The sequence below is a fragment of the Eleutherodactylus coqui genome, chromosome 2 (genome assembly GCF_035609145.1).
Source record: "Eleutherodactylus coqui strain aEleCoq1 chromosome 2, aEleCoq1.hap1, whole genome shotgun sequence".
In the NCBI taxonomy this organism is placed as follows: domain Eukaryota; kingdom Metazoa; phylum Chordata; class Amphibia; order Anura; family Eleutherodactylidae; genus Eleutherodactylus; species Eleutherodactylus coqui.
The window spans coordinates 44,678,754-44,750,842 of record NC_089838.1 but is presented as its reverse complement, the minus strand read 5'-3'; the positions used below and the strand labels follow the sequence as shown (position 1 = coordinate 44,750,842).

The 72,089-nt window shown below is 48.3% G+C and overlaps 1 protein-coding gene across 1 annotated transcript; it reads right to left on the bottom strand.

Moving 5' to 3' along the window:
- Nucleotides 1–33,304: 33,304 nt before the first annotated feature.
- PIK3C2G (phosphatidylinositol-4-phosphate 3-kinase catalytic subunit type 2 gamma) lies at nt 33,305–64,981 on the bottom strand. The gene is made up of 31 exons (XM_066590727.1): nt 64,682–64,981; nt 63,936–64,544; nt 63,389–63,471; nt 63,161–63,315; nt 61,990–62,221; nt 60,885–60,984; nt 60,652–60,722; nt 60,436–60,499; nt 60,231–60,338; nt 59,963–59,990; nt 56,922–57,111; nt 56,159–56,281; nt 55,037–55,168; nt 53,906–54,017; nt 47,585–47,709; nt 46,702–46,890; nt 46,484–46,577; nt 46,220–46,314; nt 45,281–45,464; nt 41,680–41,787; nt 40,979–41,071; nt 40,765–40,894; nt 39,815–39,930; nt 38,425–38,594; nt 36,326–36,482; nt 35,903–36,012; nt 35,621–35,792; nt 34,664–34,715; nt 34,514–34,593; nt 34,301–34,426; nt 33,305–34,163 (listed from the first exon to the last, which is right to left on the bottom strand). The coding sequence occupies exons 1-31, from the start codon at nt 64,874–64,876 to the stop codon at nt 34,023–34,025; spliced, it is 4,344 nt and encodes a 1,447-aa protein (XP_066446824.1). The 5' UTR covers nt 64,877–64,981; the 3' UTR covers nt 33,305–34,022.
- Nucleotides 64,982–72,089: the final 7,108 nt, after the last annotated feature.

Below are 72,089 nucleotides of genomic sequence, written 5' to 3'. Positions count from 1 at the left end.
AATGCCTTCCCTGTCTTTCTATTGGCCAGAAAAGCACGCTAATGTCTCAGAGATGAAAGTGAAAGTAACTCGAACATCGCGTGGTGCTCGTCTTGAGTAACGAGCATCTCGAACAGCCTAATACTCGAACGAGCATCAAGCTCGGACGAGTACGTTCGCTCATCTCTAGTATCTATCTATCGATCTATCTCATATCTATTTATCTATCTACCTCATATCAATCTATATCTATCTAACTATCTATCTAGATATTAGATAGATAGAAGATAGAAATGAGATAGGAGATAGATATCTATCTATCTATCTATCTAATAAATATCTATCTCCTATCTATCTTTGTATCTTTCTATCTATCTATCTATGTATCTCCTATCTATCTATCTATCTATCTATCTATCTATCTAATAAATATCTATCTCCTATCTATCTTTGTATTTTTCTATCTATCTATCTATCTATGTATCTCACATCTATCTAACATCATATCTATCTATCTTTCTATATCCTATCATAGCTCATATCTATCTATCTCCTATCTAGCTCATATCTATCTATCCTATCTATCCTATCTATCCTATCTATCCTATCTCCTATCTAGCTCTCTGTCTCATATCTATCTCTTATCTATCTATATATCTATATTCTATCCCATCTCTTATCTATCTATCCTTCTATATCCTATCCTAGCTCCTATCTATCTATGTCCTATTATCTATCTATCTATCTATCTATCTCCTATGTATATATCTATCTATATCCTATTTCATAAATATCTATCTTCTATCTATCTTTGTATCTATCTTCTATCTATCTATCGATCTCATATCTATCTTACTATCTATCTATCTAGATATGAGATAGATAGATATGAGATAGATATCTATCTATCTTTCTATCTATCTCCTATCTCATATCTATCTCTCAATCTATCTATATCCTATCTCATAAATATCTATTTCCTATCTATCTTTGTACGTATCTATCTATCTATCTCATATCTCTCTATCTATTTATCTCATATCAATTTATATCTATCTAACTATCTATCTAGATATTAGATAGATAGAAGATAGATATGAGATAGGAGATAGATAGATATCTATCTCCTATCTATCTAATAAATATCTATCTCCTATCTATCTTTGTATCCATCTTTGTATCTATCTATCTATCCATCCATCTATCTATGTATCTCGTATTTCATATCTATCTAACATCATATCTATCTATCTTTCTATATCCTATCCTAGCTCCTATCTATCTATCTATCTATCTCCTATTATCTATCTATATCCTATCTCATAAATATCTATCTCCTATCTATCGATATCCTATTTTATAAATATCTATCTTCTATCTATCTTTGTACCTATCTATCATCTATCTATCTTACTATCTATCTAGATATGAGATAGATAGATATGAGATAGATATCTATTTATCTTTCTATCTATCTCCTATCTCATATCTATCTCTCTATCTATATCCTATCTCATAAATATCTATCTCCTATCTATCTTTGTATGTATGTATCTATCTATTTATCTATCTCATACCTATTTATACTTATCTATGTATCTAGATATTAGATAGAAGATAGATAGGAGATAGATATCTATCTTCTATCTATCTATCTCATAAATATCTATCTCCTATCTTTGTATCTATCTATCTCGTATCTCATATCTATCTAACATCATATCTATCTACCTATTTCCTATCTATCTTTCTATATCCTATCCTAGCTCATATCTATCTTTCTATCTATCTATCTATCTATCTATCTATCTATCTATCTCCTATCTAGCTCTCTGTCTCATATCTATTTATCTATCTCATATCTATATATATAAAGACGAAAGCCCTCACTGACTCACTGACTAATTCGCCAATAATTCTCGAACTTCCTGATGTCGTAGAAACATGAAATTTGGCACAAGCATAGATTATGTCCAAATTAGGAAAAGTAAAGAGGTCCCAACTCGATTATTCAATTCTAAGCGCAAAGGAATTAGTGTCCAAATTTTACATACGTAATCTAATTCTCTCACTTCTTGATGTCATAGAAATTTGGCACGAGCATTGATTATGTCATAAATAGGAAAAGCTAATGGGTCCCAACTCCATTATTCAATTCTAAGCGCAAAGGAATTAGCGTCCAAATTTTGCGTACGGAATCTAATTCTCTCACTTCCAGATGTCATAGAAACATGAAATTTGGCACGAGCATTGATTATGTCATAAATAGGAAAAGCTAATGGGTCCTAACTCGATTATTTAATTTTAGCGCAAAAGAATTAGCGTCCAAATTTTACATATGTAATCTAATTCTTTCAGTTCCCGATGTCATAGAAACTTGAAATTTGGCACCTACATTGATTATGTCATAAATAGGAAAAGTTATTGGATCCCAACACGATTATTCAATTCTAGCACAAAAGAATTAGCGTCCAAATTTTACGTACGGAATCTAATTATTTCAGTTCCTGATGTCCTAGAAACATGAAATTTGGTACAAGCATTGATTATGTCATAAATAGGAACCGCTAATGGGTCGCAATTCGATTTTTCAAGTCTAGCGAAAAAGAATTAGCGTCCAAATTTTACGCACGTAATCTAATTCTCTCACTTCCTGATGTCATAGAAACATGAAATTTGGGATGAGCATTGATTATGTCATACATAGGAAAAACTAATGGATCCCAACTTGATTATTCAATTCTAAGCACTAAAGAATTAGCGTCCAAATTTTACGTACGGAATCTAATTATCTCACTTTCCGATGTCATAGAAATGTGAAATTTGGCACAAGCATTGATTATGTCATATACAGGAAAAGTTAATGGGTCCCAACTTGATTATTCAATTCTAAACGCAAAACAATTAGCCTCCAAATTTTACGTACGGAATCTAATTCTCTCATTTCCCAATGTCATAGAAACTTGAAATTTGGCATGAGCATTGATTGTGTCCTACATAGGAAAAGCTAATGGGTCCCAACTTGATTATTCAATTCCAGCGCAAAAGAATTAGCGTCCAAATTTTATGTACGTAATCTAATTCTCTCACTTGAAATTTGGCACGAGCATTGATTATTATGTCATAAATAGGAAAAGTTAATGGGTCCCAACTTGAATATTGAATTCAAAGCGCAAAGGAATTAGCGTCAAAATTTTACGTACGTAATCTAATTCTCTCACTTCCCTATGTCATAGAAATTTGCAATTTGGCACGGGCATTGATTATGTCATAAATAGGAAAAGTTAATGGGTCCCAACTCGATTATTCAATTCTAAGCGCAAAAGAATTAGCGTCCAAATTTTATGTACGTAATCCAATTCTCTCACTTCCTGATGTCATAGAAACTTGAAATTTGGCACCTACATTGATTATGTCATAAATAGGAAACGCTAATGGATGCCAAGTCAATTATTCAATTCTAAGCGCAAAAGAATTTGCGTCCAAATTTTATGTACGGAATCTAATTCTCTCACTTCCCGATGTCATAGAAATTTGAGATTTGGCATAAGCATTGATTATGTCATAAATAGGAAAAGCTAATGGGTCCCAACTCGATTATTCAATTCTAAGTGCAAAGGAATTAGCATCAAACTTTTACGTATGGAATCTAATTCTCTCACTTCCTGGTGTCATAGAAATTTGAAATTTGGCACAAGCATTGATTATGTCATAAATAGGAAAAGCTAATGGGTCCCAACTCGATTATTCAATTCTAAGTGCAAAAGAATTAATGTCCAAATTTTACATACGTAATCTAATTCTCTCGCTTCCTGATGTCATTTTATATAAAGTAAACTTCGCATGGTTACCTCCACATGGTGTTTCCTGGGTAACGCAAAGAACCATGCAAAATGGTGAACATATTTTTTTCCTCGGTATCTCTAAAGTAACGACGACATCATAAGATTTTCTGTGTGAACACCAGATAAACACCAGTACCAAATTAACTCGGGCAAAGCCGGGTGTATCAGCTAGTCTATCTATATATCTATATTCTATCCTATCTCTTATCTATTTATCTTTCTATATCCTATCCTAGCTCATCTATCTATCTATTGCTGGTATAAGTTATACATTTCCCTGGATTTACTGTATATAATCTCGCACTTTACACACAATTAAAAACGCATCTAAACCACATGCAGTTTTTGTGTCTGCAGCTCCTTAATAATGTACGTGGTCTTTAAATTCTGCATGCAGATTTTCTATGTGTTTTTCTCAATTGTGGTTTTAAAGTACAACAAAAACATGAACCACACTAAAGGCCGCTCTCACACGTGTTCAGAAAACGCAGCTTGAAATCGTGGCATTTTTACCGGAATTTCGAGCAGCGTTTTCGAACACAGGTTACAGTGTTTGACAGCGCTTTTTAATGCACCGCATCATTGTGATGAGGTGTGTTAAAAACCACGAAAACACAAAAATTGAAAAGACAGCTCTCGAAAATCGCGGCATTAGAAACACCGTGATCGAGTGCAGGTTTGATCAACCTCATTAAAATCAATGGGAGTGTTGTACCGTGGTTATTACGGCACTTGGGATGCTGCGCTAATAGCGGTAAAAAGCGGTGTGTGTGAGAGTGGCCTGCAGAGCCACAAACAAGTTTTCATGTGCAGGAAATGCGCCATGTTTGAAAAGATTAGGCCAAGGGGCTAGATCATGTATGCAGCACGATTTAGGTATAGGTACAGGGGAGTGTGGGGTGGTAACCCAGGGGAGGGGCCCCGAGCTGAACTTTTGCACCTGGGCCCTTGAGCCTTTAGGTACGCCCCTGCCTATAGCTACACCACTGACCGCTCCCTCTTCACCCCTGACTGCTCCCTCTACAGTCCCTCTCGCTACACCGCTAACTGCTAACTCCAGCAAGAAATGATGTGTTGCAAAGCAGGGTACCCAAATACGTCAATGCATAGAGTTAAAGGAATTCCAACTTTATTTAAGCCACACACATGGCATCAAGCCCGTGTTTGGCTTAAATAAAGATGGAATTCCTTTAATTCTATGCATCATTTCTTGGATTTAGACTCCTTTTGGGAGCTCGCAACACACACCGAAAGGAGCCTCCGTTATGTGATAAGGTACACACAAGTGCTGTTGTGTTTGCGTTATTTGGTTATACTAACTGCTAACTCTATACTAACCATAGCTACACCCCGATCTACTCCTTCTACACCATCTATAGCTTCAAAGCTGACTGCTGCTTCCACAGCCCCTATAGCTAAACCACTGACTGCTCCCTCTTTACCCCTCACTGCTCCATCTACCAACCCTATAGTTACACCCCTGACTGATCCCTCTACACCCCCTAGAGCTACACCCTTGACTGCTCACTCTACTCCCCCTATAGCCATACCGATGACTGTTCCCTCCACACCCCCTTTAGCTTAACAGCTTACTGCTCCCTCTACTCTCCTTATAATTACACCCCTGACTGCTCCCTCTACATTCACTATAGCTACACCCCTGACTGCTCCATCCCCCCCCAGATCTACACCCCTGTCGCTCCCTTTACACCCGTGACTGCTACCTCTACACCTTCTATAGCTACACCACTGACTGCTCCTTCTACACTCCTGACTGCTTCCTGTCCACCCCCTGTAGCTTCACTCTGACTACTCCCTCTACACTCCCTATGGTTACACCCCTGACAGCTCCCTCTATGCCTCCTATATTTACACACCTGACTGCTCCCTCTACACCCCCTATAGCTATACCCATGACTGTTCACTTCACACCCTCTAAAGCTACACCCCTAACTGCTCCCTCTACCCCCTTAAGCTACACCCTTGACTGCTCCCTTCACACCTCTCTACACCACTGACTGCTTCCTTTACACCCTCTATAGCTACACCGCTGAGTGCTCCTTCTACACCCCTGACTGCTCCCTCTACACCTTCAATAGCTACAGGCTACAGCCTTAAAGGGGTTGTCCCGAGGCAGCAAGTGGGTCTATACACTTCTGCATGGCCATAATAATGCACTTTGTAATGTACATTGTGCATTAATTATGAGCCATACAGAAGTTATAAAAAGTTTTATACTTACCTGCTCCGTTGCTGGCGTCCTCGTCTCCATGGTGCCGACTAATTTTCGCCCTCCGATGGCCAAATTAGCCGCGCTTGCGCAGTCCGGGTCTTCTCCTGTTCTCTATGGGGCTCCGTGTAGCTCCGTGTAGCTCCGCCCCGTCACGTGCCGATTCCAGCCAATCAGGAGGCTGGAATCGGCAATGGACCGCACAGAAGCCTTGCGGTCCATGAAGACAGAGGATCCCGGCGGCCATCTTCAGCAGGTGAGTATGAAGACGCCGGACCGCCGGGATTCAGGTAAGCGCTGTGCGGGTTGTTTTTTTAACCCCTGCAGCGGGGTTGTCTCGCGCCGAACGGGGGGGGGGTTTAAAAAAAAAAAAAAACCCGTTTCGGCGCGGGACAACCCCTTTAACTGCTCCCTCTACACCCCATATAGCTACTCCCCTGACTGCTCCCTCTACAGCCTCTATAGCTACACCACTGACTGCTCCTACTACACCCCCTTTAGCTACACCCCTGATCCCTCCCTCTACACCCCCTATAGCTACACCACTAAGTGCTCCCTCTGCAGCCCCTATAGCTACACCCGACTGCTCCCTCTACCCCCCCCCCTCCCTATAGCAACACTGCTGACTGGTGACTTATTTGTCCCTGCCATATTTCTTTTGATTTTCCTTCTACGTAGCAGATCTGTACTTATTGGAATCTTATTCGGAGATCCTGTGGCGATCGCTTCGTCCTTGTGTATGGAGTTTTTTGGATTACTACTGCTCACGTATAGATGGCGTCACATATGGCGCAGACTCTGGACCTCCTATATATGAGCTGCGTGTAACCTCAGTATAAATGAAGCAGATGGTAATCATCGCGGAATGCCCGGGAATCACCTGCGGCTTGTCATTCAGAGGGGCCATCGAAGACGTGCCTGCAGAGCTAAAACCTGAGAGGACGTTGGAGAATCCGCGGTTAGAGAGAATCGCTTGTTCCGCATGAGCAAGCAGCAGATTATCAGTGAGATGTGTCGTGCCGCCATTATGTGTGCTTACCTGCTTGCATTGTATGAAGGAGAACAAGTGCAGAGACCCTAAACGTGGCATCTCATGGCAAGGGAATGGCTCAGTGTTACCGCGGCGACGCTGATGAGCTGGATTTCCCTGTGGCGGTTTTACTGCACTTGTATCTGGAAGAAATGTGCATTTCACTTGCATTGTCCACTGCAATCAATGGCTCCACCCCATAATCAAGAGGCCAACTGTAGCGTTCCAGAACATCATCCTGGTCCCCTCCATAAATGTCATACATGTCTGTCTCATGTAGATGCACTGTGCAAAGCTTGTCCTGTCATATCCAGTGTGTGTGTTGCACAGCTGCGGCGCTTGAGAGGTTAACTTTAATAAAAATCATTGCCTGCCTGTAAATGTATCAGTCTGTCATGTCAAGTGATATGAGTGAGGGTATAAATAAGAGTGTTTGAGAGCGGGAAAGGAGCTTCCATTTTGTCTTCTAAGAGAGTCTAACACAGAGCCACATGGAAGCACCTTCAGCTTCCTTGTGGTGAAGATGGAGGAAGACGAAAGATATCCCGTAGCGACTGCACATTGAATGTGAGTGGAGTAAGCCCCAATGCCTAAGAGCGAGCCCTCGTAAGTAATTCTGTAAGATGGACCCAGTGCAGAAGTACTAAGCCAAGTCCCTAAGTTTTCCTACGCGGCTGTTCAAAGCTAGGATCACCGCATAGAAGTATGCTTCTAATTTACACCCACGCGTCTTCAGTGTGGGGTGCAAATACTAAAAGCTAATAATTACTACTGGAGTATCTGTGGAGTGACTCCCTACCCCCCTTCCTCCTTCGGAGTCCTCCCTGTCCAGGAGCCGTACCTCACAGATAACGTGGACTGTAGGACTACTTTCATCCTGTGTATCCTCCCTGATCTCTGACCTCCTTTCTTACCTGCACTCTTACGATTGTACCTGTGTTACTGTGTGAAATCTGTTTGCTCTACGTTATTCTCAAGCAAAGTTCATTCCGGGCCCTAACCGTTCCTGGCGACCCAAGGTACTAGAAATTTGTGTCTGTAATTATTCTCTGCCACGTAGCATACCGGTGTGTAGGAACGGTGGCGTCACCCGTGACAACTACTACCCCCATCATCCTGTTTATTGGTATTCCTTATCCTAGGGGTGTCAACGGTGGCCTGCAGTCCTGCTCTGGCCTCGGCTACTTGTCATCACTCTGGGACAGGAGTCTGGCAAGTGCCACCGTGACAAGCCAACACTTAACCCTCCCAGCTCCCCCCATTTGTCAAGTGTCCGGGTCAGCCCTCTGGGGTGCTGCACAACCCTTCTCCCCACTAATACACAACATGGAGATGAGGGATCAGGTCGGACGGGAGGAAGCTGCTGTGTGAGCGCCCGCATGAGCAGCAGCCTGCCACCACATACTCAGGGTGACAGTCACCTCCGAATGGCGTCCACTGACTGTAATCAGTTCTCTTTTGTCCACAAGCAGAGCTGCAGTGTGAAGCATGGGGAAGGGGTAGAGCAGCGGCTCCACTAGCGGACTCACAGAGCAGAGCTGCGTCCTAATGGTGCACAGGCGGAGTACGGTTTCCTGTGAGGGGGCATGGTTAACGATCAAATCAAAGCCAGAACATTTGGAGGAGATGTGCTGATGGCGTGGACGCTCTGGGGGCATGACTTACCATACATTTTCCAACATTCACTCCACGTACTTTTTTGGCGCCGAGAAAAACATTTCTCAAAAGAGAAGAGCCCAGAGGAACAGATGCAGGTTGTAGACTGGATGGTTGCTGGGTACGAATCCGCACCAGTACGTTACATACTGTGGATTGAACGCATCCGTAGACATCAATGAAACTCATGCATGCGGAATCCGTAGTAAAATTGAGCAGGCTGCGATTTTTCTTCCTCTTATGAAATTCCTTCCTGCAAGTGTGAGCGAAACTTCGAAAGTCAATGCCTTTCAGTGCCCACATATTACTGTGTATCCTACGCACAGATGGCGATCACAGAGTGCGCAATAAGTCCATTCGGCCTGAGACATGATGGAATAGCAGAACAGTGCCTGCAGCGCTGGAGGTTAGTGGAGTAGACAGAAGTGTGAGTGAAGTAGACAGAAGATGAGTGCTGATCTGGGTGTGAATGGAGTAGACAGAACAGTGCCTGCAGCTCTGGATGTGTGGGGAGTAGACAGAAGATGAGTGTAGATCTGAGTGTAAGTGCAGTTGACAGAAAATGAATGCAGCTCTGGATGTGTGTGGAGTAGTCAGCAGATGAGTGCTGCATCCTTCTTTGCTCTTGAGATGAATCTTGCTCATTAATATAATGAGGTTTCGGACTCGCGGTCACGGCGGATTCTCTTGGATTGCTTTGTGAACAAATCAATAATCGCCCTTGGAGCGGAGATTGCGACAATTAATAGTCAGGGAGATGAATAATTTATCTTGGGATCAGCGGCTTGAAGAGCGAATCGCAAAAAGACGAGATTAAAGGGGAATTAAGGAACATGTGGGGAAGTGCTTATTAAGGCGTGTGGTCCTGGAGCTTTCAAGTGTCAGAGGTCATCCTGATACTGAGGTTGCCACCTGAGAGCGACTAACTGTATGGAGGGGGGGGGGGGGGGCAATAAACCAGCATCGTCTGGAAGTGAAAATTATGACAGAAAGAACAGAAAAAAAAAATGACAAACTGCAACCAAAGGGGGCACAACTACATGTGATAGTGTGGTCACATGACCTTATGCTAAGGAGCAACCGCAGGGGCACGACTACATGTTCAGCACAGATGGTTTCGCCACAGCTCTCCATACAGAAGCTACTCCAGTGACCACACAGGATTATGTCTGACATAACCGTGAAAACAGCGTCCTTCCGGTGAAGTTCACGGACTCTGATCTCCCCTTCATGACAATGGAAGGATTCAGAAGACAATCGTATACCATATATACCAAAGCACCTATTTCTGGCCCCTCCATTATTGCCATACATGTCATGTCTTCAATGTGGATGCACTGTGCAAAGTGTCTTGTCTGCTGTTATGTGTATTGCACAGCTGCAGCATGTGAGAGGTTAATGTCTAAAAGTGGCAGGGATATGTCTTAAAAAGTATCAATGTCTGTCTTGTCACGTAATGTCTGTACCCTATAAATATGAGTGATTGGGAGTGAAAAAGGAGTTCTGTCATCTTCAATGGTTAGGAGAGGAGTGAAGTGCCGGACACATGGGGGTACCTTCAACCCTCATGTGGTGAAGTGATAGAAAAAGAGGAGAGGTTTCCAAGTCACCATTGTTCTAGGAACCATCCCTGAGGATTGCAAGAAGTGAAGATGTCCTCCATGCAGCGTTCTACAAATCGGTGAGTGTCAGTGGAATGTCGTGTTCCCCTCTGGAGTCATTCAGAGTCCCGGAGTGTGTGTGGGTTTGTCCAGGAGCGGATCACTGCAGATAACTTAGACTGTAGGCCCGGTTTCATCCTGTGTTCTCCTCCCTGACCATCTAGCGAATCAGTGTCCTTTTGGCATGTGCGAATAAGCTGTGTTTCTGGAAAGTACAGAGTAAAGTTTCCAGTCAATGCCCGTTCCCAGTGATTGAGGTATTGAAGTTTAACTGTGTGTGGACTCTCTTATTTAACTGCCGAGGATTTGCCGGTGGGAAAAGGAACAGGGGTGTCACGCATGACAACTTCCAAGTCCACTACACTTATACAGGTAACTGCCACCCAGCGTTGCCTAGAAGAGGCCTAGCAGTGCCTTGGCCAAGGTTTCTGTGAGTCCCTCCGTGGAGTCTGGTAGAGCCACCGTGGCAAGTAACACCTCTACCCCGCCAGCTCCTCAGTGTGGGCCTCGTGTCTTGGTCACCATAGGTCGCTGCAACTCTTTTGGCATTATGAACAGGATAAACCACCTCTGTGCTGTATCTATATACCTGCGTTACCACAGAAGTACTCAGAAAAATGTCTTCTGGCAAGTCCGGAGCAAAAAGTAAGAAAATCTCTGTGTCAAGTTTCTGCTATGTCTACAAACTGTGTTACAAGAAAGTTCCTCTCAAGATGCAGTTCTAAAGAAGTACTACACTGAGAGAGAATGTGCTGATATTGTTGGACCATGTGCAATTACTGGACTTTGCTGCAGAGCCCCACGTAAATCTCAACATGGCTACTCAAAATGGTGCCTAGCCGCCCTGTCTTCTCCCTTCTTCACTGGGTGCTCCCGCCAAGAAATTGCCGCCAAAAGTTTCCTGCCAAGATGTCACTGCCTTGGCTAGCTGCAAAGAAGGGAGGAGGAGTACCCCCACCCAAGAACCTTGGCGCGCAACTCAAGATCACCCCAGGAGGCAGGGACTACAAAAAGAGAGGAGCCACTTGACCTCTCTATCCAGAACACCTTCAGACAGCAAACTGCCTGGATGTTTCCCCCGCACAGAGAGCTGAGACTACGCCCAGTCCGAGATGCACCAACTGGAGCTCCCTCAAGGCGTCCCCAATACTACTGGGGAGAAAATCCACAACTTCTACCACTGCCGCCATGGACTCACCTACTTCCCCACCACCAGAGGGACTTGCAGGAGAAGCCAGAGCAGCTGCAGTGCCTGTCCTCCCTATGTACACCTTCAAGGTGCCGGAGGCAATCGTCCACGTGGAGTATCCACCATGGAACCTGATTCACCATGACAACACTGCAGTGAAGGACTTCCTACTAGAGCTCCTGAAACTATTTGTCCTTGAGTTCGAGGACCACAATTTCTCCTTCTTCTTCATGGGAGTACATCCCAGCATGCCGCACCTTCCCGCGTCGTGGACCTGCTGCATCTCCGATCTCCATCAAAGACATGTCTTCCTCGGAGTAGGATTCAATGCTGACATCACTCTCTACCGTCAGCTATACAATGTCTGACTCCCTAGTAAATGTGATGAGGAAGTCCGCAGCATCAACCATGCAATTTCTGCAGAGAGCTCTGTAATAGAGATTAGCGACAGAGAGAGTCATCGAATGCCTATCACAATCACTGATTCGGAGAGCGATGATTCCCAGCTTGTCCTGATCCGGCCAAGGAACTGTTTTGAATTTTAAAAGACTCTTTCCGTAAGAGACATTCTCTTTTTCCCCAGTTAGCCCCCTTAAGTAATTAAGGACTCAAAAGTTATAATTTTTCCCCTAATTTGCATAGTCAAATGTTTCTATTATTTCATATTCAAAATGTTTTATTGTTATGTAACGTTATTGTTCAGGCATTGTGCAGGAGGTAGACAAAATAATCTTATTAGTAAAGCAAAATTGTTCAGCTTAACCAGTAAAGCTCCTGATTGAATGAGACTGCGTGAATGGTGTGAGTGATTTATGTGTATGACTGGAGGTTCTTTGTTTCCCATGTCGCGTCTTTAGTGCCAGTGTCTGTCCACCACCCTACTCTGTCTTAGTATACGGGGCATCCTTTCACTTTATCCCTTTAGTCCATGACAGGGGGTATTGACTTAAGCTACCTCCCGTCACAGTCTTGTCCTTTTTTCAGAGAAACTGATGGTCATTCCACTTGTCTTTTGTTTTTCCTACCAGTTGCCCTTTTCTATTTTGAAGTACAGCATCAGTGTTGTATTCTCTTTTGTCAGAGGAAGTGATGTTCATTCCACTTGCCTCATATCTTTTGTCTTTGGGGGGAAGAATAATGTATGTGCCCCATACCTATAGTGTATCCTGAATTCAGTTCAGCCTAGTAGAATCTTCTCATGGTTTTGGCCAAAACCATTTCATACACGCTGTCATAACAATGCTTTACTCAGAAAGTGACATTCAATAGGTAGTCTCAGAATACTAGAATGGGTTAATGTTTTGTACAAGTAACCGGAGGGTAGGAGCTGTGTTTTCAGGTTTCGCCTTGCACGCTCCATGACTGTGTGGTGTTCCTAAAGGTGAACTGGAGTAGTACACTGAGATATCCCTTCTCCGGATATTACAATCTGCTTTAGAGGCGCCGGGGTCGGCTTATTTTAAGTAGGGGGGAACTGTAATTGCCTGAAACACCTATTTCTGGCCCCTTCATAAGTTTCATGCATGTCATGTCTTCAATGTGGATGCACTGTGCAAAATCTCTTGTCTGCTGTTATGTGCATTGCACAGCTTCAGCATGCAAGACGTTAATATCTGAAAGTGGCTAGGATATGTCTGGAAAAGTATCAAAGTCTGTCTAGTCACGTGATGTCTACCCTCTATAAATATGAGTAATTGAGAGTGAGAAAGGAGTTCTGTCATCTTTAATGGTTAGGAGTGGCATGGAGTGCTGGTACCTTCAACCCTCATGTGGTGAACTGATGAAAGAAGAGGAGAGGTTTCCAAATCACCATCATTCTAGAAACCACCTATGAGGAGTGCGATGAATGAGAAAGTCCACCGTGCAGTGTTCTACAAGTGAGTGTCAGTGGAGTGTCATGTTTCCCTCCGGAGTCATTCAGAGTCCCGGAGTGTGTGTGTGTCCTGGAGCGGAGCACTGCAGATAACTTAGACTGTAGGCCCGATTTCATGCTGAGTTCTCCTCCCTGACCAATCACTAATAAGCTGTCTTTCCTGCACGTGCGAGTAAGCTGTATTGTATTCCAATTGTACAGTAAAGTTCACCGTTCATTGCCCATTCCCAGTGACTGAGTTATGAAGTTCCAATCGTGCATGTGGACTCTCTTTATTCAACTGCTGGATACTCAATGGTGTAAAGGAATGATGGTGTCACGTGTGACAACTTCAAGACCACCATACTTATACAGGTAACCGCTGTCCCAGCGTTGCCTGGAAGAGGCCTAGCGGTACTTGGGCTGAAGTTACATGCGTCCCTCCGGGGAGGAGTTTGGTAGAGCCACCGTGACAAGTGTCAACTCTACCCCCGCCAGTTCCTCAGTGTGGGCCTCGTGTCTTGTTTGCCGTGGGGTGCTGCACCAGCATGAGCCAGCCAGCTCCTGGGCCACAGCCACCTGTTCATGTAGGGCAGGTAAGTACTGGGGTCTGAGATAATTGGAGGTCTCCTACGTTACCTCTGGAGGACCCCATGCTTCGATAAATTGCACCAACAGCCTGTAACACCCTGTTTGTCCTCTGAAGGTGCTGCAGGGAAATTACATCACAGCTGATTGCTGGGGCTCTCGGCAACGGCATCATGTGATTAGGTTGCTGGGGGTCTCAGCAGTGGTATCATGTGATCAGATTGCTGGAGGTCTCGGGGCATGTCGTCAGATTACTGGGGGTCTCAGCAGCCGCATCATGTGATCAGATTACTGGGGGTCTCGGCAGCGGCATCATGTAATCAGATTGTTGGGGGTCTCGGCAGCAGCATCATGTGATCAGATTACGTCCGGTCTGAGTAGAACTTTTCCCTGCTGTGCTATTATGGCAGGGGTAACACTCCGCTCACACTTGTGTTATATACTGGTCATCTCCCCCCTTTCCCGGCCATTATACAGTCCAGGTGTACAGGAGAGGCAGAGCAGCTGAGAGGGTGTCTCTAATGTGAGGGGATTTCTCCTTCCCTCCGTAGCGCTATCATTTGGGACTGTCGGTGCCTGCAGATGGACTACTGGGATGGAGACGAGACGAGCATCTTCCACGGACACATCCTCTGTGTTGGCAAGCCGTTCGTCTTCCAGGTAAGTGTCACCACACAAAACGTCACGTAATATCCAGGGGGTCACCTGAGCGAGAAATCATAGATCTTCAGTGCCCATCTGATACAACAACACAGTGCCCAAGTGATACCGACATACAATGCCCATGTGATACTGCCACACAGTGCCCATATGACACCGCCACACAGTGTCCATGTGATGCCACCACACAGTGCCCATTTTATGCTACCACACTGTGTGGTGGCAGCTCTCAAGCCCTCTACTTGCCATTTACGACACTACTGACAGCGCTATGCAATAGCTGACACTGGTGGTCTCCAATGCCACACTGTCTGTGGCGCCCCCTATAGTAAGGCATGTTTGCAGAACTCGCACATAAGTGCGGTTGGCTGGCGGCGGTCCAGTACTGCAGAATCCGTCTCTCATAGAGAATAACTAACATCAGATGGCGACGTTCCTGTGACCGCTGCCGCCTTACTGTTGGGGGTCATTTGCTGGCGTCACTGCACGGTGATATTACATCAATGAACATGTGCCCCTCTCCCGCTCAGCTGATAAGTAATCATTGTTATGCGTCTGCCATCTTTCTTTTGCCCTTTCAGGCTTCAACCGTATCCGCTCATCCTGTCGCTGGAGCAGGAGGTGATGGCGCAGCACTTACTGTCCATCTTGGGTGAAGGCCTGCTCAACATGACCATCGCTGATTCATTCTCACAATCCCTGCCATCCCGGAGGTAAATGACAAGAGGCGTGTGGGGAGATGGCGCCGCTTCTCCATGATATGTAACAGTGCGATATAATATAGAGTCCCCTCCCCCACCCTCAGTTACAGTAACACACCACACCTGCTGGTTCACGCCTACAGGATCCTAAACCCTCAGCCCATGTCTACTGTTCTATACTGGGGGTCATTATGTCTTATAACACCCCAGTTGCTGCAGAACCTCGTTATGAGAAGATGCACTGATTCAGAGGCACTTGTGGAGGAGTATGATGAGGGTTATATCAGTCCTACTACAAAGAGAGCTGCCAGTGATTGTGGGAGATGATGACAATATCGAAGGTCCGCCAGGGGGGCTGGCATTAACCCCTTCACTACACTAGACCACCAGGGAGGCTGGCATTAACCCCTACACTGCACTAGACCACCAGGGAGGCTGGCATTACCCCTTCACTGCACTAGACCACCAGCGAGGCTGGCATTAACTCCTTCACTGCATTAGACCACCAAAGAGGCTGGCATTAACCCCTTCAGTCCACTCAGTGCACCAGAGATAACCTTAAGCCGAAGGAGCCACTACAAAGCAGTATGAGACGCGTAATACGGCACTATGACATAGAGGCGCTCATCACAGTTCAAAGAAGTATGAGATGTGTAGTACCGCACTATACCACAGAGAGGCACTCATCATGGTACACAGCAGTACAAGATGTGTAGTGCCGCAAAATACCACAGAGAGGCAGCTGTACCTCAGTAATCCAGGGCTTTTACCAGTGATTGGTCGGAGCTTCCTGGCGGCCACACGTACCACAGATTGTCTGTGACGGCATAGAGCGATTCTGCTTCCAGGTTACAATGCCGACGGGAAGGAGCCACCGGAGTCACCATAATTTTAGGGGTTAATCGTAACATGATTTCCTGGATATGGCGCGGTGTGTCCATCCGCTGTACGGGTAATCGGGCGCTATGTGCCAGTATGTTTTCCAGAGCTTTCTGTATTATGCTTTAAAGTTCATATTATTACTTTTAAGGCTCTTAAAATGTAAAATCCTGACAAAGAAGAAGATGATCAGCCTCCTACAGGACACCATCTTAAGCACCGCTCCCAGCGCTCATGGACACCTCATGGGATTTGTTGAACAGGACTCTCAAAGCCACGAATCGAAGGGACATTTCACCTTAACGTTCCTGAGACAAAGTGCAAAGTCAAAACCCAAACAGGTAGCCTAAAGGCTCATGGACCTCCAGGAAGGGAACCTCAAACCTTAGAGATCTCCAGTATCCGTGGCTCAAACCTCAGGGACCTGCAGCACTGTGGGCTCAATCCTCATGGACCTCCAGCACTGGGGGCTCAAACCTCATGGACCTCCAGCACTGGGGGCTCAAACCTCATGGACCTCCAGCACTGGGGGCTCAAACCTCAGGGACCTTCAGCAAAAGGGCCACAAATCTTGGGGACCTCCAGCATCCATGGCTCAAACCTCATGGATCTCCAGTGAGGTGGGCATCAAATGTCAGGGAGTTCCAGCCAGGGGCATAACTATAAGGGATTCAGAGGATGCAGTTGTACCTGGCAGCCTTAAGGCCTTTCTTCTCCATATAGAGAACCTAGTACTATGATTAAAGCATTATGGTTGGGGGCCCTGTTACAGGTTTTGTATTGGGGCCCAGAAGCTTCAAGTTACGTCTCTGGTTTGGGCCCCCAGTGCTAAAGGTCCCTGAGGTTTGAGCCCCCTTTTCTGAAGGTCCCTGGGGTTTGAGCTGCAGAAACTAAAGATCTCTCAGGTTTTAGGCTCCTTTGCTAGAGGTCCATGAGGTTTGAGCCATGGATACTGGAGATCCCTCAGGTTAGAGCCGTGCATGCTAGAGGTCCCTGAGATTTGAGCCCCTAGTGCTGAAGGTACCTGAGGTTTGAGCACCCTTTGCTGAAGGTCCCTGAGGTTTGAGCACCCTTTGCTAGAGGTCTCTGGGGTTTGAGCTGCAGAAACTAGACATCTCTCAGGTTTTAGGCTCCTTTTGCTAGAGGCCCATGACGTTTGAGCCATGGATACTGGAGATCCCTCAGGTTAGAGCCGTGCATGCTAGAGGTCCCTGAGATTTAAGCACCCTTTGCTGGAGGTCCCTGAGGTTTGAGCCTTCAGTGCTGGAGGTCCCTGAGGTTTGAGCCCCCTTTGCTGGAGATCCCTGAGGTTTATGTCGTGGATGCTGGAGGTCCTTGAGATTTGAGCCCACTTTGCTGGAAGTCACTGAGGTTTGAGCCCCCTTTGATTGAGGTCCCAGAGGTTTGAACACCTTTTGCTGGAGGTACCTGAGGTTTGAACCCCTTTTTGCTGGAGGTCCCTCAGGTTTGAGCCCCCTTTGTTTAAGGTCCCTGAGTTTGAGCCCCCTTTGCTGGAAGTCGCTGAGGTTTGAGCCCCCTTTGCTGGAGGTCGCTGAGGTTTGAGCCCCATTTCCTAGAGGTGCCTGAGATTTGAGCCCCTAGTGCTGGAGGTCCCTTAGGTTTGAACCCCTTTTGCTGGAGGTCCCAGAGTTTAGAGCCCCCAGCGCTGGAGGTCGCTGAGATTTGAGCCCCCTTTGCTGGAGATCCCTGAGGTTTAAGTCGCGGATGCTAGAGGTCCCTGAGATTTGAGCCCCTGGTGGTGGAGGTCCCTCAGGTTTGAACCCCTTTTGCTGGAGGTCCCTCAGGTTGGAACCCCTTTTGCTGGTGGTCCCTCAGGTTTGAGCCCCCTTTGCTGGAGGTCCCTGAGTTTGAGCCCCCTTTGCTGGAGGTTTCTGTGGTTTGAGCCCCCTTTGCTTGAGGTGCCTGAGATTTAAGCCCCTGGTGCTGGAGGTCTCTGAGGTTTGAACCCCTTTTGCTGGAGGTCCCTGAAGTTAGAGCCCCCAGTGCTGGAGGTCCCTGAGTTTAGAGCCCCCAGTGCTGGAGGTCGCTGAGATTTGAGTCCCCTTTGCTGGAGATCCCTGAGGTTTAAGTCACAGATGCTGGAGGTCCCCTGAGATTTGAGCCCACTTTGCTGGAAGTCACTGAGGTTTGAGCCCCCTTTGCTGGAGGTCCCTGAGGTTTGAACCCCTTTTGCTGGAGGTCCCTGAGTTTGAGCCCCCTTTGCTGGACGTCGCTGAGGTTTGAGTCCCCTTTGCTGGAGGTCCCTGAGATTTGAGCCCCTGGTGCTGGAGATCCCTCAGGTTTGAACCCCTTTTGCTGGAGGTCCCTGAGGTTAGAGCACCCAGTGCTGGAGGTCGCTGAGATTTGAGACCCCTTTGCTGGAAGTCGCTGAGGTTTGAGCGCCCTTTGCTGGAGGTCCCTTAGATTTGAGCCCCTGGTGCTGGAGGTCCCTGAGGTTTGAACCTCTTTTGTTGGAGGTTCCTCAGGTTGGAACCCCTTTTGCTGGAGGTCCCTCAGATTTGAGCCCCCTTTGCTGGAGGTCCCTGAGTTTGAGCCCACTTTGCAGGAGGTTGCTGAGGTTTGAGCCTCCTTTGCTGGAGGTGCCTGAGATTTGAGCTCTTGGTGCTGGAGGTCCCTGAGGTTTGAACCCCTTTTGCTGAAGGTCCCTGAGGTTAGAGCCCCCAGTGCTGGAGGTCGCTGAGATTTGAGACCCCTTTGCTGGAGGTCCCTGAGGTTTGAGCTACCTTTGCTGGTGGTCCCCGAGGTTTGAGATCCCTTTGCTGGAGGTCCCTGAGGTTTGAGTCACTCTTGCTGGAGGTCCCTGAGGTTTGAGACCCCAGTCCTGGAAGTCCCTGAGGTTTGAGCCTCCCAGTGCTGGAGGTCCCTGAGGTTGGAAACACACATGTTGGACACTCCATTGTTATGTTATTGTGGGGGGTGATCGGTCAACGGGATCCGTATTTGCAGGCTTGACCTCCTACTACATCCGTTGGGACAGGCCTCATCTTCAGACCCCAGCGGATGGCATCATGTGGCTAGATGATAATCGTAGATGCTGATTGGTGGGTCCAGTGATGATGTGACCGACCGGCCTATTGGGACATCTCTAGTAGTCGCCACTCCCAGATTGCTGTCAAATTCACAGTTTTTCCGAAACGCCTCTGTTTTGAATTTACTTCTGGTTTTGGCTTCTGCCCATGTGACCGTGCCTGACATGGTGAGAAGTGAAGTACCATACAATTTTCTGACCCATTTGGCGCTGTTTAGCATTTCATTCACCGTGCTCCTCAGGATTATCTCGGAATTGACCTGTCATCAGCCAGAGTGCGAGATAGCGGCGACTTCCAGCTCATCACATAGAAGGTCTAGAAGCCTCTGTGAGGTTAATAAATCACATTATTATAGAGGCATTCAAGATGGCCGAGTGGAGTATCACGACTCAGGTTATAGGAGGCGGCCACAGAACGGTCAGTAAGCCACGAGTCACATGGCCTGCAGCTCTGAATATAATGCTGGAAGTGCAGTGAAGACTGAGAGAATGCCAATTGTTATTGAGCTTATCTGATGTTGATTATTCCTCACAGGTACAGAACATCGCCACAGCGCTCTTCGATCTCGTCATCTGCACAAAATCGACCAAGTTTATCAGATTCCAGAGTAAAAACAGGAGTTTTATAAAAACAATTCCCTGGCGGAGCTGGAGGTGCTGAAGCCGATGCGGCACTCAGATACGTCCTCTCCCCCCCATCTCCCAGCACAGCACTCGGGTACGTCCTCCTCCCCCTGATGCGGCGCACGGGTACCTCCTTGTTATGGTATACTACACGTGATACGCCAGCCTGGGTGGCCTAGATCTCACCCACCACCCCTGTCCCTGCCTGCTTGCCTCCACTCCTGACTAACCCCAGGCGGGCAACTAAGCGGCGGTCCCTACTCTAACTAGGGACCGAAAAAGGGACGCTGGCGTACCTGGATGAAAAGGGTACAATACTGACAGAAAAGGCAAATGTAAATAACCAACACGAACAATACTAAGCAGAACTGAGGCAGATGGAAAAACCTGGCGGATAATAGCAAGGTATAGCAGACAAGATGACAGAAGCAGGAGACCAACAGAGGCAGACTAGCAAGTCTCTGCCCGACCTTTAAACAAAAGCCTCCGCCCAGGGGCGGAGAGAGGGAGACAGCCAACTCCCAACAGAACAAAATAAAAGGGAGCTTGTGCACGGCAGCTGCACTCACGGGTGCGCGCGCGCCACCAGCAGCCGAACAACAAGCCGGGGGGATACACCCCGACCGCAGGACCCCGCACACCGCCGCCCCAGGAGAACCAGCAAGCGCCGCATGGTAACAGTCCTCCTCCCCATGGCGTGGTGATTCTGTATGTCCTTCTTTCCAGCGCGGCGCTTGTGTATGTCCTCCTTCTCCCTGGCACTCAGGTATGTCTGCTTTCCCCACAGTGCAGTGCTCTGGTATGTCCTCCTCCCTTCGGTGCGGCACTCAGGTACGTGCTCCTCCCCTCGGATTTCACATACGGCTGTGTTAGCCCTGCATTATTCAGATTGCTAACTGTAGGCCGCCTGCAGACGAGCGGGTCGGATCCGGCAGCGAGAATTCTCGCCGCGGGACCCGACCCGAGAGCCTGCAGGGACGAGCGCGTACTCACCCGCGCCTGGCGGCCCTGGCTCTTTCATGTGCCAGCTGCGGGTGTACGCGGTGACGGCTTCCATTGCAGTCAATGGAAGCCGTCCGTTCACGCTATCTCCCGCTGTAACACAGCGGAAGATAGCGTGAAAACGCTTTCCCGCCTACCGCCGCCGCGTCATATGACGCGGCCGGCCGCGTCATATGACGCGGTGGGCGTGTCACATGACGCGACGGCGGTGGGCGGGGAAGCGTCTTCACGCTATCTTCCGCTGGTAAGTATGGGGTCTCTGGGGGGCGCCGTGATGGGCTTCACTGCGGAATATTCTGCTGCGGAGCCCGTCACGCTCGTGTGAAGCCGGCCTTAGAACAGGTCGCAGATTTTTTCACGCGCGTGAAAAAACGCGATACAAATCCGTCCGTCTGGGGACAACTGCGGATCCTCATAGGAGTATATTGGCTGCGGTCTGGGGCAGATAATGTGCCTAAAATAACACGCTGGAAATTCCGTTCGTGTGCAGGCACCGTATGGGGTGTCTACTGGTTTTTCTGCGCGTTTTTTTCCGCAACATATCCGCGTATATCCGCGCGTGAATTTTCACGCATCCGCACCTATCCGCAAGCACATTTAGGTACCATACGCGCGTGAAAATCTGCTAGCAGAATCCGGAACGCTCGTGTGCAGGCGGCCTAATACATAATTTACAAGAAGCCCCGTGAACGCTCACCTTCCTGCAGTTCCAGGAGCAGCTATTTGAGCACCTGCTGGGTGAGACTGCTGTACCTCAGCAAGATTACAAAGCCTCACAGAGCGCCACTTTCTATACCCCATCCCTGCCGCTGAGGTCAAGAAATACCCCCCAAAAAGCATGGAAGGAGGAGGGATTTATTGCCCCATGAGCCCATCCCAGCCAGACCTCCGTAATTTGTACCTGTGCTCCTCATATAGCAGTTGGGCTGTCTGCAAGCTGCACCCTCTATGTTACACAATAGTAAGTATATGGCCGTTTTTTTGAGTGTTTTTAGATTTCAAAATGGGGTCACATGTGAGGGGTGTTCTATCGTCTTGGCAGCTTGATGGCTCTACAAGTGAGCAATGGGGCCTGGAATTTATTCTGAAAACCAAAAGGTGTTCCCTCCATTACAGGCCGAGCCATGTGTCCACTAACAGGGGTATCCATATTAGGGTTCAAATCCTCATTTTCATGTGCATTGTAGAAAAAAAAACTTGTGGGGTCAAAATACTCTTGACCCCCCTAAGTAGATATATAAAAGGGTGTATTTTTTAAATTGGGTCCTCTGTGGGGTTATCTATCATTCTGACACCTATGAGCCTTTGCAATCTTTACAATGTTAAATTTGTATGTCTCCTAAATGGTTAAAAAGCTGAATTTTTTCCATTGTGCTTCCTGAATAAAGTAAATAGATGGAAATATATTTCTCGTCACAAATGTGCACAGCATATTTGCACGTATTTGACATATTGCAGTTGAAAAAAATGCCAGTTTTCAATTTTTTCCAAAATGTTCTCAATTTTGGCGATTTTAATAATAATTTGAAAAATTCTATCGGTGTATTTTTATCATCTAAGTGAAGGCGGCGAAAAAACAATGTCAGAATTACTTGGATCTGCGAAATCTTTACGTAGTTATTCTATGTTAGGGTGAGTACACACTACAGTTTGTTTTTTTTCACTGCAAAATTCGCAGTGTTTTTTTTTTCTGCAGGGGTCTATGGGACTTGTAATGTTAAAATCGCGATCGCGCAAAATCGCAATTTACCGCGAAATCGCGATTTTAACATTACAAGTCCCATAGACCCCTGCAGAAAAAAAACGCTGCGAATTTCGCAGTGAAAAAAAACTGTAGTGGGTAGTCACCCTTAGGGCGCCTACACACTGGCGTTGCCGATTTTCGTGCGTGAAAAATGCAGCGGTTTTTGCGCATTTTCCGCACCTTTTTCGCGGCGTTTTTCGTTAATTTCCATTGACAATCATGGGTGCATTAAGAGAAAAATAAGGAGACATATGCAACTGACAGTTCCTATGTGAAAAATTGCAACGAAACGAAAAAAAAAAAACCAAATGGACAAGAACACATTCTATGCTAATTGCTCTTCAGAAAAAAACGCAAAACGCAATTTAGCATCGCAGGAAAAAAAATCGCCAGTGGGTAGGCACCCTTAAAGTGAAATGTCAGATTTCCAAAATGTGGCCTAGTCATTAAGGGTTTAGGGAATGAACTCCACTGGGAAAATCTACAGTAAAAATTTACATTTGATGTAAAATCCACAGCACCCGTCCGCGTCCCGCAGTGCGTGGACGAGGTTTCGGGATGCCTCATCCGCAGTGCTTGAGCTGAAAGAGTCCGTTCACACAATGAAGTTCACTGTGAACTTTCTGTAAGAAGTCTGCCTCTAGAAAGCACGAGACAATCTTCAGTTTTTTGCCACAGATCCAGCCTGTCAATGGGCAAAATCCACACCGGAATGCGTCTATGTTACTCGTCCGGGCGCTGTTTATGTTACTCGTCTGGGCGCTGTCGGCACTACTGATCTGGATGCTGCGTGATGTGGATTCCATCTCCAATGTTCGCATGAGGATTCATTCAGCCTGGAGGTTCATCACCAGGATATACCTGAAAGGAGTCCGAGCCAACTCCTCCAACTACTGTACCTTCCCAAAGAATCCTGGGCTGTCGGATGGGTGAGTAGTAGTGCCCAGAGCGGGGCTGTCCATCCCACATGAGTGCGGCCATTCACCCTGCCGCCATCACAAAGGGGTGGAGCAGCTTATCTGGATCACATGTTCTCTTTTTCCCAGTCGCCACCCTTCTGCAGTTGTGCTTGCTCTGGAGTTACCATGGTAACGGACGAATGTACCCCCGTTCTGCTGGTCCCAAGTGGGGAACAGATGGAGATCTACAGGGGCCCCTCTGTCCTCTGGGACCCCAACATTCAGGACTCATAGGGCCTTCTGTGTTTCCAAGGTGATCAGCGGTTTCCTCCTTCTACACGGAAGTCTGTCGAAGACCAACAGGACCAGCCTGAGAGTGAAGGTGGAGATTTATGGGAGTGTAAGCAAAGTGGTGAAGAAGTGCGTTCTGCATGTACATCCTATGTTCCTCGCACCGAAAGGCGTCAGTCCTTGGAGAGCCAGAGAACTCCTTGCAAGTGTAGGGGGTCAATCAAGTCTTGACCGTAGAGCGGATGCTGTCTGCCTCCAGATTAGTCTTGAGATATGGGTACCCATAGACGACACAAATGGACAACCACATGCTGGATGAGTTGTCAGAGTGAAGTGCGTTTATTCAGAGTATTACAGAAGTTATAGGGAAAAGTTTGCTGACGTATGATTTGATTACTGCGCATGCCCAAGGTTACATAGCATCTGCAGATTTTAATTAGCATTACACATCTTTTAGAGAAGTCTCCTACATAAACAATATATCAATGTCCGGTGACACCTGTAACAAAACAAAACATTCCTGGGTGCTTCTGAGAGAAAGGAGTGAACTTTCTCAAGGGAAAGAATGCATGTGAGAGAGGAAGCTGATAAGGATTCGAAATCATTATTATAATTGGGTCTAACATTCTTCTAGTTCAAAAGTGAAAGATGTACAAATACATGTGTTTAGCAAAAGCAAAGAATACAAAATGGAGTCGCTGTAGTCAATAAGGCATAAACGTGAATTTACCCCTCACATTCCCCCGTTTTGGACATGGGGTCAAGACAAGTATGACTCCTAGTCCATAAACACGTGATTCATATCGGCGAAAAGAAAGCTTTTTCAGTACATTTAGAAATACATGAAATTATAACCTTAATTGCTCTATAAATGCATAATAAAAATCATCACAACTTGTAATATACTTTGTAGGATCCCCATAAACCAACCTCCTAAACCAGAAAACCAATTGGCAGGGTTCAAAGCACTAAATGTGTTACCCCACCAGCTATCTCTGGTTTCTGAGTTTTCATTTGTCCATGCAAACAGTTCTTTTGACGGAACAGGAACAGCCAAGAAAGGAAAACCAGTGGCACTAGGTGTGTGTACAAGTCCAACAGTACTTGGTGGTGCCTAACAAGGTGGTTTTGGGCATTGTCCCTTTGCACCCTCTCACAAGGGTGAAGCATGGAGTGAAGAGTCCAAAAGTCCATCAATAAACAAAATGTCCTTCATTTTCCTTCTCATGGGGGGGGACAAAGGTAGGGCGTGAAAAGTCCATTAGTCCTAAAACAAACAACAGTTCTTTCAACTTTACTAAAGTAGGTGTGGTCAGCAGGACTTGACAGGGCCCTTTGACTCTGGGCCCTAGGGATTTCCGGACACGTCTCTTTGCGACCACCCAATCTCCAGGTAGTAGGGAATGAGATCCCTCTAAGTTGTCTGGGCCTGGAATGGGAGAAAAAGACTAGATTCTGGGTTACCATTAGTTGGTCACACAGGTGCTTTACATATCCGGCTACTATGTCATAGCCCTGCTGTAGGGCTTGTGGATGATACAACCCCAATCTTGGCATAAAGCCAAACAACACTTTCTTTAACTTAAGCGTACCATTTAGTCTGTTAACTTTGTCTAAACTCTGCAGGTGTGAAGTGTGTACCTTTGTTTGAGTCAATCACTTCCGGTACCTCGTATCTGCGGATTACCTCATTCATCAGCTCCTGTACGATTACCTGCTTATTTACCTTGATAACAGGGTAGGTCTCCGACCTGGAAAGACATCAACAACAACAAGCACGTAGTCGTACTTCCCAACAAGTAGGAGCTGAGTGTAGCCAATTTGCAATCCCTGAAATGGGTAGAGTGGTCTAGGCAAGTGTTATGTGGCAAATTTACTTCTGCCCTGTTGCTTACGGCAAAGGTCATGCAAAATTGGACAAGTGATGATGCAGCAACTACAGGAAACCCAGGAGCCACCCGTCCGTGTTCAAGCGTCGATCTCATTGCTGCTTGGAACGGAGTGCTGGATGAGGCAAGCATCGCCACCATGCTGAAGGAGATGCTAGAAGGCCTGGAGTACCTGCATAAGAACGGCCAGATCCACAGGGATGTTAAGGCTGGAAACATTCCCCGGGGCGAAGACGGCTCCGTGCAGATCGCAGATTTCGGCGTCAGTGCGTTTCTAGCCACAGGAGGCAACATTGTCAGGAATAAAGTCAGAAAGACCCTTGTGGGCACGTCATGCCGGAACGGCACCGGAGGCGACGAAGCAGGCCAGAGGACACGACCTCAAGGCGGACATCTGGACCCCCGGTAGGTGTGTCTTTCCGTGCATTTGCTGGGCCATCATGGGGCACAGGGACCTTGGTGGGCAAGTTCTGTTGACTGTTCGCCATTCACCGTCCCATTTCTGCTGCTTGTAACTGTAAAGTCTTTTAGCATATCAAAGTCCAATGTTTGTATCAAAGTAATTCAAAGTCCAAAATTATTGTTAAATTCTTCTTTTCTTCTTTTCTTCCACGGCTTAAGGGCCGCTGCCTTTGCTGTGTGATCTGTGATGGCGTTGCCTCTCGTTTCTCTGCTGTAGGAATTGGTGTGAGCTTTCCACTTGGTCACCGCTGCACCATTCTTAACAAGCTGTCTGGCCTTCCATGTTAGGCCGTAGTCATGAGCTATGCCAAATGCATACTGGGAGTCAGTGTAAATGTTTGCCGTCTTACCTTTTACCACTCCACACGCCTCAGCGAGGGCCTGTAACTCCGCTTCCTGTCCTGGGACATGCGGAGGCATTCTGCTTTTAGGACATCTTGTTGCGTGATCACTGCTTATCCAGCGTGGAGTCATCAATTACCCTGGTACCATCTACAAAAACAACTCAGAATATACATTATTAACAAAAACTTTCAGTTGACATAAAGAAGAGACAGTGTCTACAATTACATCTTCCTGGACATGTGCCAGGGGGTACTGACGGACCAAGGGGGCTAAGAGCTTGTTCCTCTGCGTACGTAAAAGTGAGGACGGGTAGAGGTGTCGCTTGGTCTGCTGCCATCCGGCATAAGGTCGGGTGACTTTCAGACCCGGGGTGTATACAAGCCTCACCGGACGGGTGAAGTTTGATACAACCTCCCAAGGGTCCCATCACGCAATTCTCAATATGCTTTCAGGACCTTCCAGCATAAGGAAGCGAGTGAGGTATCGTGACCCTTTAAACATTACCTCAAGCGGTTCAGTTTCTGCCAGCTGAATTGGCACTTCTGAAGCCCCTTGCACCGATTATCGCTAGACAATCAGGCTGGTATTCTATTTCAAATAGATCATAACCTTGTTGTAAAAAGGAAAAAGAAAAAAAAAATAAAAATTTAAAAATAGCTTTAAAAATAGCTGACCTGCAATACCTAGATCACCTATATCTTCTCTCCCCCCCTTTTGAACTAGGGTACTTAATTGGAAGGGTAACCGAGTTCAAAGTAGTAGAAGAATGACAAGAGCACATTGTAGCTGGATTTGACGGGCCAGAAATAAGTGCTTGGGTTGCACTTGCGTGTATATGCTCCGGGTGTCATGGGGGGGGTGAGGACCACTAGGGGGAGTTGGTTCAAGACCAACTCCGAAGATTTGTTAACCATTGCCTGTACTGCTGCCACCGCACAAACACATGAGGGAGCTCCTCGAGCCACTGGATTCTGAGTAGCATCTAGGTGGCCGTGGTCGTCCCCTGTGCTTTTGTGTCGATACTGTCACCTGGTCAGAAAATTCAGTACAGAAAAGAATAACGGATGAAGTATAAAAGGATGAGAATGAGCTTCAGGGGTGAGAGAAAAGAATGAGTAGTTGTATAAGAGCGAAAACAAAGTGGACCAATGGGGGCAGTATGAAAACAAGGCCCAGAAAGGTGCGGAATTTGGCAGCAGGTGTAAGTACAGGTTTGGCCGTCCGTACGTTTCTTCTATAGAGCATTCTCAGAAACAGTATAATTATGACTTGTTGGCAGGCTGCCAAATTATCAGCACACAGCGCCTACATCACACACATTATGCATACATTACAGTCTGAACACGGGTCATTAATTCTCATCCGTTCATGCGGTCAAGTCTCATTCAAATATTAGTAAGAGTTCACACAGGACGTAACACGCAGGATGCAACTGTCCTCATCTTGCAGACAAATACATTCAATCATTCTCACCCCTCCCTGGGATCAGTCAAACTTTAACTGTCTGTAATACCAGAGAAGTATACCAGATTCCACATCAACCACTTTGTAAAACTAATGAACACACATTTAGCAATTATGCACACGTCCGACCAGTTACAAAACTGACATTTACACAAAGAACAGCAAAAACAGCAAGATTCATTGGATTCATTACGGGTTTCATTCTTTTCCTGTTTACACATAGTTAAAGCTGTTTTTTTGTAAAGGGTGTCGTTGTCCGCATCTGGGACAATGCCAATAAGGTTTTTTTTTCTTTGGGGCTCTTGTGGTGGAGTTGCAGCGGTACAACTCTGATACTCAGGAAGAATCTCAGAGCTGCTTGCGGTTGGTAAAATCGGGTGCATTCTGGTCGGATCACGCACCGGGGGTGGTGCATACACAAGTATGCCCTCAAACACCGGCTCACAATCCCACCGTTCTACGTTTGCCTTTCTACTATATTTGATTATGGCCTCTACTCCTTTATCTAGATTGGCATCTTTGATAGCTTTCTTGTGTTTTGTTCCGTACTGCCGCCAGAACTCATAGTTGAAAGTTCCTGCCTTTTTAAGCCCTATCAGCTTGTAAACTTTACGGGCTTGTTTATAACTGTCCTCCCCCTCTCTCTCCCTAATTATCTCAATAGGGGTCAAGAACTGAGACCCCATACTAATAATTGGACTTGCCATTTTTGATTCACCGGTAAATCTGGCGGTCGCGATGACCTTTTAAGTCCCTTCTGCCAGGTCGCGGCTGGCAGGACACAAATGTGTACTATGGGCAGGACACAAATGTGTATTATGGACTTTGGTGTCCGCTGTCTCTACCTCAGTCCTTCGGGTAGATCAGGACAGTCCCTTCTGCCAGGTCGCGGCTGGCAGGGTATGAATGTTTTAATATTCACTTATTAGCATTATGGACTTGGTGTCCGCTGTCTCTACCTCAGTCCTTCGGGTAGATCAGGACACAGTCCCTTCTGCCAAGCCTACGGCTGGCAGGGTACGGATGTTTACTAGTAGACTTTTTATGGAGAGAGAGGAAACCACCTCTCACCTTTATACGCGGCCTCTGTGATCTTATAACAAATGACAGCTAGGAAAATGAGTGCGGCAGTCAGAGTACAACAGAAAGTTATCAATTCAATGGTTCCAGCAGACAGCATGGCAATATACACATGTGGGTTCTTTCCGTCTAACACGGTTACTAAGAACACCGTAAGTTACACAGGCAGAAGTATCCTATAAACATGCAGCAACAAACCTTTCTGTCGACACGTGGATTTTGGAGACAGGGGGGCTCAGATCTTTGAGTGATAAGTCAATGGCTTACCTTACACCGGTGTTTTGTAGATCTGAGGTCCCGTGTCCCCTAGTCCGGATGGTCGGCAGGCAGGGTTGTCAGATATTGGCTGCAGGTAAGGAGTTAAATTCTGGCCCTCGTTGGTTGCGCCAAGTAATGTAGGGGGTCAATCAAGTCTTGACCGTAGAGCGGATGCTGTCTGCCTCCAGATTAGTCTTGAGATATGGGTACCCATAGACGACACAAATGGACAACCACATGCTGGATGAGTTGTCAGAGTGAAGTGCGTTTATTCAGAGTATTACAGAAGTTATAGGGAAAAGTTTGCTGACGTATGATTTGATTACTGCGCATGCCCAAGGTTACATAGCATCTGCAGATTTTAATTAGCATTACACATCTTTTAGAGAAGTCTCCTACATAAACAATATATCAATGTCCGGTGACACCTGTAACAAAACAAAACATTCCTGGGTGCTTCTGAGAGAAAGGAGTGAACTTTCTCAAGGGAAAGAATGCATGTGAGAGAGGAAGCTGATAAGGATTCGAAATCATTATTATAATTGGGTCTAACATTCTTCTAGTTCAAAAGTGAAAGATGTACAAATACATGTGTTTAGCAAAAGCAAAGAATACAAAATGGAGTCGCTGTAGTCAATAAGGCATAAACGTGAATTTACCCCTCACACAAGGAAGCTGCCAGCTGTTTAGTGCAAGGAGTTAAGATTTACACCTGACACTAATGCTCTATCCCACCAGCGACAGGACCACGACCCTGCCCTGTGATGAACAGCACCCTCGCCAGACCTTATCCCGGCTGCCCGGATCCTGTGCAAGATGGAGACTAAATCACACCCAATTCTGGTCTCACGTGTGCCAAAACACTTTGCTGCCCCCAAGCAACATTTACAGCCAGACTTGTCCGTCTCAGTTGGGCTGCTGTTTAGAGAATGGCCCTCAGCTGTCCCGCCATATAGTACTCAGGTATGAAGCCATATAGTGCCCACATAGTGTCTTACCCAATGCTGCCTGGAGTGTGCCATAGTCCTCCCATCACAGAGAAACCACCAACTCACTGCAATCCCGTGCCAAGCATTAACCGCCTCTGGCAGCTCTAGTCGACAAGTTATATCGTTGAGGTTTTGAATGCTCCCAGCTGGTGAGATCTTTGGGGCGGGATGGGCGAGGGTCAGCGCCCACCATCTAGGGCTGCCCTACTGGATCTGGTCGGCGACCATCGCTGGGATGGTTGACCCCATTATAATAGTATCTGACATATTGTTTCCCTAAAACTGGTCTCCCTCACCCCGGCTCCAGGGGCTGATGGAAGACTCTCCGGGCCACGCACGGTGGCGCCAATGGCTCCATATACTCTTCTTGCAGAGGAAAGCCCTACGCCACAGGTGTCAAACACAAGGCCCGCCACCTCCTTTTCTGTGGCCCGCCGACTGTGCAGCAAGTTCCCTCACCCTCGGTGTGGTTGTCAATAGGTGATCTTCTATCGGCTTGTTCTGTCTAGTGCAGACAGTAATAGAGGAGTGCTGATAGCACACTGACAACAGCTGGGGAGGAGGAAAGAAGACTGCAAATAACATGACCTCTGGTGCGAGGAGAGCAGAGCGGCGCTGAGGAGGAGCAGCTGCAGGGTGACAGCTTGGTCAGCACTGACCTCCTCTCACCGGCCCTCCCTCTGTTCATGGCTGCAAGCCCGGGAGACATCAGGGGCCCAAGTATGCAGGAGGGCCCCAAGAAGGACTGAGAGCAGCCAGTATACCTGCCAGTGGGATAATATTGGATGCAGGCAAGTATAAAAATGTGTATAAAAATACAGAAGTGTCCTTGTGTGCATATGTATGTATGTGTATATATAATATATGTATGTGCATATATAATATATGTATGTGCACCTGTGTGTATGTATGTGTATATATATATATATATATATATATATATATATATATATATATGTATGTGCACCTGTGTGTGTATGTATGTGTGTATATGTGTATATATATATATATATATATATATAATGTGTGTGCGTGTCTGTACGTATATATGTATAATAGTGTGCGTCTGTGCTATATGTGTATAATAGTGTGCTTCTGTGCGTATATGTGTAGAATGGTGTGCGTCTGTGCGTATATGTGTAGAATGGTGTACGTCTGTGCGTATCCAGGACTCGAAAAACTTCAGGCGTGCTCTAAAAACGCACCTTTTCAAGGAGGCATACCGCATACCCTAAACCGACTCCTCTGTATGCCACCTGATAACATGCTCCCTGACCTATTGGCTGCAATCCCTGTTAGCTGTCATAAACTGCCCCTGCAGTCATACCGATTCTGCCGTCACGCGGCCAAATATCTGACCATTGTCTATGTGTATAGAATCCCTCACTCTCCACCCCGCCATACCGTGCACATCTCCAGCCATTTTACCTTCTGTATCACCCCATTACTTGTAGTATGTAAGCTCGTTGGAGCAGGATCCTTCCCTATTGTTTCCACCAACTGATTACGATTGTAACCGTGGTTCTGTAATTTTTTGTACTTTTGTCTTTCTGTATTCCCCGTCTATGTAAGCGCTACGGAATATGTTGGCGCTATACAAATAAAGATTATTATTATATGTGTAGAATAGTGTGCATCTGTGATATATGTGTAGAATAGTGTGCATCTGTGCTATATGTGTAGAATAGTGTGCGTCTGTACGTATATGTGTATAATAGTGTGCGTCTGTGCTATATGTGTAGAATAGTGTGCATCTTTGCTATATGTGTATAATAGTGTGCATCTGTGCGTATATGTGTATAATAGTGTGCGTCTGTGCGTATATGTGTACAATAGTGTGCGTCTGTGCGTATATGTTTAGAATAGTGTGCATCTCTGCGTATATGTGTGGAATAGTGTGCGTCTGTGTGTAGAATAGTATGCATATATATGTACTATAGTGTGCGTCTGTGCTGTATTTGTGTAGAATAGTGTGCTTCTGTGTGCATATATGTATAATATTGTGAGTCTGTGTATATATATGTATAATAGTGTGCGTCTGTGTGTGTATATATATATATATATATATATATATAAATAATAGTGTGCGTCTGTGCGTATATATGTAGAATAGTGTGCGTCCATGCGTATATATGTAGAATAGTGTGCGTCTGTGCGTATATACTTAGAACAGTGTACGTCTGTGCGTATATATGTAGAATAGCGTGCGTCTGTGCTATATGTGTAGAACAGTGTGCGTCTGTGCATATATACTTAGAATAGTGTGCGACTGTGTATACATATATATGTATAATAATAGTGTGCGCCTGTGTGTGTGTATATAATAGTGTGCGCCACTGGCCACTATGGGGGACCTTATTACAAATCGGCCACTATAGAGTTCACTTTTACTATACTGTCTTACAATTAGAATCGACCCTTTGAAGGCAACCATAAGGCTGATGTGGCCATCGGTGAAAATGAGTTTTACATCCATGCCCTACGCCATTCATAGGGCTAGAATAATAAGTCGCTGGCCACGGCACCGTAATTGGTTGCGCAGCACTTACTTCAGGGGGCAGGGGATTAACCCCTGGTGTGCTGAAGGCAGCGGCGTCCTCTGCCATTTAGGAAGCGGACACGTAGAAATATAATTTAATGTCAGAGGAGAGCAGCTCGCTTGGTAATTACTCTGGGGTTTAGCGCTTCCTGCTGACATTAATATCAGCTCACCGTTCTTACTTGCAGGATGTTGTCACGTTCCTCTGCTGCACGAACAGAGTTTGGCGCCCACCGCTCTTTTTGTACACATAAGTAATCGCCGCCAAATCTGTAGTAAAACCGTGTTAGGACTCGGTGGGTTTGTGCCTTTAATTTAACCCCTCCAACACCACATATGATCAGCAGCAAGCAGAATTGTGAATGCAGCTCTGGAGGTAAATGAAGAAAGCGCAAAAACTTCACAATTTACAAACGCTTTATAATTTACATGTAAAATTCATCACCGGCCATAAAAACCGAAGAAATGGCGCACAAATATACAGGTAAAAAGCAACAAATTACCAATCAGTGTAATCCTTGGAGAGCGGTCGCTTGTCACACGTAATCCCCGGAGAGGGGCTGAATGTCACGTAATCCCCGGAAAGCGGCCGCTTGTCACACGTAATCCCCGGAGAGCGGCCGCTTGTCACACGTTATACCTGGAGAGCATCCGCTTGTCACACGTAATCCCCGGAGAGCAGAAGCTTGACACACGTAATCCCCGGAGAGCAGAAGCTTGACACACGTAATCCCCGGAGAGCGGCCGCTTGACACACGTAATCCCCGGAGAGCGGCCGCTTGACACACGTAATCTGGAGAAAGCGGATGCTTGACACATGTAATCCCCCGAGAGTGGCAGTTTATCACACGTAATCCCAGCAATTAGCCGCTTATCACACATAATCCCTGGAGAGCGGCCGCTTGTTACACGTAATCCCACTAAATAGCCGCTTATCACACATAATCCCGGCAAATAGCAGTTTATCAAACGAAATCCCGGATGGCGGGGATGTCATTCTTGCCAGGTTGGCAGTTGGCATGGAAAACGACTGGTTGGGAGATGGGCACTCTGTTGGAGTCGTCTTTAATTCTAGACCTATAATCTGTATCATCCCGTGTTATTGGTGGCGGATGGCTCAGACACGCAGGCGGTACGACATGTCTTCCTCTAGTCGGACGCCGCTCAGGGGGAGGCTCAGCTGCCCCAGGAACGTTCCTTGACTCGTCACCAGGACCCCCAGGAAGTGACCGTCCAGCTGTGGAACCGAGAACTCCACCTGCAACAGAGCAGACCGCGCCCGACATTATACACTGTAAGGTGCGTGACTAAGGGAAAAGGGGCAGAGCCAAGGGGTGTCCTGGGATTTATCATCTTACCTTCAGACTTAGTCATGTGACAGAAGATGGTACCTACCCGCTGGTTGAAGACGGCGGCACAAGTCCGTGACTGCGATTCGATTTTCTGACTGGCGATTTCCCGTGTTCCGGAATACAGGCTGATGGTGACGCTGGCAGTGGGCGCCGACCCGTCCGGCATGTACTAAAAACACCGAGGGACACGAGTCACCGGAACGTGTAGGCAACGAGTAGATAGAAAAATGGAGGAGGCATGAGGCGTCCGACTCACCACATTCCTCAGGTGTCTCACCAGAACGCAGAGCCGTGGCGCAGAGAAGGAGACATGAAGTTGAACGCACCGCGCCAAATCTACCCAGAAGGGAAACAGTCAGCAATGCCATAAAAGGCAGCGTTTATAAGTGTGTAATAAGTCACTTACCTCCCGAACCATCTGGCCCAGTGTCACCAAGCACCCCCAGGATCCTCCCGCCCTAAGGAGACAGAACATCCAATCAGAATCTGGTACAATCATCTGACACGACTGCCAAAGACGTTTCCTATGCCTTAGGCTGTCATACGTGACTTCGCCCACATTTATAGAACCACAAGATATTCCAGTCTCCCTTATAATTAATGTTGTATTGGCCCAGTACATGCTTTCCTGGCCCCCTCCATAATGTCATACATGTAATGTCTTGTCTTGATGCACTGTGCAAAATGTCTTGTTGTTCTGTTGTGTATATTGCACAGCTGCAGTAAGTGATGGGTTAATGTCTGCAAAGCCTGAGCTGTCTGCCCGTGAATGTATCACTTCTTTCCTGTCACATTGTATGAGAGAAGGGATAAATGTGAGTGCTTGAGAGCGGGAAAGGGTCTTTCATCGAGGTCTTCAATCTGTCTTCTATCTTGGTCTACCTAACAGAGAGGCACATGGGGGCACCTTCAGCCCTCATGTGTTGAAGATGGAAGAAGAGGAGAGTTTTTTTCCAGAATGCGTGTCTTCAGTTCAAACTGTAAGTAAGCCCCTAAGAGAGAGTGAGCAGAGAGCTAGTTCAGTTGGTCAGGGCCTAGTGCAGAGGTACTCAATTGTCTATGTTGCACACTCAAGCGTCTTGAAGTCTGAGCCCACTGAGTGGAGGTACTTGTCTGCCGGAGAGTCTGTGCAGTATTCCTACCTCTTTCCTCCTTCGTAGTGTTCCCCTTCCAGGAGTGGTACCTGACAGATAACGTGGACTGCAGGACCGGTATCATCCTGAGTTTCCTCCCTGACCTCAAATCTCCTGTTTTACCTGCACTATTGTATCTTTTGAATTTATGCCTTGTACTACTAAAGTTAAGTTTTCAGCACGTTATTTGCAGGCCTGACCAGGCAGTCACCTCTCAGCGGAGAACTCACCGCCCGCTGCACCTTCTGCATGCTCTTCACCGCTGCTCTCCGGATGAATTTGGTGAGGGACGAGGTTGTCGTTTCGCTCATTCTACTCAGATCGGATGGCGTCATGTTGGCAAATGCGTGGATTAGGAAGTTCAGCTTCACCGACGGACTCTCCAGACTCTCCTTGATTTTGCTGCAGAAGAAAATATGAGCTGCCGGGTCACACGTGGCACTGCGGGCGCCATATTGGATTTCACACAGCTCTTCTGGTCGTAAGGGTTAGACTCCGCCGCAAGACGTTACCTGGTGAAATAACTGGCTGCTTCAGCATCAGAGTCGTACGGTCGCAGTCTATCGTGGACATACTTTAGATCTTCCACCGTGCACAGCTCCGGGAGGCCGGCCTGTAGCATCTGCGGAGATAATGGCCGCCATTACAGCCCTGGCGGGGTCGCTCACTCACCTTTCTATACAATGTGGGGGTCAGTCTTTACCAGGCGGCTCAGGATGAGCAGAGCTCTGGCGCCTCCCAGATAGTGGAGGATTGTAGGAGGATGCAGCGACTATGACTGACAATCCGTCTGATGATCTGACCCTATGATGTCATCAGTAATGCAGATGTATGTGGGCTCTATTGGGGAGTTTTCGGGGGACTGAGGCTCTGGGGCAGGTTGGAGCCCCTACTGCCGGCTCTATGACATTGCAGCCCCATAGCCCGTCACTCACCAGCTCCAGGACGGTGATGAACAGGCAGCTGTGTCTCCGGATCACGTTGTATGCGCAGCAGCAGAGCTCCGCAAACTCCTGAGCTCGCTGTGGACGTCTCCCCTCTTCGGTGATGAAAGACTCCATTTCTGTGGTGAATATAAATGGCGACCGATCCCTGCGAAGTAGAGATGACAGCCATGAGTAACATCAAGCAAACCAAAGGATTGTGGGTAATGAATTCAAGATGAGTGAACCAAAACAAGTATTTCACAGCAGCACAGAGGAATAAGCACATAGGCGCCTCCGGCATTCTGGAACACTTGCTGGCATATAAAAGGATTCATGATATCTTTTCCCACCGGATTGTGGAACTCAAAGACCCGGAAGAACCACCAGACCTCCAGGGGCCATAATCCATCACACGGAAGAAGACGAAGCTCTGCCTGCTCTACAGGAGACTGTCTCTCCATACTACACAGCCCTGTATTATCTGCTGCACAGGAGACTTTCTCTCCATACTACACAGACCTGTATTATCTGCTGCACAGTAAACTCTCTCCATGCTACACAGACCTGGATTACCTGCTGTATAGTAGACTGTGTCTCCATACTACACAGGCCTGTATTGTTTGCTGTACAGTAGACTGTCCCTCCATACTACACATACCTCTATAATCTGCTGCAGAGGAGACTGTATCTCCATACTACACAGACCTGTATTACCTGCTGTATAGTAGAATGCCTCTCCATACTACACAGACCTCTATTATCTGTTGTATAGTAGAATGCCTCTCCATACTACACAGACCTCTATTATCTGTTGTATAGTAGACTGCCTCTCCATACTACACAGGCCTGTATTATCTGTTGTATAGTAGACTGCCTCTCCATAGTACACAGACCTGTATTATCTGTTGTATACTAGACTGCCTCTCCATACTACACAGACCTGTATTATCTGTTGTATACTAGACTGCCTCTCCATACTACACAGACCTGTATTATCTGTTGTACAGTAGACTGCCTCTCAATACTACACAGACCTGTATTATCTGTTGTACAGTAGACTGCCTCTCAATACTACACAGACCTGTATTATCTGCTGTACAGTAGACTGCCTCTCAATACTACACAGACCTGTATTATCTGTTGTACAGTAGACTGCCTCTCAATACTACACAGACCTGTATTATCTGTTGTATAGTAGACTGCTTCTCCATAATACACAGACCTGTATTATCTGCTGTATAGTAGACTGCCTCTCCATACTACACAGACCTGGATTACCTGCTGTATAGTAGACTACCTCTCCATACTACACAAACCTTTATTATCTGCTGCACATTAGGCTGTCCCTCCATACTACACAGAGCTGTACTATCTGCTCTACAGTAGACTATCTCTCCATACTACACAGACCTGGATTATCTGCTGCAGAGGAGACTCTCCCTCCTTACTGGTTAGGTCACATGACATTGTGTTGAAAAGACTCGTCCTCCAATTCAGTTTTTCATAGCTCCACTATTCCATGACTGTTCCTTTTTTCACAAGTCACCTGTAGCTCTCCGCCATCAGCATGCTGACACCTGCAGTTAACATTTCCCCCGTGTTGTGTACTTTTCTGATAGCCCACGGCACCCAAGTAATCTACCTGTGCGTCAATGTTTCTCATATACCTGTGTATGTTACACCTGCCACATTACCGCTCAGCCTCCTGACAGTCCGTGGCGCCCGTTTGTCCCAGATGGACCGCGGCGCCTATATATCCCTGATGGTCTGCGGTGCCCATGTGTCCTTGACTGTCCACGGAGCCCGTGTGCCCCTTACTGACCGCTGTGCCCATGTGTCTCTGACTGTCTATGGCGCCTGTGTGTCTCTGATGGTCCGCGGCGCCCATGTGTACCTGACGGACCGTGGCGCCCATGTGGTCCCGATGGACCGCGGCGCCCATGTATCCCTGACTGCCCGCGGAGCCCGTGTGCCCGACTGTCCGTGGTGCCTATGTGTCTCTGACTGTCCGCGACGCCCGTGTGCCCCTGACGGTCTGTGGCGCCTGTGTGCCCCTGACGGTCTGCAGCGCCCATGTGTCCCTGACGGTCTGTCCACGCGCTTCTCACCTTTTAATTTTTCCAAACATCTGTGCGTTGCCCAAAATCTTGCCAAAGTCGATATGGAAGACGAGGCCGGCGCCGGTGAGCATAATGTTGTCATTGTGTCGGTCGCAGACCCCCAAGAGAAACGTCACAACGCACCAACCGGCGCAGGAGAATAGGAAGTTGTCTGAAGCCTGAGGTGGAAAGCCATGGAACATTACCAAGGTGTCAGAAAATACTCACCCACCTACAAACTATGACAACCTACTGCCTGCACCCACCTACTGTCTATGCCAACCTACTTACTGCTCCCACCTACAGACTATGCCAACCTTCAGACTATGTCAGCCTGCTGACTGCACCCAGCTTCAGACTATGCCAACTTACTGACTGCACCCACCCACAGGCTATGCCCACATATTAACCTACAGAGTATATTCAACTATCAATCATACTCATCTACAGGCAGGGCCTATCCTCCCCCTACCAACCCACTGATTGCACCCAATAACTGTACCTACCAACCTACTAAGTGTAATTAATTGACAACCTACCTACAGATTGTGCCCACCCACAAGCCTACTGACTATACTGCCAACCATACTCCTCTACAGACTGCCCATGATCCAACCGTACTCATTTCACTGTGCCCACATACCAGCTGTCCTTACCTACTGACCCACTGACTGCACACTCCTGCAGACTACCCACCTACCAACTGTATGCATCTACAGAATGTGCCCACCTACCAAACTGCTGACTGCACCCTCTTACTGACTACCTACCTGCAAAGCATACCCACCTACAGACTGTGCCCTTCTACCAACTATTCCAGCCAACCTGACTTTCCCCACCAAGTAATTCTGTCCACCTACAAACCATGTTAATAGGACTGTACCCATCTGTCAGGAACTGTCACCACCTACTGTCATGTGATTAGCGATACATCATGGTGACCACTCGTGCACCTGTTAAATGCAACTATAGGACCAGGAATAAGTCACTGTACCTCCCTCTGCTGGCCGTTCTACTCCGGTAGAGTTTAGGGGGCTTCTGAGTATGAGCACAATGATAATATAGAGGGGTGCAGGTTACCTATCGCCATCTGCCGTAATGGCAGACAGCAGAACATAGCGCAAGTTACCCCCCGCCCCAACACTGCGGACGGTTCCTGCAAGGTCTCAGGAGTGCGAGAAGAGACGCAGCTCAGAGCGTGAAGCTTCACGATAATTACTGCGCTGAACACGCCACCGCCAGCACAGGGCAGACATGCGAGAGAAAAGCTGATTAACGCTGGCCGGCTGATAGATGAGATTGGATTCTGTAACGGGAAACCTCATCAGGAAAGTAATCACAACCCGCAGCGGACAGCGGTGGGGGAAGCGCCGCCCTCACTGTAATGAGAGGTGAGTACCGTCCTGTTGTTGTGGAACCACTTCTTCATGGACGAGTCTTTCAGAGGTCCGAGCAGCCCCGACGTCTTCTGGATTTTGGCCAAAGTTGTAGAATCCGGAACTAACTCAACCAAACCTGGAAAAGGAAATAACGGAGTGAACGGCACCGCAAAGCGTCCACATACAGAAACTCAAACTACACCTACTTCCTAGTCACATCACTCAGCACCCCAAGATTACCTGCTGGCAGTAGCACAATGTTGCCTGCTTCTGAACCCCATCAGGGACCATCAATCACCAGAAATGATCCACAACATCGGCCAAAATCGGAGATCGGCCATCACCCACGAATGACTATCAATCACCATGGATGACACCCAACACTGGCCAACATCCGAGGTCGTCAGCCATCACCCACCAGGGAAGACGCCCAACATCAGCCAACATCGGGGAATCATCAGCCATCACCCATCAGTGATTATGAATCACCATGGATGACACCCAACATTGGCTAATATCCGAGGTCGTTAGCCATCAGCCACCAGGGAAGACCCTCAACATCAGGGAATCATCAGCCAACATTGGCCAACATCAGAGATCATCAGCTACCACCCGATGTCACCAGTGACCATCAGTCACCAGGGACAACCTCCAACATCTGAGATCATCGGGGGATGATTGGCCATAATCCACCTGAGCTTGACAAAGACCGCATAGGTCGAAACGTCGCGCATGTTGGAGGAATAAAGGATTTTTATACTTTTGCATCACTTATGCTTCCACTCTTCTTTGGAATTCATCATCCACCAGTAGACATTACCCATCAACCACTCAGACCGTTCTTTGATCCTCATTCACTTGGGGTCACCTATCATCCGATGTCACTGTACACTTGTTGTCACCAATCATCAGCAGTCTGCATTCATGTCACTAAGGGGTTGTTGATGCCGCTAATCATGCGGTCACTAACCTCGCTTTTGGCCGGTGGACACACATCTATAGGTGATCATCCGCAGGTCTAATCCCTCATGAAGCCAAATCCTGTCCATGAGCTCCACCACCTGGAGAACGAGCGCGTCTTGCCGCATGTCGTCTCCCACCTACAGCCGACCAGAAAGTCATCCGTGAATTCAACGTCAAACTTAGGAGATGAGCCTCGTCTGAGCAGTGTCGTCGTCACCCACCTTGTACATAACATGAATGTTCGGCCCCCGAGCATCCACGTTCACGAAGGAGATTTTCAGAGGTTTGGCGTTAGATTTAAAGAACGAGCAGGACTGAGAGGGAAGAAAACGGCAAGACATAAAGAAATGGTGGCCAATCGATTCATAGAAACCCTGAACTTGTCCAGTCTTACTGGTGACTCCAGAGGTGGCCGGAAGCTGCTTATCGCTACAAGAAGGTCCTCATGTACTGTGCATATATTACACTCCAGAGCTGCACTCACTATTCTGCTGGTGGAGTCACTGTGTACATACATTACTTATCCTGTACTGCTCCTGAGTTACATCCTCTATTATCCTACTGAGCTGCGCCCACTATTCTGCTGGTGGGGTCATTGTGTACATACATTACTTATCCTGTACTGATCTTGAGTTACAGCCTGTATTATACTTCAGAGCTGCACTCGCTATTCTGCTGGTGAAGTCACTGTGTACATACATTACTTATCCTGTACTGATCCTGAGTTACATGCTGTATTATACTCCAGAGCTGTGCTCGCTATTCTGCTGGTGGAGTCACTGTGTACATACATTACTTATCCTGTACTGCTCCTGAGTTATAGCCTGTATTATACTCCAGAGCTGCACTCACTATTCTGCTGCTGGAGTCACTGTGTACATACAGTAGTATTACTCCCATCATCTCCCCTGCAAAATCTTACGTCATGGACGATTCCTTTGACGACAATGGCGGGGTTCAGGGGGAGCCGACAATCTCCGACCTCTTGGAAGAACTGCTGGATGTGCTGCAGTTCGATCTTCAGAGCTTCCTGCAGGAGAGAAGAGAGAATGTAAAGTGAATACAAAGCGTACCTTGGGGCCAATATAGTATAACCCTTAGTGCGCAGGAGCGATGCCGTGGTGAGGTGTGAAGGTACAGTTCTGTGTACTGATGCAGTAGAGCTGAGTTTGTCGTCCAGCTTATGGTGAGATCCTTGTCTTCCACCTTCTACATTATGGATTTCAGATCTGCTGCAGAGGTGATAATATTCAGGGCACGGACGGCGCTCTTCTGCGCTGTTAGAAGCGGCGCGGCCCAGGGGGATGGCAAGATACCTTCATCTCTGACTGAACCTCAGATAAAATACAGGATGGAGACAAAGCATCACAGAAGGAAAGAGCCGCCGCTTGTCCTGTCAGAGACGCCATGTGCGACATACAGGTCACCTCTACCATCTCCATGTGTAGCGAGAGACGCCATGTGCCAGCTGTCACAATATTACAGAGGGACGCTGGAACGATAGCAGCGAGGAGCATCAAAAAACAACATCCATCCCAAGAACTGCGCCAATATTGTCCTGGTCTTCAGAAAACCCTGAGGAACACAGGAAGTCATCTACAGAGGATGGATCATGCTCCAGTCACCTCCAGAGCTACAATCACTATTCTGCTGTTACAACATATCTTATCCTCCAATCACATCCAGAGCTGCAGTTTCTATTCTGTTGTTACATCGTGTCTTATTCTCCAGTCACCTCCAGAGCTGCAGTCACTATTCTGCTGTTACATCAAGTCTTATCCTCCAATCACACCCAGAGCTGCAGTAACTATTCTGCTGTTACATTATGTCTCCTCCTCCAATCACATTCAAAGCTGCAGTCACTATTCTGCTGTTACATCCTGTCTTATTCTCCGGTCACCTTCCGAGTTGCAGTCCCTATTCTGCAGTTATATAATGTCTTATCCTCCAATCACATCCAGAGCTGCAGTCACTATTTTGCTGTTACATTTTGTCTTTTTCACAAGTCACCTCTAAAGCTGCCGTCACTATTCTGCTGTTACATTATGTCTCCTCCTCCAATCACATTCAGAGCTGCAGTCACCATTCTGCTGTTACATCATGTCTTATCCTCTAGTCACATCCAGAGCTGCAGTCACTATTCTGCTGTTACATCATGTTTTATTCTGCGATCACACCCAGAGCTGCAGTCACTATTCTGCAGTTGCATCATGTCTTCTCCTTCAATCACATCAAGAGATGCTATCACTACTCTACTGTTACATCATGTCCTATTCTCGAGTCACCTCTAAAGCTGCAGTCACTATTCTGCTGTTACATCTTGTGTTATTCTCGAGTCACCTCCAGAGCTGCAGTCACTATTCTGCTGTTACATCATGTCTTATCCTCCAGTCACCTCCAGAGCTGCAGCCACTATTCTGCTGTTACATCATGTCTTACTCTCCAGTCACATCCCGAGTTGCAGTCACTATTCTGCTGTTACATCATGTCTTATCCTTCAATCACATCCAGAGCTGCACTCACTATTCTGCTGTTACATCATGTGTTTTTCGCAAGTCACCTCTAAAGCTGCAGTCACTATTCTGCTGTTACATCATGCCTTCTCCTCCAGTCAGATCCAGAGCTGCAGTCACTATTCTGCTGTTACATCAGGTCTTCTCCTCCAGTCAGATCCAGAGCTGCAGTCACTACTCTGCTGTGACATCTTGCCATCTCCTCCAGTCAGATCCACAGCTGTGGTCACTATTCTGCTGTTACAGCCTATGTTGTCCTCCAGTCATATCCAGAGCTGCACTCACTATTCTGCAGTTACATCATGTCTTATCTTCCAGTCACATCTAGAGCTGCACTCACTATTCTGCAGTTACATCATGTCTTATCTTCCAGTCACATCTAGAGCTGCAGTAACTATTCTGCTGTTACATTATGTCTCCTCCTCCAATCACATTCAGAGCTGCAGTCACCATTCTGCTGTTACATCATGTCTTATCCTCTAGTCACATCCAGAGCTGCAGTCACTATTCTGCTGTTACATCATGTTTTATTCTGCGATCACACCCAGAGCTGCAGTCACTATTCTGCAGTTGCATCATGTCTTCTCCTTCAATCACATCAAGAGATGCTATCACTACTCTACTGTTACATCATGTCCTATTCTCGAGTCACCTCTAAAGCTGCAGTCACTATTCTGCTGTTACATCTTGTGTTATTCTCGAGTCACCTCCAGAGCTGCAGTCACTATTCTGCTGTTACATCATGTCTTATCCTCCAGTCACCTCCAGAGCTGCAGCCACTATTCTGCTGTTACATCATGTCTTACTCTCCAGTCACATCCCGAGTTGCAGTCACTATTCTGCTGTTACATCATGTCTTATCCTTCAATCACATCCAGAGCTGCACTCACTATTCTGCTGTTACATCATGTGTTTTTCGCAAGTCACCTCTAAAGCTGCAGTCACTATTCTGCTGTTACATCATGCCTTCTCCTCCAGTCAGATCCAGAGCTGCAGTCACTATTCTGCTGTTACATCAGGTCTTCTCCTCCAGTCAGATCCAGAGCTGCAGTCACTACTCTGCTGTGACATCTTGCCATCTCCTCCAGTCAGATCCACAGCTGTGGTCACTATTCTGCTGTTACAGCCTATGTTGTCCTCCAGTCATATCCAGAGCTGCACTCACTATTCTGCAGTTACATCATGTCTTATCTTCCAGTCACATCTAGAGCTGCACTCACTATTCTGCTGTTACATTATGCCTTCTCCTACAATCACATCCAGAGCAGCAGTCACTATTCTGCTGTGACATCTTGCCATCTCCTCCAGTCAGATCCAGAGCTGTAGTCACTATTCTGCTGTTACATCAGGTCTTCTCATCCAATCAGATCCAGAGCTGCAGTCACTATTCTGCTGTTACACCCTGTCTTGTCCTCCAGTCACATCCAGAGCTGCACTCACTATTCTGCTGTTACATCACGTTTTATCCTCTAGTCACATCTAGAGCTGCAGTGACTATTCTGCTGTTACAGCCTATGTTGTCCTCCAGTCACACCCAGAGCTGCAGTCACAGCTATTATTAAGCCTGTCGAAGTTTGAGTTGCATTTCCTGTGTCCGGATTTTATGTGGCATGAATTTATCGCAGTTCTGGATTCGTTAATCTTTGCTTATAATGCAGCTGACCGCTAAGGAGCCCACCCAGCTCTCCCACATTCCTGACAACCCTGTAATGCCGGCTACACTGCCCAGCTCTCCTGGGCGCATCCTCTATCTGCGTTGTCCTCCGTCATCGGATACAAGTTGTTTGCGTCGCAGATCTGACAAATGCCGCGAAACTGGATGGAAATTCCCAGAAAAAAAAATTCCCTCTGAGAGCAGCGGCGACCGAGGATATGGCGGCTGATCCAGTGAGATGTTCTGCGGAGAAGCTGAAAAAGGGTGCGGGAGGGGATGCTGGTAATGTAAAGCATGGTGGACAGCAGACCTCAGTGATGTCACACTGCAGTTGACGCCCCTTGCTCAGGACTCGCCTGTCTACTGTCATCCGGAGAGTTCTTCACTCTCTCCGCCGCTTCTGCGAGGATCGTCAGGAGTCGCTTCTGTCTGCACAGCTGGTCGCTCACCGCTCGCCCGACGCTGCGCTCAACGGCATCCAGGAGGCGCTGATACAAACCACGGTAATGAGGCTCAGCGGCGGCGGCATCAGTCAGCAGCCTGAGAGGGAAAAGCAAAACCTGTCACTCCCCCTGCCAAATTCTGCAGATTGACCAAAAATGGTGTATCTAATCCAGCAGACACCAAATGTATCTAATCTCACAAACACCAGATGTACATAATCCAGCGGAAACCAAGTGTATCTAATCCAGTAGACAACAAGTTTATCTAAACCCAAACACCTTCAGGAGGCCAAGAAAGAAAGTAGAGGCCTCATCAACCAATCAGATTGAAGCACAATGTAGATATCTGGTGCAGCGATGTGATTGGTTCTTGTGGACAGCTCTTTACTGCTTATTTATCACATCGTATCGTTCTGGTGCTGAATTAATCTACCAAGCCTATATGTATTCCTTTCACTGTGCTGGTACTGTACTTATTCCCTGAGCCTGGTTCTGGTGCTGTATATACAGTATGTATTGAGCCTGGTTCTGGTGCTATATCTATGTAATGAGCTTGGTTCTGGTACTATATCTATGTGCTTAGCCTGGTTCTGGTGCTGTATCTATGTACTTAGCCTGGTTCTGGTGCTGTATCTATGTACTTAGCCTGGTTCTGGTGCTGTATCTATGTACTTAGCCTAATTCTAGAACGGGAACGCTGCTATGTTCTTGCTTTTTGCACAAGCAGAATACAGGCAGCCTATCAGTGCAGTATATATCGGCTCTTTGATAACGGGGGTCATCTAACCTAATATACAGCCTATGTAAGCCCCTCCCCTCCGCAGTACAGCCTGTGTAAGCCCCTCCCCTCACCAATACAGTCTGTGCGCCACTTGAATGCTCTGCAGAGATCTCTGGAGGAGGAGCTGCACCAGAACGCTGTTCAGACTCCACTCGAACTTCACTGCCTGTGAGGATAAAGTGAGGCGGTGAGTGATCTCTGCTTCATATCAGTGAATAGAAACCTCCATTGTTTGCACTCTGGTTTAGCCCTGCTGTCAGTCAATGACTGTAAACAGAGATGTGGAGAAAGTGATTTACTGACAATGGATGAAGGGGGTTGTGCTGCCGACTAACCTGCACGAGCTGCGGGAGGAACATCAGTAGTTCGTCACTTGACAGCCGCTGCAGCTGTCGGCAGGCCGTGGCGCGGATCATCCCGTCCGTGAAGCTGAAAAGAAACGTACAGAATGAACCACAAATATGGTGAGGGGAGCGATTGGACAGCGTGCAGACATGACCGCGGCGTCAAGAGGTGCCGTAGCAGCTGAGGAGAGCAGTGGTTCCGGACTCACCAAGGACTCAGCAGGCCCAGCGCCTCCAGGGGGCCAGAGAAGGTCCAGTCGTCTACAAGGCGGTACATGGCAGACACAGAGGGCGGGTCCCAGCCAGGAGCGCTGCCAAGGATCAGGGGGAGGATGTTGGGGGGCTTGTGGGGGCATCGACGGCAAGACCAGAGGCGCCGCTTGTCCGCCTCCGAGAGCCTCGGGGAGAAGGAGCAGAAGCTTCATCAGTCACTGGCCTGCTGGTCACTCTCCATCTGCTCGTCTGTCATCAGCCTGCTGGCCACTCTCCCTTCGCTCGTCTGTCACCGGCCTGCTGGTCACTCGCCCTCCGCTAGTCTTTCACTGGCCTGCTGGCCACTCGCCCTCTGCTCATCTGTCACCGGCCTGCTGAACACTTGCCCTCCGCTCATCTGTCACCGACCTGCTAGCCACTCGCCCTCCGCTCGTCTGCCACTGGCCTGCTGGACACTCGCTCTCCGTTAGTCTGTCACCGCCCTGCTGGTCATTCGTTTTCCGCTAGTCTGTCACTGGTCTGCTGGTCACTCTCCCTCCGCTAGTCTGTCACCGGCCTGCTGGTCACTCGCCCTCCGCTCACAGTCACCGTCCACCTGTCACCCTCCTTTCCCTGGTTATTCGCAGTTCCTTCCGTCACCCAGCTTTCCAAGACTCCTGAACGGAGTTGAGCGGGGGGCGTACCGGAGGATGAGATGACTAGGCAGAATCGTCAGTCAGGGGTCTGAGAGAGCTGGGTGAGTCCTGCTGTAATGGAGTGAGCTGCCGACTGACCACCCACGGGGCATCCTTGTAGCGCTCTGTCATGTGACCATTCTACGGTGGCTACCAGCAGGACATGGACAAGATGGCGGCAGGTGGCATACGATGTGGAGCTTACAAGAGCACAGAGCTGCGATGCGCCAAATACTGCAGCAGCTGCGCTGCATTCTCAGCACTCGTATCATGCGGAGTCTTCATGGCGGCTGGCCTCCGAAACACGTGATGAGAATCTGGAAAATCAACCTGCAAGTAATCAGATGAGATGGCGGTGATCTAATCATTGGATGTCAAGTGGAGCAGTGATCTAGTCATTAGGCGTCAGTAAAAGACGGGGATCTAATCATTGGGCGTAAGGAAAAGGCCGGGATCTAATCATTGGGCATCAGGAAGAGACGGGGAGCTAATCATCGGGCGTCAGGAAGAGACAGTGATCTAATCATCGGGCGTCAGGAAGAGGTCGGGATCTAATCATCAGATGTCAGGAAGAGACAGGGATCTAATCATCGGGTGTCAGGAAGAGACGGGGATCTAATCATCGGGCGTCAGGAAAAGGCGGTGATCAAATCATTGGGCGTCAGGAAGAGGCGGTGATCTAATCATCGGGCGTCAGTAAAGGCCCATTTAGACCCAATTATTATTGCTCAAAATGTGCTCAAAAGCTTGTAGTCTAAACGTGGTGCCATTGTGCACTATTCGTTCATCGCTGATTTGTAGCAAGCTAAAAATTGCCGATGACTGTTATCAGAGCCGCACGCTGATTTTCTCAGCAGGCGGCGCTAATAGTATTCTTTCAGCTGGTATCCTGCTGGCAGCTCGCAGTGAAACGCCAGCTGAAAGCTCCAAGAACAATGCAGCTGTTTGCATATACAAAACAGCTGCATTGTTCTTGGAGTTATCGCGGCAGTATCCCGCTCCGCCTGCATTAACTCTTAAGTAGCTAATTAGCTACTTAGTGTTCTGCAAAGATGATCACTCAAAACTGTCACTCAAACTGTCGTTTGAGCAATTTTTGAGCGTTTATCTTTCAGTGTAAATTAGCCTTAAGAGATGGTGATCTAATCATCGGGCGTCAGTAAGAGACAGTGAGCTAATCGTTGGGCGGTGATCTAATCATCGGGCGTCAGTAAGAGACAGTGATCTAATCATCGGGCGTCAGTAAGAGACGGTGATCTAATCATCGGGCGGTGATCTAATCATCGGGCGTCAGTAAGAGGCGGTGATCTAATCATCGGGCGTCAGTAAGAGGCGGTGATCTAATCATCGGCTGTCAGTAAGAGGGGGTGATCTAATCATCAGGTGTCAGTAAGAGGCGGTGATCTAATCATCGGGTGTCAGTAAGAGGTGGTGATCTAATCATCGGGCGTCAGTAAGAGGCGGTGATCTAATCATTGGGCGTCAGTAAGAGGCGGTGATCTAATCATCGGATGTCAGTAAGAGGCGGTGATCTAATCATCGGGTGTCAGTAAGGGTGCGGGCAGACGAGCGTAGGCGTATTTACGTTCGCACGAGCGCAACGTATAATCGCCCGAGCAATCGTTTTTCACCGATCACGACCAGAGCTAGAAAGCGTATTTTCGTTTGTTCCTACTTTGCAAACGGTCTTTTCAGCGATCGAATATGCGTTGGCGCGTATTTCGGTCGCATATGTTCCGTTTTTTTTCGAATTGCCGTTTTTACGCGCCGTAAAATCGCCCATGTGAACGAATACATTCGAAACCATTGCCTCAGATGGTCACGTATATACGTTTGGTCGCAAAAACGCGCCGTTTATGCGCTTGTCTGCCCGCACCCTAAGAGTCGGTGATCTAATCATCGGGTGTCAGTAAGAGGCGGTGATCTAATCATCGGGTGTCAGTAAGAGGCGGTGATCTAATCATCGGGTGTCAGTAAGAGTCGGTGATCTAATCATCGGGTGTCAGTAAGAGGGGGTGATCTAATCATGGGGCGTCAGTAAGAGGGGGTGATCTAATCATCGGGTGTCAGTGAGAGGCGGTGATCTAATCATTGGGCGTCAGTAAGAGACGGTGATCTAATCATCGGGCGTCAGTAAGAGGGGGTGATCTAATCATTGGGCGTCAGTAAGAGGCGGTGATCTAATCATTGGGTGTCAGTAAGAGGCGGTGATCTAATCATCGGGTGTCAGTAAGAGGGAGTGATCTAATCATAGGGTGTCAGTAAGAGTCAGTGATCTAATCATCGGGCGTCAGTAAGAGGCGGTGATCTAATCATCGGGCGTCAGTAAGAGGCGGTGATCTAATCATCGGGCGTCAGTAAGAGGCGGTGATCTAATCATCGGGCGTCAGTAAGAGGCGGTGATCTAATCATCGGGCGTCAGTAAGAGGCGGTGATCTAATCATCGGACGTCAGTAAGAGGCGGTGATCTAATCATCGGGCGTCAGTAAGAGGCGGTGATCTAATCATCGGGCGTCAGTAAGAGGCGGTGATCTAATCATCGGGCGTCAGTAAGAGGCGGTGATCTAATCATCGGGTGTCAGTAAGAGTCGGTAAACTAATCATCGGGTGTCAGTAAGAGGCGGTGATCTAATCATCGGGCGTCAGTAAGAGGCGGTGATCTAATCATCGGGCGTCAGTAAGAGGCGGTGATCTAATCATCGGGTGTCAGTAAGGCGGTGATCTAATCATCGGGTGTCAGTAAGAGTCGGTGATCTAATCATCGGGTGTCAGTAAGAGTCGGTGATCTAATCATCGGGTGTCAGTAAGAGGCGGTGATCTAATCATCGGGTGTCAGTAAGGGTGCGGGCAGACGAGCGTAGGCGTATTTACGTTCGCACGAGCGCAACGTATAATCGCCCGAGCGATCGTTTTTCACCGATCACGACCAGAGCTAGAAAGCGTATTTTCGTTTGTTCCTACTTTGCAAACGGTCTTTTCAGCGATCGAATATGCGTTGGCGCGTATTTCGGTCGCATATGTTCCGTTTTTTTTTCGAATTGCCGTTTTTACGCGCCGTAAAATCGCCCATGTGAACGAATACATTCGAAACCATTGCCTCAGATGGTCACGTATATACGTTTGGTCGCAAAAACGCGCCGTTTATGCGCTCGTCTGCCCGCACCCTAAGAGTCGGTGATCTAATCATCGGGTTGTTAGTAAGAGGCGGTGATCTAATCATCGGGTGTCAGTAAGAGGCGGTGATCTAATCATCGGGTGTCAGTAAGAGTCGGTGATCTAATCATCGGGTGTCAGTAAGAGGGGGTGATCTAATCATCGGGCGTCAGTAAGAGGGGGTGATCTAATCATCGGGTGTCAGTGAGAGGCGGTGATCTAATCATTGGGCGTCAGTAAGAGACGGTGATCTAATCATCGGGCGTCAGTAAGAGGGGGTGATCTAATCATTGGGCGTCAGTAAGAGGCGGTGATCTAATCATTGGGTGTCAGTAAGAGGCGGTGATCTAATCATCGGGTGTCAGTAAGAGGGAGTGATCTAATCATAGGGTGTCAGTAAGAGTCGGTGATCTAATCATCGGGCGTCAGTAAGAGGCGGTGATCTAATCATCGGGCGTCAGTAAGAGGCGGTGATCTAATCATCGGGCGGTGATCTAATCATCGGGCGTCAGTAAGAGGCGGTGATCTAATCATCGGGCGTCAGTAAGAGGCGGTGATCTAATCATCGGCTGTCAGTAAGAGGGGGTGATCTAATCATCAGGTGTCAGTAAGAGGCGGTGATCTAATCATCGGGTGTCAGTAAGAGGTGGTGATCTAATCATCGGGCGTCAGTAAGAGGCGGTGATCTAATCATTGGGCGTCAGTAAGAGGCGGTGATCTAATCATCGGGTGTCAGTAAGAGGCGGTGATCTAATCATCGGGTGTCAGTAAGGGTGCGGGCAGACGAGCGTAGGCGTATTTACGTTCGCACGAGCGCAACGTATAATCGCCCGAGCGATCGTTTTTCACCGATCACGACCAGAGCTAGAAAGCGTATTTTCGTTTGTTCCTACTTTGCAAACGGTCTTTTCAGCGATCGAATATGCGTTGGCGCGTATTTCGGTCGCATATGTTCCGTTTTTTTTCGAATTGCCGTTTTTACGCGCCGTAAAATCGCCCATGTGAACGAATACATTCGAAACCATTGCCTCAGATGGTCACGTATATACGTTTGGTCGCAAAAACGCGCCGTTTATGCGCTTGTCTGCCCGCACCCTAAGAGTCGGTGATCTAATCATCGGGTGTCAGTAAGAGGCGGTGATCTAATCATCGGGTGTCAGTAAGAGTCGGTGATCTAATCATCGGGTGTCAGTAAGAGGGGGTGATCTAATCATGGGGCGTCAGTAAGAGGGGGTGATCTAATCATCGGGTGTCAGTGAGAGGCGGTGATCTAATCATTGGGCGTCAGTAAGAGACGGTGATCTAATCATCGGGCGTCAGTAAGAGGGGGTGATCTAATCATTGGGCGTCAGTAAGAGGCGGTGATCTAATCATTGGGTGTCAGTAAGAGGCGGTGATCTAATCATCGGGTGTCAGTAAGAGGGAGTGATCTAATCATAGGGTGTCAGTAAGAGTCGGTGATCTAATCATCGGGCGTCAGTAAGAGGCGGTGATCTAATCATCGGGCGTCAGTAAGAGGCGGTGATCTAATCATCGGGCGTCAGTAAGAGGCGGTGATCTAATCATCGGGCGTCAGTAAGAGGCGGTGATCTAATCATCGGGCGTCAGTAAGAGGCGGTGATCTAATCATCGGACGTCAGTAAGAGGCGGTGATCTAATCATCGGGCGTCAGTAAGAGGCGGTGATCTAATCATCGGGCGTCAGTAAGAGGCGGTGATCTAATCATCGGGCGTCAGTAAGAGGCGGTGATCTAATCATCGGGTGTCAGTAAGAGTCGGTAAACTAATCATCGGGTGTCAGTAAGAGGCGGTGATCTAATCATCGGGCGTCAGTAAGAGGCGGTGATCTAATCATCGGGCGTCAGTAAGAGGCGGTGATCTAATCATCGGGTGTCAGTAAGAGGCGGTGATCTAATCATCGGGTGTCAGTAAGAGTCGGTGATCTAATCATCGGGTGTCAGTAAGAGGCGGTGATCTAATCATCGGGTGTCAGTAAGGGTGCGGGCAGACGAGCGTAGGCGTATTTACGTTCGCACGAGCGCAACGTATAATCGCCCGAGCGATCGTTTTTCACCGATCACGACCAGAGCTAGAAAGCGTATTTTCGTTTGTTCCTACTTTGCAAACGGTCTTTTCAGCGATCGAATATGCGTTGGCGCGTATTTCGGTCGCATATGTTCCGTTTTTTTTCGAATTGCCGTTTTTACGCGCCGTAAAATCGCCCATGTGAACGAATACATTCGAAACCATTGCCTCAGATGGTCACGTATATACGTTTGGTCGCAAAAACGCGCCGTTTATGCGCTTGTCTGCCCGCACCCTAAGAGTCGGTGATCTAATCATCGGGTGTCAGTAAGAGGCGGTGATCTAATCATCGGGTGTCAGTAAGAGTCGGTGATCTAATCATCGGGTGTCAGTAAGAGGGGGTGATCTAATCATGGGGCGTCAGTAAGAGGGGGTGATCTAATCATCGGGTGTCAGTGAGAGGCGGTGATCTAATCATTGGGCGTCAGTAAGAGACGGTGATCTAATCATCGGGCGTCAGTAAGAGGGGGTGATCTAATCATTGGGCGTCAGTAAGAGGCGGTGATCTAATCATTGGGTGTCAGTAAGAGGCGGTGATCTAATCATCGGGTGTCAGTAAGAGGGAGTGATCTAATCATAGGGTGTCAGTAAGAGTCGGTGATCTAATCATCGGGCGTCAGTAAGAGGCGGTGATCTAATCATCGGGCGTCAGTAAGAGGCGGTGATCTAATCATCGGGCGTCAGTAAGAGGCGGTGATCTAATCATCGGGCGTCAGTAAGAGGCGGTGATCTAATCATCGGGCGTCAGTAAGAGGCGGTGATCTAATCATCGGACATCAGTAAGAGGCGGTGATCTAATCATCGGGCGTCAGTAAGAGGCGGTGATCTAATCATCGGGCGTCAGTAAGAGGCGGTGATCTAATCATCGGGCGTCAGTAAGAGGCGGTGATCTAATCATCGGCTGTCAGTAAGAGGCGGTGATCTAATCATCGGGCGTCAGTAAGAGTCGGTAAACTAATCATCGGGTGTCAGTAAGAGGCGGTGATCTAATCATCGGGCGTCAGTAAGAGGCGGTGATCTAATCATTGGGCGTCAGTAAGAGGCGGTGATCTAATCATCGGGTGTCAGTAAGAGGCGGTGATCTAATCATCGGGTGTCAGTAAGAGGCGGTGATCTAATCATCGGGTGTCAGTAAGAGTCGGTAAACTAATCATCGGGTGTCAGTAAGAGGCGGTGATCCAATCATTGGGCATCAGTAAGAGGCGGTGATCTAATCATCGGTAGTCAGTAAGAGTCGTCCCCTGGAAATGCAGCAGTTGGGTGGATGGACATGCTGGGTGTTGTAGTACCTGCACAGTCATCAGGGTTGGCAGGGCGGTATCTATGGCTGCGGGGGTGATGACCGCCGGCGGCTCAGCATGAGATACCATGTTCAACAGCAGCGCGCCCCGTACAATCTGCCTGTAACAACATCTACATGTGAAATGAAGTAACATATAACATACATGTATGTATCTCCCGACATCCAAGTCATGTGGCCCCTGGTACACAGAGGAGATTCAAGGGCTATACCCTGGACCACAATCATAAGAAACGCAGCAATAAGATCACAGAGGACACATGTACTGTTAGTCAGGGAGGGGCGCTGTCTGACTGTATGGGCAGGCTCTGTGTGAATGCGTGGCTGTCGTTGGTTCTTTGGCTGCCTTCACACGAGCGTATATATGCAGCTATTTACCTGCGCAAATATGCCAGGCCAGCTGGATAAATGCATGCTTTCTGATGGCCGGTGAATTTACGCAGGTAGATAGCTGTGTATATATGCTCGTGTGAAGGCAGCCTATCTATAACTGGTGGCGGTTTTGTGGCAGTGAGTGGCGGTTTTCTGGCTAGGAATTGTGGTTCTGTGAAGAGAGGGGCGGTTGTATTATTCAGAGCAGTTCTGTGGCTGGAGGCGGTTCTGTGGATGGAAGGGATGGCTGTGTGGCTGGGAGGGGCGGTTCTCTGGCTGGGAAGGGTGATTCTGTAGATGGGAGGGGCGGTTCTGTGGCTAGAGGCGGTTCTGTGGCTAGAGGCGGTTCTGTGGCTAGAGGCGGTTCTGTGGCTAGAGGCGGTTCTGTGGCTAGAGGCGGTTCTGTGGCTAGAGGCGGTTCTGTGGCTAGAGGTGGTTCTGTGGCTGGAGGTGGTTCTGTGACTGGTTTATGCCCCTCCCATCCTGCCTGTTGCCTACATTCCACATGTTATAATAGAGGCAGCTCACACAGAGGGCTGTTGCCCTGACAAGGACATTAGAGTCTTATAAATTAGCCCCGCCTCTTCCACGGCATTTTTATTGATTAGTATAATATTTAAAGACGAGCGCGACCAATCTACCGCAACAGCAGCAAGAAACTGCGCAAAACCTGGTGTCAGGTCATTATCTATGAGACCAGGGTGGTCAGTGTGCCCCTCCCCCACATAGGAGGGGCAAAAGAACTTACTGGTCAGAATAGAGGGGGAGGCAGGACCAGGCGATGAAGGAGCCATTAGGCGTTGTGGGGGTCACTGCGCACAACCTCAGCACCAGCATCGACTCATAGGGCAGCATGGACACGGGGACCTGGAGATGAATCCTGCACAACATGGGGTTAAGCAGAAGGGATAGTGAGCATAGATTACTGACCACTGATCCCTCATCACTGACCCCATACTAACCATTGATACCCCATCAGTGACACCTTAATAACCACTGAGCCCTCATTACTGACCCTTTACTAAGCACTGATTCCCCATTACTGACCCCATACTAACCCCTGATCCCCCATCACTGACCCCTTACTGACCACTGATTCCCCATTACTGACCCTTTACTAAGCACTGATTCTCCATTACTGACCCCATACTAACCCCTGATCCCCCATCACTGACCCCTTACTGACCACTGATCCCCCATCACTGACCCTTTACTAACCACTGATCCCTCATTACTGACCCTTTACTAACCACGGATCCCCCATCACTGGCCCCATACTAACCACTCATCCCCATCACTGACCCTTTACTAACCACTGATCCCCAATCACTGACCTCTTACTAACCACTGATGCCTCATTACTAGCCCCTTACTAATCACTGAGCCCCTATCCCTGACCCTTTACTAACCCCTTACTGACTGCTGATCCCCATTACTGACCCTTTACTAACCACTGATCCCCCATCACTGATCCCATACTAACCACTCATCCCCATCACTGACCCTTTACTAACCACTCATCCCCCATCACTGACCTTTTACTAACCACTGATCCCTCATTACTAACCCTTTACTATTCACTGAGTCACTATCCCTGACCCTTTACTAACTTCTTACTGACTGCTGATCCCCAATCACTGACCACTAATTGCTCATTATTGACCACTTACTATTCACTGATCCCTTATTACTGACCACTGACTCCTGTTTACTCAGTTTTGATCCCCGCCTGGACCCGGCTTTACGTGGAGATCCATATTATGGCCACTTATGTGAGTGGGGGGTGGCGGAGTCATGGAGATAATATTTAATGGCCTCTGTTAGGGGTCAAAGCAGCCAAGGCAGCGGAACGCTGATCCTAAGAGCTTACATCTCATCCCACACAGCTCTGAAGAAGAAGGACTTGGAAGCAGCAGCATTCCTGGACTTCACTTCAGGACAGATCTTCCTCCCAGCATAAATCAGTGAGCACGAAACGTAGAAGACACCATCACTGCAAGCAACACAACAACCAGGAATGAAGACGGCCCCAAGTTGTACTGTACAGAACACTTCTCATGTCTTCTCCTCTAGTCACCTCCAGAGCTGTAGTCACTATTCTGCTGTTGCATCATGTCTTATCCTCCAGTCACCTCAAGAGCTGCAGTCATTATTCTGCTGTTACATCATGTCTTCTCCTTCAATCACCTCCAGAGCTGTAGTCACTATTCTGCTGTTACATGCTGTCTTATCCTCCAGAGCTGCAGTCACTATTCTGCTGTTACATCATGTCTTATCCTCCAGTGACCTCCAGAGCTGCAGTCACTATTCTGCTGTTACATCATGCCTTCTCCTCCAATCACCTCCAGAGCTGTAGTCACTATTCTGCTGTTACATCATGTCTTCTCCTCAAATCACCTCCAGAGCTGTAGTCACTATTCTGCTGTCTTATCCTCCAGTCACCTCCAAATCTGCAGTCACTATTCAGCTGTTACATCCTGTCTTATCCTTCAGTTAGATCCAGAGCTGCAGTCATTATTCTCCCGTTACATTATGTCATCTACTCCAGACACACACGAGCGACAGATGATGCCACCAGACACACCCATGACATCATCAAGACATCTGCCGCTCACTGGTCACCTTTTTCTGACCTTTTCGTCCATTTTTCGGGCAGATTGTGCACTGCGTACAGGTGGAAGGCGAGGAGTGGCGATCTCGGCTCCATCTGGAGGTTCGCCCTGTTGGTCTCAGCCATGAAATCTGTGTGGAAGCTCCGGCTGTAGATGCTTAGGAGCTCTGAGATGCCCCGTGAAAGCTCCACCAGGGCGGACTGTACCGGACCTGCAGGGAGAACGATATACACTTATACTGACCACCAGAGACTGTCCATCACATCTTACACCGACGACCACGAGCCGGCTGCTCCATTATACACTGACCACCAAATGGGCTGGCCGCTCCATCATACACTAAGGCCTCATGTCCACGGGCAAAAGAAGAATTGAAATCCGCAGCGGATTTTAACTCTTCTCCCGCACGCGAATCCGCATCCCATAGGGATGCATTGACCACCCGCGGGTAGATAAATACCCGCGAATGGTCAATAAAAGGGATTTTGAAAAAATGGAGCATGAAAAAATCTGGACCATGCTCCATTTTCGTGCGGGTCTCCCGCGGGGACGGCTTCCGCAGGCTTCTATTGCAGCCTATGGAAGCCGTCCGGATCCGCGGGAGACCTAAAATAGGAATTTAAAAGAATTAACTCACCCGCAGTGGACCGGGAAGGTCTTCTCTTCCTCACGGCCGGATCTTTCTTGCTTCGGCTCGGCGGATGTGCCCGGCGCATGCGCGCGGCACGCCGACGATGTGCCGCCGACGTGCCGCCGGAATGACGAGTTCATCCGCCGGCCGAAAAAGGAGATCCAGCGGTGAGGAAGAGAAGACCTTCCCGGTCCGCTGCGGGTGAGTTAATTCTTTTAAATTCCTATTTTAAGCGCTCATGTCCGCGGGGCAGGAGGGACCCGCTGCAGATTCTACATGGAGAATCCGTAGCGGGCCTGATTTTCCCCGTGGACATGAGGCCTAACCACTAGAGAGCGGCCTTCACATCCTACACTGACCACCACGAAAAGCCCGTTCCATCACACACTGACCACCAGGGACCGGCCGCTCCATTATACACTGACCATCAGCGATCAGGTGTCGCATCCTACACCAGCCACCACAGATGGTCACTGCGTTATACACTGACCACCATGGACCGGCTGCTCTATTATATACAGACCACCACGGACCAGAAACTCCCTTATACACTGACGACCAAGGACCAGCCATCACATCCTACACCGGCCACCACGGACCAGCCATTCTATTATATACCAACCACCAGGTACCAGCCTTGACATCCTACATCGACCACCAGGGACCATCCGTCACCTCATATACTGATGTCTAGGGACTTCACTATAAAGCTCTTCACTGCCCTAGACCACCAGGGAATGTACAAGCAGGCAGTGAATTGTAAGGAGTGGTGTGGATGCTGCTGTCCGCTATATTATGTGGGAATATAATGTAGGCTTTGCATGCCGCTACTACTTAGGTGCTACAGGGGTCCGAAAAGTCCTCACACCCCCTCACTTTCCTACCGTAGATGTTGGGTCTTTGTTCACCCCTCAATGCCAAAGTGACAACAAAACGGGCGGAATCTTAGCAAATAGTTTAAAAACAAAAACCTCCATTCTGCCGTGACATAAGTATTCACACCCTGTACTCAGTATTTAGTTGAAGCCCCTTTGACAGTTATTCCAGCCTCTGGCCTTTTTGGGAGATGATGCCACAAGGTTTGCACCCCTAGTTTGGCGGATTTTCTGCCCTCTGTCAGGTTGGATGGGGGCCATCTGTGGACAGCCATTGTCAGGTCTCTCCAGAGATGTCCCATTGGGTTCAGGGCTATGGCGGGGCCATTCAAAGACATTCACAGAGTTGTCCCCACTCCGTGTTGTCTTGGCTGGGGTCTTATGGTCATTGTCTTGGCTGGGGTCTTAGGTCCATTGTCTTGTTGGAAGGTGACCTTTCTGCCCGTGCTGAGGTCCTCCGCGCTGTGGATCAGGTTGTCATTATCTCTGTACTTTGCTCCATTCAGCTTTCCACCAACCCTGACTGGTCTCCCCTCCCCCAGCATGATGCTTCCACCACCAGGCTTCACTGCAGGGATGGTATTAGGCAGGTGATGAGCAGTGCCTGGATTCCTACAGGCAGAACCCTTAGAGACCAAGAAGTTCCATCTTGGTGTCATCAGAGCAGAGAATCTTGTTTCTTGCAGTTTGAGAGCCTTTAGGGTCTTCATGTTTATCATAGTCTGACGGTTCGTTAGGGTATTTTTGGTAACTCCAGGCGGCTTTCATGTGTTACTGAGGAGGCTTCTTCCTGGCCCCTCCGCCATAAAGCCCAGATTGGTGGAGGCCGCAGGGATGGTTGACCTTCTGGAAGTTTCTCCCATCTGCACACAGGGTCTTTGGCGCTCAGCCAGAGTGACCATTGGGTTCTTGGTCAACTCTCTTACCAAGGCCCTTCTCCCCCTTAGTTCCGGGGGGGGGGGGGGGGGGGAGGGTTTTCGGCGGCTCTAGGAAGAGTCCTTGTTGTTCTTCTTCCATGTAAGAATTATGGGGGCCTTGGGGCTCTTGGGAAGGCCCAATGTCAACAGGTGGATTTGAATTGCGGAATCCACGTGGAGCACCCGTGTAAAAGATCCGCAGTTCAAGCCGCCCATAGGGAACCATGGGTGTCCACACTTTAAATTTGACATGCGGATTTGTTTTGCGGATTCCGCATGCGGAAAGCAAATCACAGCATGCACCATTTTAGTGCGGTTCCCACACGGACGGCTTCCATTGAAGTCAATCATCATCAGACATCTCGGAGGATCAAGAGGAATGGGAGGCACAAGTGTCATATCACAGGGTGTGAATACTTATGTCACTGCAGAAGTATTTTATTTTTAAAAATGTACAAAGATTTCTCGGATTTTGTTGCCATTTTGTCATTATGGGGTGCTGAGTGCAGAATGAGGGGGACACGTCATGTATAACATGGGAGGTGTGAGGACTTTCCATCCCCCCTGCACAGTGAAACTTGGATGCTGTATTGCAGGATTGCCGTGTGCCCGTCTGTAGGGGGTCCGTGAAATACTTACCTACCATCTGGGGGGGCTGTGCCCAATTCTGTGGGGAAATGAGAAAATGGCAGTCACTGAACTGAACCCCCACAATTACACACACGGGGAACCCCTAAGGCACTAATGATGGGGCACGGAGGTATCAAAAGGGGCGTAAAATCACATTTCTACTATTATATGTCAACCCCACGTCAAATAACTGCAAACCCTTCTAAAGCCCCTCGCTGTTCTCGGACGGCACCCCCACATATGACTGGCAGGTCTATGACCCCCTCAATATAGTCACCGTATTGCTCAGGTTCTGGATGGCGCCGCTGATCTCCCGGGTCTCCACAGAGCGGAGGAGGTAACAGATTTCCTTCACGGCTTCCAGGACGCGATGGACGCCTGCGGACTGACACGTAACACTGTATTACACGGATCACTACCCTGCAGTCTCGTTATAGGCCACACCCACAGATCTGACCGCGGGAGGCGGAGTTTCACATTACCTGATTATTAAGGAAATATCGGACCTGATCTTCATAGTCAGAGACGGCGCCAAAGATGCGTTTTCTGAAAGATAAAATCCACAGTGAGCAAGCGGCTCCCCTGCCCCCTAAGCCCAGCCAGCGAGGGGCGCCACAAGCCATGATAACTATCGCGCCACCTGAGCGGCTGTAATGGGAAACGGCAGTGAGCCGACCAGCGCCATTATCAGTTCTCACTTCAGTTCCTGCCAATATGGAGCGTGATCCAGGCGGTCGCTGAGGCGCAACTCCATCCGGTCGTCTTCAGTCTGGAAGAGACAAGATGGCATCCCATTCTCGTTACTTATATCCGTACGCTGTAACAAACCCTCAGCTGTGAGAAGGATGAGCTCAGTGCTGTCTCTGTTCACTGACAGCAAGCAGAGATCATGAGTACATTAAAGGGTCTACGAGGAGGTGGCAGAACTCACCGTGCGCGCTAGTGAGTAGCGGGGGTCTTCTCCAACATGGAGTCTGAGGCGAATATTGCGCTGTCTCTGTAGAGCTGCGTGACTCCGCAGACTGTGACCCCTGCAACACGGGACAGAGCTGAAATATGGAGCAGAAGAGGCGCTATATCTAATCCCCACAGGAATGCTGTATCTAAGCTCATCTTTGGGAGCACACAGCAGCGTCCATGATGCGCAGCTAGTGGATAGGTGTTGTGTTAGTTCACACGCCGTGCTCCATGCGGGTAAGGGCCCATTCGCACTGGTGTACTTCCAGTCCATGTTTGGTCGGTGTTTTTTACGGACATAGGACACGACTGATTTTCATTGGTCCATTCAGTTTGCGGACCGATTGTTCGCATTAAGAAAAAATCGGCGTTTCTGACTGAAATTTATGGACCGAAATTGCCCTTTAAAGTCTTCAGGATCGTGAAAAAATGCAGTAGATCTGCAGTTAAGGGTGCCTTCACACTTGCGATTGCGTTTTTTAAAAACGCAAATGTCAATAGGGCTTTTTAATGTTAAAACGGTATCGCACAAAAATCGCAAGTTTGTAGTTTGTGATTTTTGTGCGATGCATTTTTCACATTAGAAAGTCCTACTGGCATTTGCGTTAAAAAAACACAAGTGTGAAGGCACCCTGAATCAGTTTTTTTACGTAGTGACTTCAGTCCGGCCTTCTTGTGTTTTTTCTTTTGCACATGTGAAGAACGCAGCAAATACGGACGTATGAAACATACAACACGCGCAGGGAACACTGAGCACTTTTTACAGACTACATTCGCATCCACCCAGGTAAGTGCGGCCGCAGAGTGCAGCGGGATGATTCCAGGTCCTGATGATTCATGGCTCGGCTGCTCCTCCTGCTGGACACGATTGTCTCTGCAGCCGTAACTGTCACATTGCTGCTTCCGCCGTCACCACGGACACGACAGCTCCGACACCCTTACATTTTATGTTTCACAAAACGCTGTTGCACAAAATAATGAACAAAACCTGCTGTTCTCTTCCATCCAGGACTCACCATGGGATCAGTCGTGCCATTTTATCTCTGAAATCTGCGTGGTTACAGATGATGGATACTTACAGTTGTAGATACTCATCCAGGCCGCAGATGCTGAAGTAACAGCTGCTCGCCATAGGCTCCGCCTCCTTTCCTGTCGGCTGTAGAGAGGGATACAGACGTGGCGGTGGCGCTGAGTGAGACCCATATAGGCGGGGGTACAGAGGAGCCGATGGGTACAGGGGTGGCACAGGAGGCGTGGGTTCTACAATCTGACGCAAAACCTCAGCGACTAAATCCTCCACACGGACGGAAGCTGTAAACAAGCAGAAAGAAGATTACAAGAAATAGTGCAGCGTTATGTCCACCGATCACCAGGGCTCCTCCTTCTGTGGAACCTCACAGAGCTCCTCCCGTGCAGAGATCAGAGAGCTCCTCCACCGTGGAACCTCACAGAGCTCCTCCCCTGCAGTAATGAGAGAGCTCCTTCTGTGGAACCTCACAGAGCTCCTCCCCTGCAGAGATCAGAGAACTCTTCCCCTGTGGAACCTCACAGAGCTCTTCCCCTGCAGAGATCACACAGCTCTTCCCCTGTGGAACCTCGAGGAGCTTCTCTCCCCTGGAGAGATCAAATAGCTTCTACCCTACAGAGAACACACAGCTCCTCCCCTGTGGAACCTCAGAGTGCTCTTCCCCCTGCAGAATCTCACAGAGCTCCTCCCTTTGCAGAGCCTCTCAGAGCTCATCTCTCTGCTGAACCTCACAAAGCTCACTCCCTGTGGAACCTCACAGACCTTCCCCTACAGAGATTAAATAGCTTCTCTCCTGTGGAACCTCACAGAGCTCCTTCCCCTGCGGAACCTCACAGAAATCCTACCCTGCAGAGATCACAGAGCTCCTCCCCTGCGGAACTTCACAGAGCCCCTTCAGAGATAACAGAGCTCTTACTCCAGCAAAGCTTCACAGAGCTCCTTCCCTGAGGAACCTCACAGACCTTCCCCTCTGCAGAGATCAGATAGCTCCTGCCCTGCAGAAAAACTCACGGAGCTCCCCCTGCAAAAAAAAAAATCACAGTTTCTCCCCTGAGGAACCTCACCAAGCTCCTCCATGCATAGATCACAGCGCTCCTCCCCTGAGAAACCTCACAGAATTCCTACTGCTGCAGAGCATCACATCCTGCCGTATTATGACACTATTACAGCACACTGATCCCCCGATACTTGCTGTGTGCTTCGCACACCCACTTGCCCATCACCTCTTTGGATGATGCACAGCGCAGGCTGAAGCTCTTCCCTAAAAATGGTGATTTCCACCTCCGAGTCCCTGACGTCATCGGGAAAGGGAACGGCAGGGCTCCATATTCTCCCGGGGTTGGAAGAGCAGTCCGTAGCGCAGTATCCCCGCCTTATACTGAAAGACAGAGGGTGCAACTGTCATGTGACCGCGGATAATGAGGCTATTTACTGATCCAAATTTCACTTACTGCAGGACGGCATCACAGAATGCAGCGACCTCTGGCTCCTGCCTCCATGGCGCCTCCTGCAGGTCTACTTTCCAGTCAGTTTTCTGAAAATAGAAAGAAGACCATAGTTACATAACTGCCGACGTGCTAACAGTCCGCATACCTGACGGAGAGTCCGGCGGATCCCTGCACTTGATGGAGCAAGGTTTATGAAACACCACCCATGAGGACAGGCGCCCCCTATAGCAGAAGCCTCCCTTCTGCAGATCCTAGTATTCCCTGGCTACTCCCCCACATTACAGAGCTTACAGCAAAGGCTGTGGGGTCTGTAGATGCTGGTGAGACAGATGCTTCCTCCCCCTTCCTCCTGCTTGCTCTGGGGTCGCCATGGTGGCTTTAGCATGTGAACTCCTTTGTCATGAAGGACTGGAGGTCACATGACAGGAATTCCTTGCAAAGAATCTCTTGTTGTTACCATGACAACCCCAGAGCAAGCAGGACTTTTCATGAGACACCCCAGTACAGCGACTGTGCGGCCCTTCAGAGATGACCCACAAAACTCACTGACCGTTATATGAGACCACGGTCCATATGCGTGAGTCAGTAGGGCGTCATGTAGGGAGCGCCGCCGCGTCTCACTTGTGTCTGTGTACAGATGATACGCTGGCCAGGTGGTGGCGCCCAGCGTGTGGCTCCTGAGCTGCGTCCACCCCGACGGAACGCCCACTGGTGCCCTGATGCTGTTGATGTGATGGTGATGAAAAGTTGGATCGTTAACATCTTCGAAATTCTCAAATCCGATCCTGAAGCCTCCAGTAACGGGCGGAGCTGGTTCGCCCTCGTCCGTATCCTGACTGTGTAGAGAAGGCGAAGGAGGCCGCGGAAACCACGATTGCTGCTCCTCCAGCCAGTTGTTAGTGAAGAATCCGTAGGGAGGCGCCGCCTCTGTGTGCGTCCGTGATGAGTGATAGTCAAAAGGGGCGGAGCCAAAACCACAGTGGGAGGTGGGGCCAGAATAATCAGGAGGAGTGGGAACATTCAGTAAGGCATTTTCAGGTCCGTGTGTCACATGACCATAACCCGGAGGAGCAGTAGAGAATTGTGGGACTTGTCCCCCCGGACTGAAATTCATCACGTAATCCGAAAATCCGATGTGCGGCGCCGGATCCATAATTATCTGTAGGAGAGAGAAAAATGCAGAATCACAACTAGCGCCGATGATGTCTTGTCCTCCGAATATTCAGTGGACAGGCGTGTAACAGCAGGACAGTGACTGCAGTTTTGGAGGTGACTGAAGAATAAGACAAGATGTACCAGCAGAATAGTGACTGCAGCTCTGGAAGTGAGTGGAGGATAAAACAGGATGTAACAGCAGAATTGTGACTGCAGGATAAGACAGGATATAACAGCAGAGCAGTGACTGCAGCTCTGGAGGTGACTGGAGGATAAGACAGGATGTAACAGGAGTATGGTGATTGCTGCTCTGGAGGTGACTGGAGTATTAGACATGATGCAACAGTAGAATAGTGACAGCAGCTCTGCAGGTGACTGGAGGATAAGACATGATGTAACAGTAGAATAGCGACAGCAGCTCTGGAGGTGACTGGAGGATAAGACATGATGTAACAGTAGAATAGTGACAGCAGCTCTGGAGGTGAAAGGAGAATAAGACATGATGTAACAGCAGAATAGTGACTGCAGCTCTGGAGGTGTACTGGTCCAGAGTTAACGTGTTTGTCTTGTGCCTATGTATTGTATTGTCAGAGTCTTCTATGTGCAAGAATTTGATGTGTATTGCACCTCTGTAGCACTGAATGGGTTAACGCCTGGGTGATGATGTTTCATATATGTGTATGAGAGGATGCTATGTTAGGGAGTTAGCAGGAGAGTGAGCAGTCTAAGGGTGACTACCCACTACAGTTTTTTTTTTCACTGAGAAATTCGCTGCACTTTTTTTTTCTGCAGGGGTCTATGGGACTTGTAATGTTAAAATTGCGATCGTGCAAAATCGCAATTTACCGCAATTGCGCTGTAAATTGCGATTTTGCATGATTTTAACATTACAAGTCCCATAGACCCCTGCAGAAAAAAAAGTGCTGTGAATTTCTCAGTGAAAAAAAAAACTGTAGTGGGTAGTCACCCTGAGGCCTTGGCCAGACGGGCGTTTTTTCGTGTGATTTGCAGATCGCATGACGGATGCGCACCCGCAAATCGCGTGACCGGAGCCGACGATTCGCCGAAAAATCTGCAGCTAGCAGCGTTTTCGGCGAAACGGGCCAGATCAAAGGAGCGCTGTCCGCTGTTTGCCCATTGAATTCAATGGAGCCGGCAATACAGCCGGCTCCATTGAAAGCAATGGGCTGCCGGCGAGCGCTGGATGAAATTTCGGGAAGGGCTTAAAAATATAAGCCCTTCCCTGAAAATCATCCTAAAATGTGTAAGAATAAAAAAAAAATGTATACTCACCTTTTCCCTGCAGCCGGAGTTCAGCCGCGGCCGGCCGGCAGTTCTCCTGATCTGCTCTGTGTAGTATTCAGTAGCCGGGGATTTAAAATCCCCGCCTGCTGAATGGGCTGCCTCTGATTGGTCACAGCCCTCACCAATCAGAGGCAGCTCTCACTCACCCATTCATGAATTCATGAATGGGTGACAGAGTGCTGCCTCTGATTGGCTGAGCCCAGGGACCAATCAGAGGCAGCTTTCAGCTGTCATTCAATAGCTGAGAGCTGCCTCTGATTGGTCCCTGTGCTCAGCCAATCAGAGGCAGCACTCACCCATTCATGAATTCATGAATGGGTGAGTGAGAGTTGCCTCTGATTGGTGAGGGCTGTAACCAATCAGAGGCAGCCCATTCAGCAGGCGGGGATTTTAAATCCCCGCCTGCTGAATACTACACAGAGCAGTTCAGGAGAACTGCCAGCGGGACGCGACTGAACTCCGGCTGCAGGGAAAAGGTGAGTATAATTTTTTAATTTTTTTTACACATTTCAGGATGCTTTTCAGGAAAGGGCTTATATTTTTAAGCCCTTCCCGAAAATTTATCCCCCGCTCGCTGGCAGCCCATTGCTTTTAATGGAGTCGGCTGTATTACAGGCTCCATTAAATTCAATGGGCGACATCGTTCTTCTCTGCCACAGCTGTTACAGCTGTGGCAGAGGAGAACGATCTTTAGTATATGTTCTCAATGCGGTCGGCGCTGCTGCCGCCAGCCCCATTGAGCGCATATATAGAACACAGCGATGCGCAGAACGCACATAGGCGCGTTCTGCGAATCGTTGTCTTATAATTGATCACACATCCGCATAAAAACGGACATGTGACCGATCCCATTGGGATGCATTTGGTCTATAGATCTGCAGATCGCAAGCGCGTCTGCAGATCGGACCAAAAAACGGTCGTGTGACCGAGGCCTTAGTTTGAGCCTAAGCCTAGGAGAGACTTTCAATGAGTAGGAGAAACTGTGCCTCATCCTACGAGGATCCCCAGGATGGAAGAGGCTGAGCGATGGACTGATGTGTGCCTTGATCCCTATTTACCCAGCCCTTCCTGTTATTAATATGGAGGACTGTAAGAGAGTGAGAGAAACTGCCATGCAACGCTGAGTGCTACGCTAAATGTGAGTGAGGACCGACAGAGAGCTGGAGAGAAAGAGAGAGTGGCTGGGAGCAGAAACCCACAGATAACTGGGACTGTGGCCTCATCTGACATCCCCTGAATCCTCCCTGTTGCACACTCATTCTGTGTACACCGGTGATATGATGCCGTGTGTAAAGTTTTGGACTGCAACCTTTATTTCAAGTAAACAAGCTCTACCGACCGTACCCGTTTCTTCAGAAGAGACTGAAGAATAAGACAGAATGGAACAGCAGAATAGTGGCTGCAGCTCTGGGGGTGACTGGATGATAAGACATGATACAACAATAGACCAGTGACTGCAGCTCTGGAGGTGATTGGAGGATAAGACATGATGTAACAATAGACCAGTGACTGCAGCTCTCAAGGTGACTGTAGGATAAGACCTGATGTAACAGCAGAATAGTGACTGCAGCTCTGGAGGTGACTGGATGAGAATAATAATAATAGTCTTTATTTGTGTAGCGCCAACTTATTCTGCAGCACTTTTAGAACACATGGGAGTACAACAGTTGCATATGTTAATTAAATTAATAGGAAACAACAGTTACATATGGTGTTCAGGTTTGTAGGGAACAATAGGGGTGGGAGGGCTGCACCAATGCGCTTACATACAACAAGGAGGGGGTGCAGGAGATACAGGGAAATGAGGTATACATGGAAAGCAAAGGGGAGAGTGTGAGGTACCGTAGGTAGACAATAGTCCAGGTGTGTGATGGGAGGGGCAGAGGGCATGTTGTAGGGGTTGAGGGGAGGTTTTCTTCAATGGGATTTGGTAATCTTCTTTGAAGAGGTGCATCTTTAATGCGCGTTTGAAGTTCCGTGCATCTGGCATTGTTCGAATAGTTTGAGGTAGTGCATTCCAGAGGAAAGCTGCAGCTCTGCAGAGGTCCTGGAAGCGGGCATGAGAGATTTGTATTAACGGGCCGTTTAGTCTGAGTGTGTAGTGGAACGGAGCGCACGGGCTGGGTGACGTACAGACAGGAGGGAAACAATGTACGGTGGTGTGGCACCATGGAGAGCTTTGTGGGTTAGGGGTTTGAATTGAGTTCTGTAATACATGGAAAGCCAATGCAGTGGCTGGCATAGCGCAGAGGCTTCCAAGTAGTGGCTGGTTAGGAAGAGGAGTCTAGCTGCCACATTTAGTATGGATTGGAGAGGGGAGAGTTTGGTGCGGGGAAGGCCAATGAGCAGCGAGTTGCAATAGTCAAGCCAGGAATGGATGGGGGCAACAACAAGTGTCTTAAAGGGGTTGTCTCGCGAAAGCAAGTGGGGGTAAGCACTTCTATATGGCCATATTAATGCACTTTGTAATATACATCGTGCATTAAATATGAGCCATACAGAAGTTATTCACTTACCTGCTCCGTTGCTGGCGTCCCCGTCTCCATGGTGCCGTCTAATTTCAGCGTCTAATCTCCCGATTAGACGCGCTTGCGCAGAAGGGTCTTCTCCCTTCTCTTGGGTCTCGGCACGGGCGGCGTTCTGGCTCCGCCCCCTTCTACGCATCATCGCGTAGCTCCGCCCCGTCACGTGTGCCGATTCCAGCCAATCAGGAGGCTGGAATCGGCAATGGACCGCACAGAGCCCACGGTGCACCATGGGAGAAGACCCGCGGTGCATCGTGGGTGAAGATCCTGGCGGCCATCTTGGTAAGGTAAGTAAGAAGTCGCCGCAGAGCGGGGATTCGGGTAAGTACTAAACTTTTTTTTTTTTTTAACCCATCCCTTGTGTTTGTCTCGCGCCGAACGGGGGGCCTATTGAAAAAAAAAAAAAGCCGTTTCGGCGCGGGACAACCCCTTTAAGCGTGTCCGTGGTGAAGAACAGCTGGATTTTAGCAATATTCCTGAGGTGCAGGTGGCATGTTCGGGCCAGAGATTGGATATGGGGGGTAAAGGAGAGGTCAGAGTCCAGTGTGACCCCAAGACAGCGGGCGTGCTGTTTGGGGGTTATGATGGTGCCAGACACTGGAATGGAGATGTTAGGGGGGAAGGGGGTCGATTGGAAGGCGGAAAGGCGAGAAGGTAAATTTTAGTGAGGTTACGTTTGAGAAAGAGGGAGGACATGGTATCAGAGACAGGGGACAGACAGTCGGTGCAGCAATGTCACAGGAGAGGTTTAAAGCTGGGTATTGTCGGTGTAGAGATGATATTGGAGGCCAAAACTGTGGATGGTGCGCCTGACTGGGGCGGTATAGATAAAGAAAAGGAGGGGGCTGAGGACCGAAGTACCCCCAACAGCGAGGGAAAGCGGAGAGGATATAGAGCCAGCGAAGGAGGTGCTGAAAGATCGGTCAGAGGGGTAGGAGGAGAACCAGGAGAGATCAGTGTCATTTTGGCTGACGGAGCAAAGCATAGCGAAGAGGCAGGGGTGTAACTATAGAGGATGCAGGGGATGTGGTTGCACCCTGGCCCAGGAGCCTTAGGGGGCCCATAAGGCCTCTCTTCTCCATATAGGGAAGCCAGTACTATGAGTAACGCATTATAGTTGGGGGCCCTGTTACAAGTTTTGCATCGGGGGCCCGGGAGCTTCAAGTTACGCCTCTGCGGAGAGACGCTTGTGGTCAACAGTGTCAAGCGCAGCGGAGAGGTCGAGAAGGATTAGTAGGGAGTAGTCATCCTTCGACTTGGTTGTCAGGAGGTCGTTGGAGACTTTAGTGAGGCCAGTTTTGGTGGAATGTAGGAGGTGGAAGCCAGATTTATCGGAGAGAAAGAGTGTGAGGCAGGAAAAGACAAGGCGTTCAAGTAGTTTGGAGATGAAGGGGCGGTTTGATATGGGTTGGTAGTTTGCAGTGTCTGTTGGGTCGATGGTCGGTTTCTTTAGCAGAGGGGATATAATGGAGTGCTTGAGTGAGGAGGGGAAAATGCCAGAGGTCAGGGAGTGATTGAAGATGGTAGTGAGGTGGGTAATGACAGCTTGGGAGAGGGACCAGAGGAAGTGTGAGGGTAAAGGGTCACTAGCGCATGTGGTGGAAAGCAGTCTAGAGAGTTCTTCCTCTGTTGTTGGTTTGAATGCAGATAGTGTTTGAGTATTTGATGCATTACTGAAGAGGTCGGGCTCGGGGCTAGCCATGTAGTGTGCGGCAATAGCATTTCAGATTATTTTCGATTTTTTTTAAATGGGTGGCAAGATCTCCGGCACTGAGATCCATCACGGGGTCCTGTTTTTGGTGTTGAGGAGGGATGGAAGGTGTCACGTAGGCAAGGGGAGGCTTAGATTATGGAGTGATTACTACCCAACTTTCCGGGACACGTTAACAGGACAAGCAACCATCACCTTCGGCCACAATTCTACAGCAATCCACCTAGTCTTGTGCTAATATCGTTGCCACCACCAACGTTCGCAGGTGTTGGACCCGAATACTAATTACCCCCAGTTATGTCTTTAGAGATATGGCTTCGTGTTAACGTGGACAAGGTTCACTAATTAATTGAAAGTTTAAAGAAGATTGTGTGGAGTCATAGAGAATTACAGGGCAGTCCGCACGCCTAGTGCACTTCAAGGGGCTGACAATGACTACAAGTCCATGTGCAATTTCTAAAGCCTCAGTGAGGTAACTCCGATTTAGCTCCTTTCAGCCCCCATGGGGGTTTGGCTTACATCGGAGTGCATGGGCACTGAAATCCATATTTCCTTCATAACTTTGTGTGGGTGGGGCCCACAATGAAAATATGATGGCTAAGTTTCTGTTAGATCTGGCAGACATGGGTACATGCTCTGAATCTGTGATTGCCTTTTCTCCAGCACTGTCATGGTTAAATTGGTTCTGCCTCTTCCACTCAGCTGCAGATTGTTGGTCATCTTTTCACCACTATATAGAGGTCTCAGACCTGACAGCTCTTGCTGCAGTGTTGGTGTATGAGCCCTCATATATGTACATGTTTCAGCTGCTCCTGTTTGTTCCTGTGTTTGTAGTTTATGCTTTGTCTTCAGTTTGCTCAAGTACTTCCAGCGTGGTCCTGAACTTGCTCACTCCTTGGTTCTGCAGATGGCATGGTGTTATCCAAATTCTTGGCTTCCTGGTGATCAGTGATTAACAGGGTTAATCAGCACCTACGTTCCTGCGCAGGGCCGCCCTTGTCAGGGCGAATTCTCTACTATTGATAGGCAGGGATTTTCCATCTCCTGCTTCTGGCATAGGGCTAGATCCCCTGGTCACCTTGCATTCCAAGTCACGCTTTCCAACGGTAAGCATCCGGGTTTCCAAAGTTGGCTGTCTGCCCTGCCGGTCTGTTCCATCTACTGGTTGGGCGACACAGCAGATCCACATGATGTCCCTAACAGTTTCTTCTTATGATTTTACATACGGTTTGAGTCCACACATGGGTTCAGATACATATTTTCATAGATATGTGATTCCGGGGTCTCTGAGCATCTCGCCATGATGAGATTGCCTGTGTCTGGTTCGTGGTGATGTGACGTTTCGCAAAATATCCTAGTCGACAGGCTGCGATGTACAGATTGGTCATAATATTTAAATTTTCCCCTTTGTTTGAGAAAAATTCCTTTATTAAAATTGTCTCCAAAAGATAGCAGGTCTGGCTATGACCAGTTCGAAGATGGGGAGGAGAGGTTACTAGAGTGTGAAGACCTGTCCTTATCTTGTATTGTAAATATTTCCTGCTCTGGGTGAGCAAGACTGTTGTACATTACAGCCCCCCTGGGGGGTTGTGACAGTCTTTTTGAAGCCTGCTTCAAAGCCCCGTTCCACACTCAGCTTTCGGTGAGGGCTAGCAGAATGAGGCATTTGGTGGTGAAGAGGTTGTGGATAGTTGGGAATTTGTTACACGCAGACTGTGAGTTCCAGAGGGCGCATTGAAAGGAGGCAGGGGAGGATGCGTGTGCGCTGGTGGTTGGGATGGAAGGGTATTTTGACATGGTTGGTGGGAGGTAGGGGTGGTGAGCAGTAAGGGATGGGCCAGGGTTGAAAGAAATGTCAGTCACTGCTAGAGGTAGTAGGGCAAAGAGAGTAAGCAGGTGGTTAGGGGATTTCTGAGTGTAGCTGTGGTATTTTTTTGGCGGTGTCAGGGGGTCGGAGGGATGTGCATGGGCGAGGAGAGGAGAGAGGTACTGAAATGGATGGAGTAAA

What these genes read in the sequence shown, in the direction of transcription:
- PIK3C2G (XM_066590727.1), bottom strand. Translation starts at nt 64,876, where the DNA reads ATGTCTAATACTCCAGTCACCTCCAGAGCAGCAATCACCATACTCCTG. An exon ending in CCCGAAAAATGGACGAAAAG is followed by an intron (nt 56,282 to 56,921) that starts GTCAGAAAAAGG and finishes TGTTGCTTGCAG; the next exon opens with TGATGGTGTCTTCTACGTTT. An exon ending in GCAGCCAGTTATTTCACCAG is followed by an intron (nt 35,793 to 35,902) that starts GTAACGTCTTGC and finishes TTTCTTCTGCAG; the next exon opens with CAAAATCAAGGAGAGTCTGG.